Below are 56,067 nucleotides of genomic sequence, written 5' to 3' on the forward strand. Positions count from 1 at the left end.
AGAGAGAGAGAGAGAGAGAGAGAGAGAGAAGGAGAAAGAGTTTCCTGGGTCTTAATGAGCTCCCGAGGAAATCACTATGCATCATTGAATTAAGGTCTCCTGTAGCTCATTCTGTCTTCAAACTCTATGCACCTGAGAGTGCCCTTGAACTCTTTATCATCCTGGTTCTTCCCACGGTGTGCTGGATTGCAGGTACATACTATCTCCTCTGTCTCACACCCCTGTTCTTGGTTCTGAGTCTGAGCCTTTAAAGGCTGAGCCATCTCTCCAGTCCATACACCCTTATTTTTAATAGTAAAAGTTGGAAACAGCTTTTTTTTTTTTTTTTTTTTTTTTTTTTTTTGGTTTTTCGAGACAGGGTTTCTCTGTGTAGCTTTGCGCCTTTCCTGGAACTCACTTTGGAGACCAGCTGGCCTCGAACTCACAGAGATCCACCTGCCTCTGCCTCCCGAGTGCTGGGATTAAAGGCGTGCGCCACCACCGCCCGGCGGAAACAGCTTTTTTAAAACGTATTTTATTTTTATGTATACATCTCTCTGGGGGAAGAGTGTGTGTACATGAGTGAAGTCAGAGGTGTTGGGTCCCCTGGGGCTGGAGTCACAGGTAATTGGGATTCTGACGTGGGTGCTGGGAACCAAACTCTGGTCCTCTGTAAGAGTGGTGTGTACTCAACCATTGAGCAATCTCTCCAGCACTAGGAAACAGCTTTTAGAATATCTCCCCAAAGAGAATCAGTTAAATACATGTTATTTACTTTTTTGAACTTACATTTGTGTAAGTATGTGCCTGTATGTATGCCTGTGCATGGGAGTGGAGGTCACGGATAACTTGGGAGTAGGTTCTCTCCTTCCTCCATGTAATCTCAGGGATCCAACTCAGGTCAGCAGGCTTGGGGGCAAGCACCATACCCGCTGAGCTGTCGACAGCTCCCACATCGCTTTGCATGTACAAGAACGTTATCATTGAGAAAAAATAAAAATCTGACCTGGAGGCATTCTTGTGCCTCTTTCATCCCATTTCACAAAGACCTGGGCCTACAGAATGTCCCCCCTCATTCAGAACCTCTAACATATAGAGTCTGGGTGACTGGCTACAATTTTCTTTTCGGGGTCCACGAGGAGAGGTGATCAACTTTGCCATTTGCTGTGTCCTTGTCCAAAAAAAAAAAAATCCTTTTCATATTTTCTTCTTCTCCACGACATGTTTCCTAAGGCTAACATGCTGGTGGCTGCAAAAAGAGCATTCGAGTCATGCCCAGCTGGGGTCTTGGTTGGGATGGCCCGTCTCGAGGCTCCCTGTGCAAGCTCTGGGACCCTCTTTTTCCGGCTGGTGGCCAGGATGGGGTATTAATACCGCCCCCAAATGAAGAGATGTGTGACCTTGGAAAAGTCCCTTCCCCTTTCAGCAAAGTAGCAGTGGGATCAGGTACTTCCTTCTGACGCCGACGGCGACTAAACAATGTGGCAAACACGTGGCTTTAAGCATTTACCGATCTTCGAAGCCCCACGCGCCCATAGGGTACCAGGGGCCGACTTGGGGGGCCTTTGGCGGAGGAGCATCTAGAACCCGCGCCCAAACTCTCGCGAGATCTCCGCTCGGTGCCTCGCGACGTCATCCCCTCCGCGGCCGCGGCTGCGCCGGCGCCGGCACGTAAGGTACTCGCAGGGGCGGCCCGTATCCCTCCGCCGCCGGCCCGGCCCGGCCCGGCCCTCCCTCCCTCCCTCCCAGGCCCGCCAATCCCGGAGCCTCCCGACCTGCCCCTCGGCCTGGGCCCACCCCGCGCTCTGGCGGCCCCACCCCGGCGGCGCCGCCCGCCCGCCCGCCTGCCCGCCCGCCCGCGCGTCCCTTAGTCCACCTGCACCAGGCAGGGAAGCAGGCTTCCCCGGCTCCGCGACCGTGAGGCGCTCGGCGAGCCCGGAGCTTGGGGGGCTCTTCCTCCCCGGCGGAGGGATCCACGGCGGCCGAGGAGGCGGCGCTGAGCCTACGGGGAAGAGGCAGCTACGGCGGCGGTGGCTGTGGCAGCAGCGCATAAAGGGGGCCGCCGTCGGGTGATGCGGTGACCGCTGCGGCAGGCCCAGAAGCTGAGCGGGCCTCGGCCCTCAGCTCGTCGGATCCGCGCCTCGGAGCTCCCGGTCTTCTCGGGCCGACTCGCGGCCGCTCGGGCGGTCTCAGGCCCCCCCCTCGCCCCTTTCCCCGTCCCTCCCCCGTCCCCGTCCCCGCCCCGGGGGCCCGTCGCCACCGTTTCCCACCATGGCTCTGAAGAGAATCCACAAGGTAAGCGGCCGCGGCGTTGCTGTGGGAATGGGCCGCGGGGCGAGCCCGCTGAGTGGGCTGCGGCCTGCACTGCCCGCGGTCGCCTCCCCTGGGCTCGCGGCGGCGTCTGGTTCCCGCTGCCGGCGCCGGGCCCCACGGGGCGGCCTTCACACCCCACTCCCAGAGATGGCGCCCGCGAAGGCCGGAGCGCGGGGGGGACCTTGCTTAGGCCGAAGTTGCTCTGGTCCTCGCGGTCTCCCTCCCCGACGCCTTTCCAGGCCGCCTTCCAGCCCGGGACTCGCTGCTCTCTAGGGCTATTGTCCGGCCGCGAAGGGGACTTGGGACGGCGCGGGGAGGGGCGGTGGGGGGGGGGAGCGGCCGGGGCGTTGGGCGGCCCCTGTGATCTGAGGTCGCTAGGGCTGCTTGTCCCATCTCTGTCCCCCTACTCTGGCGCCCGTCACTGAGCTGCCTGAGCTCGAGGACCGAGACAGGCCGGCCAAGGGGGCCCGTTTGCCCGATCCACGACTGGTTTCTTGATTGAGCTCACTGAACTCGTGGGCACTTAAGGCCGCCTTACTGGTGTAGAAAGTGGAGTCGACAGTCAGAGGGAAGAAAATGCAACTCCGGGGGAAGGAGGGGATTCAGTGGAGAAGCGTTTTATTCCTGGGGGTTGCCGTATGTCGTCGGAAATTAACCCTCCCGTTTTGCAGGATTGGATCTAGTGGAACAAAACTGTGTTTACCTGGTAGGGTAGAAGCCAGTCAGTTCAGAAAACCGAACGTTGAAAACCGCCTTTCACAGACTTATCCCAAAATGATTTTAACGCTACAATTAGATGATATATTCGTCAAGACTCCTAATTTGGAAGGGATTTTACCCAATTTTTGGTGAGAAATAATTTCTTAGTTCTTTTAAGTGAAAGGTTATCCATTTAGTTATTGATAAGATTTGACACTATAAGAAGAGCATAGGCTTAGCTTAAACTTTAGGGTTGTTTTTTTTTTTTTCTCCCTAATATTAACCTCTTAGAGTCACTACTATTTTTTCCTTGGACGTAAGAAGTCATCCACTATGAGTTTTGTTTGGTGTTTTATTTGGCTCCTCAGATGGGCCATAGTAAGTCTTTACCTTCTTAGTAAGTGGTAGGACCTGGGATTACCTCTAAGGGCTGATGGAATGGAGCTACGAAGAAGAGTGGAGAACGAAGTCAAATGCAGATTGAAAGATGGAACACCACAGTTCAGCAGTTGGTCCTCATTTTATTCCTTAAGACTTGGAATGTGGAATTAATTCCATTCCCTACTGCGAATTAGCACCTTACTAACTTTTGTTTTCTTTGATTTTAAGAAATCAAAGGATAGGCTTTAGCAGTAAGTCTTGTACTAAAATGAAGCAGGGTCTTTGTTAAAAGAAGTATGAACTTTAGGTAAAGATCTCTTGAAAAACCATGTAAGGGATAAACATCCAGGTAATGTGTATGTATTTCTTTTTTGTTGTTGTTGGTCGTGTCTCTTTCCCCCCCCCACCCCCCCAGGGTTTCTCTGTGTAATAGCCCAGGTTGTCCTGGAACTCTTCTTTGTAGACCAAGCTGGCCTCGAAATCACAGAGGTCCACCTGCCTCCTGAGTGCTGGGATTAAAGGTAAGCGCCACCGCTGCCCAGCTTGTTTCTAATTGTAAGACTTTAGCAGTCTTCCAAAGTCTAATGGGAAGCTATCAATTTGAAATGCTGTTTGAGTTATACCTATATAAGATTGTCCCCTAAAGCTGGGAGAGAAAGTGAGTTTGATGTGTGATAATTTACAGAGATACTTAAATATTTATTTATTTATTTTTCCTCAAGACAGGGTTTCTCTGTGTAGTTTTGGTGCCTGTCCTGGATCTCACTCTGTAGACCAGGCTGGCCTCGAACTCACAGAGATCCGCCTGGCTCTGCCTCCCGAGTGCTGGGATTAAAGGCGTGCGCCACCACCGTCTGGCTTATTTTAATTTTTTTTTAAGGTAGGGTCTTCTAGCTCTGTTGCTTGCAACTTACTATGGTGTAGACCAGGCTGACCTCAAACTCCAAGATCCATCTGCCTCTGCCTTCAGTGTGCTGATATTAAACCAGCGAGTTAATAGCTTTTAGTGTTTGTATTAATATCTGTGCCATAGAGACTTATTCAGAGAGGGAGATAACACTGACTCAAAACATTCATTTAAATCTTAGAATAATGTTTGCCCCCAGCAATATCGTTTCTGTTGCTGTTTTTTGAGATAGGCTGTCACTGTGTAGTTCAGGCTGGGATTGATCCCAAGTACTGGGATTCAGGCATATACCACCACACCTGCCTTCACTAAGTCTTTTTATACAGTACTAGGGATTGAATCCAGGATCTTAAGTATGCTAAGGCAAACACTCTACCATTGAAGTATATTGCCAGTTCTTATAATCTTATAAATCTTTAAAAAGGTTTAGAAATGTTCATTTGACACGCGTGTGTGTGTGTGTGTGTGTGTGTGTGTGTGTGTGTGTGTGTGTGTGTATGTACACCACAGCCCTCACTCAAATTAGAGGATAACTTTGTGGAGTCTGTCCTTTCACCTTTCCATGGGTCCTAAGAATCTGACCTTTTGTTCTTTGAGACAGGGTTTCTCTGCCTCTACCTCCTAAGTGCTGGGCTTAAAGGCGTGCGCCACCAACCCCCAGCTGTTTGTTTTTTTAATACTTTTTAAAAGATGTATTTTACTTTATGAATGTTTTGTTTTCATGTATGTATGTGCTCACTGTATATGCCTGTTGGATCACCTGGAACTGGTGTTACAGGTGTTTGTGAGCCACCATTCAGGAGCTGGGAATCCAGCCTAGGTCCTCAGCAAGAGCAAAAATGCTCTTAATAGCTCAGCTGTCTCTAGCCCCCAGCTGTTTTCCTGATACAGGGTTGGTTGTATGCCAAACTGGCCTGAAACTATGTATGGGGGGCATGACCTTGAATTTGTGTTCCTTAGCCCCCTACCTCCTAAATACTAGAATTGTAAGCAAGTGCCACCCTGTCAAGTTTTAAGTGGCCCTGAACTCAAACCCAGAGTTTCTTACATATTAGGCAAGAAACACTCTGCCACCTTAGCTGCATTCTTAGTTCAGTAGCTTGAACTTTTTTATATATGTATCCCTCCATCCCCATTTTATAACTTTAATTGAGGTCAAGTATGGCTTCACTTCTCTTAGACTGCCAAAGACTAGAAAAACTCTCTTATTTTCATCAAAATTATTGTGAAAACAAAAGCAGAAGTAGGTTTTCAAACTGTGTGTGTGTGTGTGTGTGTGTGTGTGTGTGTGATATAGTTTACTTTAAATGATAGGCTTAATGGATACAGATAAAACCATTCCTGTCTTACCCTCAATCCAACGCATCTGAACTGGAATCCCTAGAAGTCTTGCCTGGTCTGTATAATCAGTCTTGGTGTTGAGCCATTCCTGTTGTCCATCTCTGAAAAGAGCTCTTACTTAAGTACCCCTTCAGCTTCAGATGTCATGAAGTGTTTTATCTGGTTCTAATAGAATTCTTAAAATTTTACCACATTTGACAAGAGTCATCTTTAAAAATTCAGTATCTTCTTTGATAAGTAGATTTTTGTCTGAATTTGGCACTTTTAGAAAATACATATTTTTTATTCTTTGAATTTCATACATGCATAGTCTGTTTCGGTCAGATTTACAGCACTTTTTATTTTCACTGAGCTATAAACCCCAAGCCCTGGAAAAAGCTTTTGATGGGTATTATTTTGATGTATATCTTAGAGATTCCTGAGCCACTTTTTAGGCAAAATTGCCACAGAAACACATTATGAACAGTATGGTTCTGGCAGGGATTTGAATCGTGTGTGTGTGTGTGTGTGTGTGTGTGTGTGTGTGTGTGTGTGTGTGTGTCTGTGTCTGTCTGTATGCACCAAATGGCCTTCTGTGTTTTAGGTTTCTGCTGATTTTATAGGTCTTTAGCTTGGGTTTTGATGCTTTGAGTGCCTGTCTGCCTCATCTAGCACCACCCCCAGCCCTTTTCCAGTTGGCTGCATCTCATCTGTTGTGGGCTAAGAAACCAGATCACGGAGCTTATTAAAATTGTGTCTAAAATAAGAACCAGTAGGCTCTGAGTGAAGAGGGCTTCATGTGTTCTGTGAACTGTATGGTCTCTTTGGCTGATCAAAGACCTTTTTGACTTCCTGTTTTTCCTTTTACCTTCATTTGTAAAGATGCAGGTGCCCTTGTTGACGTACAGGCTTAATTTTTCTGTTTTTGAGAAGGGTAACAGGCTAAATATCTTGGTTTCTCTGGGAGTTGAAGACTGACAAAAGAAAAGATGCTAGACCTGGGGGTGAAGCTCAATAGGTAGAGTGCTTGACTAGTTTGCAAACCCTGTTTGGATCCCTAGCACCTTGTGGGGTACTTCTGTAATCCCAGAACTGAAGGTGGTGACAGGAGGATCAGGAGTTCAAGGTCGTCCTCAGCTACATGTTAAATTTGAGGCCAGTCTGGGATATAGAAGATTCTTTCTTAATAAATGAGCAAGCTAGGATACTTTTAAACCCAATAATGCCTTGCATATTTTAATAGTGTCTTGATAGTTACAGTTTTGAAACAAAGTAATGCCATCATTGATCTGTATTTAAGGCAAGCTCTAAGACCTCAAAGAGACAAAACAAAGTTCTCAAAAAGGTTTTGAACTCAAGGTCAGACAACTAAAGTGATCAAGGAGAATGAGGGATCTAGAAAATAGGGCAGCTGCTACCTATCTCCCTTTAAATGTTGCTATTACCAAGGTCTGTGGGTAGTATTGGCAGATAGATAACCCTCCGTGTGTGTGTGTGTGTGTGTGTGTGTGTGTGTGTGTGTGTGTCTGTGTGTGTGTCTGTGTGTGTGTGTCTGTGTGTGTCTGTGTGTCTGTGTGTGTGTGTCTGTGTGTGTCTGTGTGTCTGTCTGTGTATAGAGGTTACTATACAGCTTTGACTGGTCCGGAACTTGCTATGTAGACCAGACTGGCCTGGAATTTAACAGAAATCTGCCTGCCTCTGCTGGGTGGGTAGTACTATTGCGAGTTCTAATATTACTAAATTTAAAAATATTACTTAAAAAATAGTATTGACCATACAGGAATAATTCAGGATAAAATGTTTGCTACTCTGCTTACTCTTCAGTATTTCAGAAAATAAAAATGATACTGTGCTAGAAATATATGCTATGTGTTACATTAATATTATTAGAGGTAAGGGTTGAGTAATTTTGTGCAGAATGATGAACAAATGAGCAAATATGCCTGTGGAATACTGAGTACTAGCATATGTGGTTGGATTACTGCCTTGGAAAGCAGGCATAGCTTATTCCAAAAGATAAACTTTATGATAAAGTTTTTTGGAAAGTCTCCTCCCCTCATTAGACAAAGATTCTTAGATGGGCATAGTCCCAGCTAAGTTGAGAGACTGAGGCAGGAGAAATGCTTGAGTCCAGGAGTCCAGGATCAATGTGGGAAACATTAAGAACCCATTTTTAAAAAAATAAAACAACTGTTGGCATAGCCAAATCCTGGAACACATTCTTAGTGCATGCTTGGTTCATGCCTATCCACAACAGTAAAGTCTCTTCAGTGTGTATTTTGTTTTGTTTTTTTGAGATAGAGTTTCTCTGTCCTGGAACTCACAGAGATCCACCTGCCTTTGCCTCCCAAGTGCTGAGATTAAAGGCCTGAATCACCACCTTCCAAGCCTTGTTTTGTTTTTTTGAGACAGGGTCTCTTATGAAGTCCTGGCTGAGGTCGAACTCACTGTGAACTTACAGAGAACCTCCTGTCTCTGCTCCCCTCCCCAAGGGCTGGGATTAAAGATGTAGGTCACACATAACTTTTACTGAGGAATAAGAAGTATTGGGAGAAAGGTCATTTTAAGTGTGAATCTGAGTGATAAGGGGTAATTTTGATCTTACAATTCTGAATATTGTAATCAGAGAGATGGCTGCTGAAATATCCTAGGTAGTTCCAGGACAGGAATTCCTGAATGATGCCTGCTGCTGACAGAACTATTATAGCCCTCATTTTGGAAATGCAGGTGTACACTTGTTTTTTCTGTACAAATAAAGTTTTAATGGTTTATAACGTAAGGAAATAAACTCCCATTTGTTCTGTCTAGAGCGTCAAGTGAGATACCATGTAATAGATTTGTAATACTAGCACTGCAACATACTCTAGGGTTGCTATCTGATAAGACAGTGTGACTTGATTAGTAAGACTAGAGCTGAAGGGCTGGAGGAATGACTCAGAGTTAAAAGCACTGGCTACACTTCCAGAACACCAGGGTTCGATTCCCAGTACCCACATGGCAGCTTATATTGTCTGTAACTCCAGTCTCAGGCACACACAGTGCAGACATACATACAGACAAAACACATAATTTTTTTTTCTTTTTTGAGATAGTTTTATATTATGGGTGTTTCGCCTGCGTTTACATCTGTGTACAAAACCACATGCATGCAGTGCTTGTGGAGGCCAGAAGATAGTGTCTGATCCCCTGGAGTTATAGTTACATAGTCAGTGCTAGGAATCTAACCCTAGAAGAACAGCCAGTATGAATGCTCTTGGCTGCTGAGCCACTTCTCCAGCCTCCTGAAGCTACTTTAAAATTTTCCTTTGGGCCAGGCATCGGTGGTCCATGCCTTTAATTTCAGCACTCAGGAGGCAGAGCTAGGCAGAGCTTAGGCAGAGCTAAGTTCAAGGCTACCCTGGTCTACACAGAGATCCAGGACAGGCACCAAAACTACACAGAGAAACCAAAAAAAAAAAAAAATAAAAAAAAAAATTTCCCCTTTGAAGCCAGGTGGCACACACCTTTAATCCCACACTTGGGAGATAGAGGCAGGCGAATCTCTTGTTCAAGACCGGCCTGGTCTACAGAGTAAGTTCCAGGACAGTCAGGGCTAAAAAGAAACCCTGTCTCGAAAAAGCAACAAAATAATAATAGTAATAATAAAATAAAAATTTCCTTTTATTTGAATTAAATCTTTTATTTTCCTTTTGGAGAGCGATCAGTATCAGGGATTGAACCTAGGGCATCAAGCATTTTGAGGTATTCCCTTTGCCAGTGAACTACAGCCCTAACCCTGTATTGAATTGTGTATTGCTTGTTTATTTTTAGACAGTATGTCACTCAGTAGCTCAGTCTGGCCTTTAACTCTCGAGCTCCCTAAGTGCTAGGATACAAGCATGATCCATTATGCCCAGCTTACTTGAAAAAAAAAATTTTTTTTTTAAGATTTATTTTTTTGGGCCAGCGGTGTTGGTACACACCTTTAGTCCCAGCACTTGGGAGGCAGAGACAGATGGGTCCCCAAGTTCCAGGATAGCCAGGGCTACACAGAGAAACCCTGTCTCAAAAAACCAAAAGAAAAAAAAAGATTTATTGGGGGGCGGGGGCTGAGTGTGGTGGCGTATTCCTTTAATCCTAGCATTCTGGAGGGAGGCAGAGACAGGTGGATCTCTTGAGCCTGAGGTCAGCTTGGTCTACATAGCAAGTTCCAGGACAGCTGGGACTAATAGAGAGATCCTGTCTCCAAAAAAGAAAGAAAGAAAGGAAAAAGAAAAAAATCCCTTACTTATTTTGTTTCTTCTAAACAGGATTTTCCCTGGTCTTGAACTCACAGAGATCCACCTTCTTCTGCCTCTGAATGCTGGAATATACCACCATGCTAGCCTGCTTCGTTGTGTTTGTACATAGGGTTTCGTGTAGCCCATGTTGACCTCATACTCAACTCCGTAACCCAGACTGACTGAATTCCTTTTTCTGCTTCCACCTGTGCTGGACTTAATGGATGTACCACCACACCTGACAGCTTTACTAGTTTTCTTGAATCTTGGCTTTTTTATCTTCATGGGGATATAAATGCCACATATCCTGCAGTCTAGCGATTTAAAAAAAAAAAGTGAAAAGTGGTTGGCCATTTAAGAATACATAAAAGTCATGTTTTGTTTTGTTTTTGAGGCAGGGTCTCAGTATGTTGCCCTGGCTGGCCTGGGACTCACTATGTAGACCAAGCTGGCCTCTTAACTCACATCCATCTGCCCACCTCTCTTTGCCTTCTGAGTGCTGGAGCTAAAGGTGTGTATCAGTATGCCCACCTCATTTCTGACTTTCCCCTTAATAATTTTTTTTTGTGGGGGGGTGTTTCGAGACAGGGTTTCTCTGTGTAGTTTTGGTGCGTAGTTTTGGTGCCTGTCCTGATCTCACTCTGTAGACCAGGCTGTCCTCGAACTCATGGAGATCTGCCAAGCTCTGGAGTGCTGGGATTAAAGGCGAGTGCCACTAGTGCTGGGCTCCCCCCTTCTAATAATTTATATGCACCATGTGCATGTCTGGTGCCCCCAGAGACCAGAAGAGGACATCAGATCCCCTAAAACTATTTACATTTGTGAGCCTCCATGTAGGTTCTGGAAACCAAACCTAGGTCCTCTGGAAGAGCAGCTAGTGTTCTTAACTCCTGAGCCATCTCTTCAGCCCCTAATTTTGTTATTATGTTTTGTTTTTTAGATAAGAGTCTCACCATGTGGCCTTGGCTGGTGTGGAACTCACAGTAGATCCTGTCTCTGCCTCCTGAGTGCTGGGATTAAAGGTGTGTGCCACCATGCTGGGCTTTATTTTTGTTTGTTTTTTTTGAGACAGGGTTTCTCTGTGTAGCCCTCGCTGTCCTGGAACTCACAGAGATCCACCTGCCACTACCTCCCAAGTGCTGGGACTAAAGGCGCGCTCTGGCTATTATGACGTGTTTGTGTCTGTCTTTCTGCTTGTGGGTTTATGCATGTGAGTGTAGGTGCCTAAGGAGGCCAGAGATGTTGGAATCACTGGAGCTGGAGTTATAGGCAGTTTTCTGCCACCTGATGTGGGTGCTGGGAACTAGATCAGATCCAGTCTCTCCAGGCCCACAACAGTACACCATTTAATATCCACAGTTTAATAAAGTAACTGCTTTATCAGCCTTTGGGCTTTTTCATTTTTTTTAATTTTTATGAAAATCTAAAACTCAGGCCTATAGAAAAATTCCTAATCTAGTAAAAATCTAGTGTTATTTTTCTTCAGCTGTTTCTAAGGAATCTGCTGGTGTGATGTCATGGCAATTCCTAGTTTTATTTTTCTGAAATAGGGTCTTGTTACCTGAAATAGGGTTTTGTTACCTGGGCTGGACTCAGGCTTGGCTCTGTAGCAGAGGATGACCTCAAATTCATGTCTGTACCTCCTAAGTGCTGGAATTAGAGGAGTATGGGCCGTGCCTCCTTTAGTTGAGTTAGTTTAGGCTTTTTTCATATTTCCATATATTAGGTTTAATTTGTTTGTCTAAGACAGGAATGTCTTTCAAGCTCAGTGTTGTGTATCTCTGCACCTTAGGTGGTGGATGATTTGTTTAGTTGGCTGCTTTTCATCACATCCTGTCTGTTGGGATGTTGTCATTTTGAACCATTGCTGAGAGCTGCTTCAGTCATTTAAGTTGTCTCCCATTTTATCTCCCATCTTAGGAATACTTACTGTCCTATATGTATTAGCTATCTATTGCCACACAAGAAGGTGACTGCTTAAAACATACCACACTTCCTCATACAGGGATCTGAGAATATAGCTAGGTGCCTCCTGAGTGCAGGGATTAAAGATATGCCCTACCTTGCCCAGTCCTAAAATTTTAATTGCATGAGCACGGGGTGTTAAAGAGTTGAGAACTGAACTCAGGTCTTCCTCAAAAGCAATATATTCTCTTATCTGCTGAGCCATCTCTCCAACCTTCCAACTTTAAGAGTGCTTTCTCTTAAATGTAGGAGGTCCTGGGTTCAGTCTCCAGCTTCAGAGAACCACAGTTATGCTAAAGCATTGATTTTTTTTTTTTTTTTGGTATGGAGGTATGGATATACTGTCTTGTATACATACAAAGTATTGGAATCCAGACTGTGTTCCAAATTGGGCAATTCTTCAATCTTAAGAAGAGCATTTACGTTTAGCCAGCAAAAATGGCCTTGACCCACAACCTTCTAGACATACTTGCATTCCCAGCAGGCCTCTGCAGGTGCCAAGATTGTGGAAATTGAATTTTTTTTTAATGTGTATAAGTTTTACCTGTGTGTATGTATATGTACCTTGGTCTGTTGCCCAAGGAGATGAGACAAGAGCATTGAATTCTCTAGGACTGGGGTTACAGAGATTTGAGAGCTGCCACATGGATGCTGGTAATTGAACCTAGGTTCTCTGCAAGAGCAGCCCAGTGCTCTTAACCTGCTGAGCCAACTCTCCAGCTGTGTGTGTGTGTGTGTGTGTGTGTGTGTGTGTGTGTGTAGAGATAGACTTACTCTTTAAGGCTGACTGTGAACTTGTAGCAGTACTCTTGCCTCAGCTGGAGTTAGCAGAAGTAGTGATGAGAAAGAAAGGTTAGGTTGTGTTTTTTTTTTTGAGGTAGGGTCTTACATAGCCCAGGAAAGCATTGAACTTGTTATGCATTTTCTGGTCCTCCTGTTTCTGGGGTCACAGTCTTTTGCCATCACACACGTGTTGGGGATCCAACCCACTGCTTTTTGTATACTAGGCAATACTAAGTGATATCTCCAACCCTTTTCATGTAGTTTAGGCCGTCCTTGAACTCCTAATCCTCTTCTTTTTTAAAGATTTTTATTTATGTGTGAGTGCTCTATCTGCATGTATACCTGCATGACAGAAGAGGGAGGGCATCAGATCCCACTGTAAATGGCTGTGAGCCACCATGTGGTTAGTGGGAATTGAACTCAAGACCTCTGGAAGAGCAGCTCTGAGCCATCTTTCCAGCCCCTGATCCTCTTTCTTATAATGTGAGCCACCAGATCAGCTTTGTCTTTCTAAATTTTTAAAAATATTTTATTTTTTCATTTGTTTTTTTTAAATTTATTTATTATGTTTATAGTATTCTGCCTGCATATATGACTGCAGGCCAGAAGAGGGCACCAGATCTCATTACAGATGGTTGTGAGCCACCATGTGGTTGCTGGGTATTGAACTCAGGACCTTTGGAAGAGCAGCCAGTACTCTTAACCGCTGAGCCATCTCTCCAGCCCTTGTTTTGTTTTTTTGAGACAGGGTTTCTCTTTGTAACAATCCTGGCTGTCCTGGAACTAGATCTGTAGGCTGGTGTAGCTAAAGTTTTCCTGTGTCCTGCTGGTCCCCAGCCGCTCAGACCCAAGTAAACGCACAGAGGCTTATATTAATTTACTGTTCGGCCATTAGCTCAGGCCTACCACTGACTAGCTCTTACACTTAAATTCAGCCCATTTTTGTTAATCTATATGTTGCCACGTGTTCCGTGCGTTTACCTGTGTGCCATGCTGCTCCCTGGACTGCGGGCTGGCGTCTCCTGACTCAGCCTTCCTCTTCCCAGAATTTTCCTTGTCTGTTTATCCCACCTATACTTGCTGCCTGGCTACTGGCCAATCGGCATTTTATTTATCAACCAATCAGAACAACATATATTCACAGCATACAAAACATCCCACAGCACTTCCCCTTTTCTGTCTAATCAAAAAGGAAGGTTTTAACTTTAACATAGTAAAATTACATATAATAGAACAGTTATCAAGCAAGAATTACAGTTACAATATCTAGTCTATTTGTATTTGGCAAAATCAAAGAAAACATTCTTTTCTATATTTGTGAGTCTAAAGTTTCATATCTAATTTATCTTTTGTCATAACCAAGGAAAATTATAACTATCTAGTCTTCAACTACATTAAAGACCTCAGAAGGATATAATATTACCTAACAGGAATAGCATTCCAAAAATCTAGAATGACAGAGACAGCTGACTGCCTGAACAGTCACCCAAAGTTTTTCTGCAGTCTCGAGGCATCCATCTTCAGCCTACAGGCCTAGAGTCTAGTTGCTTTCTCTGTGTCCTGTAGAATGTCTGGCAGTTTCCTCTGCAAAGCAGGAACCTGAAGGACCATTTTGCCTTGCAAAAAGTTTAGTGGTCACCTTCCTATGGGTCCTGCATGTATCATCAGTCAATGCAAGGGCACTTTTTATCCAGTGGCTAACTTTTGCCACAAAGAAAGCAAACTCCATAATGAGTTTCTTCACTGCCTATTATCTTCTCTGAAGTAGATTGGTGCTACCAGGAGCAGACATGTCTCAGTGTCCACAAAGTCAAAGTTCTTAAAACATTTTAAATGCCATATTCTGTAGGTCTTTGAAGTGTTTGAAGATTACCTACCTAATTGAATTATATCTATGTATACCTAGAAAACTTAACATGACTATAAGTTTGGCTACCATAGAAGACTAATTATTAATCTGTATTTCTTAATTATCTATTACAATTTCAAACGAGCTGTACAAACATAATACCTTAAACAAGAGTAAAAATATATGTACAGTGTAACAAAATTAACTTTAAATTTGTATCAATAAACAAAAATCTATACCAATGTAAAACATTTTAAACAAGTTGCTCTTTAAAAGTTGGTTCAACAGTCCACTCTTTTATCCTATCATATCTATATTCTGTATTTGTATATCAGACCAGGCTGGTCTCAAACTCTCAAGAGACCCAACTGCCTCTGCTCCTTGGTGGTGGGATTAAAGGCGTGTGCTATCATGACCGACTTTGTTTTTAATATGTGTGTGTTGCTGTGTGGGTGTGGTACGCATGGGAATACAATTCCCACAAAGGCCAGAAGAGTGGGGTCTCCTGGGGGTGGGTTTTTCAGGCAGCTATAAAGCTGTCAAATATGGGTGCTTGTAACTCTTGTTCTTAACCACTGAGCCATTTCCCCAACCCCTTCTCTCTTCTCTCCCCTCTCTCTTCTCCACCCCCCCCATGAATTCAAGGACAGCCAGGGCTACACACAGAGAAACCCTGTCTTGAAAAGCCCCCCCCCCCCAAAAAAAGGAAAAGAAAGAAACACATCAAAATACTAGCATTCAGTAACACTACCCTTCACCCCTTTTTAAGCTTGGGGTTTGGTGGTTAGTATTGTGGAAGGTGGCAGTAATCCCTTACTAATAAGTATTTTAGGTTTCTAGTTTTCTATGTAGTTGCTTTTAAAAGTAAGATTGAACTATTGGAAGGGACCATAGTAACTTAATGGCAGGACAGAAACTCTTTCCTAGTGTTCAGCGTTTTCTTTGGAGCTTGGATAGTAATGATATGTTTGGCGTTGATATCTATTAACATGGACTCTTCTCATCTACTTGGCTATGTGACACACTCATTTTGGAGAGCAGAGATAACCAATAACTGACAATAGAGGGGATTTTGGATCCTAACAGATCCTATGTCATAGGAGTCAGACTTGCCTTGGTACAGCCACCACTGTTTGTGAACTTGAGGAATTGGCAGAAACTAGCAGTTCTTGGCAGCTTCTGTTCTTGGAAAATGTTTGCATTCCTTTATTTCAAAGGTAGTCTTTCTGAAATACTTTGATTTTCTTACCTAGCTTTGCCATTTACTTAGTGGTTTTCTACTTTGACTATAATTGTTAAAATTCTAATTTGTACTTTATTAGGTATGTGATCTTGTGTCTGCAGTATCAGAGAATGAGATAGTTGCTTTTCCATGTATCTATCTTTGTTATATCTAAAATGCAATCAAGAAAGAAAACATTGAGGGTTGGGGATTTAGCTCAGTTGTAGAGTACTTGCCTAGCAAGCGCAAGACCCTGGGTTCGGTCCTCAGCTCTGGAAAAAAAAAAAAAAAGAAAACATTGGCTGGGCATTAGCAGAGGCAGTTGGGTATCTGTAAGTTCAAGGTCACCAGCCACAAACTGTCTCAAAAGAAGAAAGAAGGGAAAAACTATTGCCAGTTGAGTGTTATGTTGAAAAATATCATTTTAGCTGTGCTAAAAATGTGTGTACTACCTGACAGGCATGGTGGTACACACCTGCAATCCTTGTACTTGGAAGGTGGAGGATAGGAGAATCTAGAGTCTAAAGGCAGCCTGGGTTACAAGAGGCCATGTGGGGAAGAGGGATATCATTCATTAGTCAGTAAAAAACAGTATTACCTTCCTCTGGGTACTTACTATGTATTTCAAGTATATGGTTTATTTATTTAACTTTTATGCACATAAAAAGTTAAGTGTGTAAGTATTTTGTCTACATCTATGTACCGTGTGAGTACCTGGTATCCACAGAGGCCAGAAGATGGCATTGGGGTCCCTTGGAACTGGAGTTAGAGATAGTTTGAGCTGCCATGTGGGTGCTGGGAATTAAACCAGGGTCCCCCACGAGAGCAACAAGTACTCTTTTAACTGCTGAGTCATCTCTCTATATGTTGAACTGATATTTACTGGGCAGTTCCCAGGGACTTCAGTGTGCAAAAAGCTAGAGATCAGATTCCTTCCTATTTGTTATGGATTAAGAGACACTATATAACCACAGAAAAATGTTAACTATACTTAGTTATAAAAGCAACTTGAGGTTTTCTATAGTACTTAACAATAAATAAATGGTGAGAGAGTGAGGGGTTAGCAAGGCAGCAGTTAAGTGAAACCTAAAGGTACGTGGAGGAAGTAGAAAAGGAGAGTGGGAATAAATAGAAAGACTGTTCTAGACAGTATTCCCAGAGATGGAGATTGGTTGAAATTTAAAAGCAAGTGAATTTAAAAGTTCTGGAGCTGTTCATGATGCCACATACTTCAACACATCTCAACACTTTGGAAGCTGAGGCAGGAGGATCACAAGTTTGAAGTCACCTTGGCTACATAGTAAAAACCTTATTTAAAAAAACAAAACAAAACAAAAAACTGGGGAATGGTGGGCTGGAGAGATGGCCCAGCAGTTAAGAGCACTGGCTGTTCTTCCAGAGGACCCAGGTTCAATTCCCAGCACCCACATGACAGTTCACAACTGTCTGTAACTACAGTTCCAGGGGATCTGACACCTTCACACCAATGCACATAAAGTTTAAAAAAAAAAAAAAAATTGGCCTGGTAGTGGTGGTGCACGCCTTTAATCCCAGCACTTGGGAGGTAGAGCCAGGTGGATCTCGGTGAGTTCAAGGCCAGCCTGATCTACAGAGCGAGATCCAGGACAGGCTCCAAAACTACACTGAGAAATCCTGTCTCAAAAAAAAAAAAAAAAAAAGAGAGAGAGAAAGGGAAAAGGTGTACCTTAGACTACTGTTCAGGATTAAAAAGAAAATCCTATTATTTATAATAATACATATGAATCTGGAAGACTTACTGTTAAGTTAAATATTCTAGGTGCAGACAGACCATGATACCAACTCACTTGTATATGGAATCTAAAATTCAGACTCAACTCTTTTAAGTAGAGTAGAATGGGTCTCCAGGGCCTGAGGGTGGAAAGAAGTTGATCAAAGTTTGTTTTTTTTTTTTTTTTGGTTTTTCAAGACAGGGTTTCTCTGTGTAGCTTTGCGCCTTTCCTGGAACTCACTTTGTAGACCAGGCCGGCCTCGAACTCACAGAGATCCGCCTGGCTCTGCCTCCCGAGTGCTGGGATTAAAGGCGTGCGCCACCACCGCCCGGCTGATCAAAGTTTTTTGTTTTGTTTAAGATCTTATAAAATTTATTTTTAGTTTATGTGTAGTGTATGTGCATCATGTATATGGAGGTGTCCATGGAGACCAGAAGAGAGTGTTGGATCTGGAGTTAAAGATGTTTGTAAGCTGCTCTGTGGGTGCTGGGAATTGGACCTGGGTGCTGGAAGAGCAGCTAGTGTGACTCCTCACCACTGGGCCATCTCTCTAGCTCCTGGCCAAAATTTTGTTAGATTGGAAGAATAAATATAAATCTGTTGAGACTGGAGAGATGGTTCAGTGGGTAAAGGTGCTTGCCGTTCAGATCTGGTGAGATGCAAGTTTGGTCTCTGGAACCCATGTGACAGTGGAAGGAGAACTCAGACTTGAGTTCTTAGACTTCTACCTGTATGCTATTGCAGGTGTACCCACACAAACACATCATACCCCTTCACGTACACAATAATAATATAGTTGTTTGGTTTTTTTAAGACAGGGTTTCTCTGTGTAGCTTTGGAGCCTGTCCTGGAACTCTCTGTAGACAAGGCTGGCCTCAAACTCAGAGGTCCACCTGCCTCTGCCTCCTGAAAGATGGGATTAATGATGTTCACCACCTCGACCAGCTAATTTTTGGTTTTTTGAGACAGAGTTTCTTCTCTCTGTAGCTTTGACTTTCCTGTGCAGACTAAAATTTCTTGGCCCCACCTGGTCCTGCCTGGGCAGCAGCCATTTTTATAAATAATCACTCAGAGACTCAATATTAATTACAAGCTGTTTGATCTATGGCTCAGGCTTATTGCTAGCTAGCTATTACATCTTAAGTTAACCCATTTCTATTAACCTATGTATCGCCACATGTCTCGTAGCTTTACCTCTGTTCTATTACATTTTGCTCCCCTGGCAGCTCAAAGCGTCTCCTCTACTCAGCCTTTTTTCTCCCTATATCTCTCTTGGATTTCCTACCTGTCCATATCCTGCCTTACCATAGGCCCAAACAGCTTCATTATTAATCAATAGTAGCAACATATATTCAGAGCATACAGGAAGACCATCCCACAGCAGTCCTGGAACTTGCTTTTGTAGATGAGGCCAGCATGGAACTCACAAGAGATCCTCCTGCCCCCTACCTCTTGAGTGCTAGGATTAAAGATATGTTTGGGCCACTGTATCTGGCACATGACCCAAGTTTGATCCTTGAAGCAACTCCTGTAAGTTGTCTTTTGACTCCGTGTACACTGGTGCAGGTGTTGTACAACACCAGCACACAGACACACAGAGGATACAGTATTTTCTATTATTTGATTCTTAAACCAATGGCCATATCATACTTTGTAAATTTCTACTTCGGTCTAACTCCCTTGATGTAGGTATGAAAACTGATCTCAAGAGGCCAAGTAAATCAATGTTTAAAGTTTCTTAAGAGCATAATGTTGAGAACATCAATGAGTATGAAGATTTAGAAAACCTTAATTTTGCCTGTTGCCTTTAAAGATGTAGAGAATATCTTTTTATAAACTTAGAAAATGGTGACTATTTACAAGTAAATTCTTCTATAATAATTGAAATATCTGTTTAATTAATGGCAAACAGTTTATTGTGTGAAACATTTAAATTGGTAAGAAAATTACACTTTGAAAGGCAAAGTACTTCTAATTAATTTTAAGGGTTACTTTGGGGATGTTGGAAAATGCTTTATTATAACCTTGGGACCTCAGTGGCAGAAGATCAGAGCACTTTGAGGAAGGACTTATGTAGGGCATCTAAGCCTGTGGCCTTCTGGAGGCTTTGGCCCAAATTTAAGTATTTATTTAGAGAAACACACACACACCAAAAACAAGGTTATTTACCAAAGCATCACAAGTAGCCAGAGTAAAATAATTTTAGTTCATCAGCTAAAGAAATAATAGTTAAGATACAGAGTAGCAAAATAGGCAGTGATAGGGAAAATAATACATAGAAAAATACTATAGTATTTTGAGGAGACAGAGCAGACTATAAGGTGGCATATGCCTGTAGTACTTGGAAAGCTGTGGCAGAAGGATCAGGAGTTCAGTGCCAGTCTTGGTTACATAAGTTTGAGGCTGGCCTAAGTTACATGTAACACTCACCCTGCTCCAGTCTAAATGTGTTTTATTGTACTTTAAAGATTTAAGCCAGGTGGTGGTGATGAGTTCCTTTAATCTCTGAGTTCAAGGACAGCCAGGGCTACAAAGAGAAACCCTGTCTTGAGAAGCACCCCACACACAGACAAAAAAAAGTTAGATTTGGGGATGGAGAGGTAGCTCAGTGGATAAGAACACTGGCTGCTCTTCCAGAGCAAGCTTCAATTCACAGCACCCACATGGTGGCTCATAACTGTCTATAACTCCAGTTCCAGGTGCTCCAACACCGTCTTCTGGTTTCTGCAGGCACTAAATGCACACATGGTGCATATATCTATATCTATATCTATATCTATCTATCTATCTATCTATCTATCTATCTATCTATCTATCTACATACAGACAGACAAAACAACACACACATAAAAAAACAAATACAACTTTTTTTTTTTTTTTTTTTGGTTTTTCGAGACAGGGTTTCTCTGTGTAGCTTTGTGCCTTTCCTGGAACTCACTTGGTAGCCCAGGCTGGCCTCGAACTCACAGAGATCCGCCTGCCTCTGCCTCCTGAGTGCTGGGATTAAAGGCGTGCGCCACCACCGCCCGGCCAAATACAACTTTTTAATGTTGGATTTGTACTCTTTTCTCCTGTTGTACTTTTAAAATATGTCCTAAAATTAGTCCTTCCTAACTGCTTGTTGAGCTCTGAAACCAAGCTGAAGGCTGTAGTTACAGTTGTAGTACAGTTGCCCAGTATGTGCCAGGCTGTAAGCGAGAGCTGCATCACTGCCAAAGAAACCATGAAAAACAAGCTGAGGAGAAAGAATAGACTATTTTCCTTCTTACGGGTTTTCAAATATTACTATCCATTACCAGGCTCCAAGTTTGTGTTAAAATAGCTAAAGAGCTGACATGTGATTGTGGAGCAGTACTATAGGTAAATCAGTCTTTGAGTGCTCTAGTCAGTCTTTATCATATATTCTCTTTGGAAGTTGGAGACTGACACTAGGACTGACATGATATACAGTTACTCTACCACTGAGCTGAATCCCCAGCTCTTACTTGTTTTTGTTTTTTACTTTCTCTGAATTACCCAGACCATCCTTGAATTTCCTTATTATTCAGGCAGCCTTGATATTGCCCTTACTTCCAGTAGCTGAAATTATATACCTGCCCCCATCTGACTAGAGTGTACCACTTTCTTTTAAAGATTTTTCTGGTTGGCACACTGGTGGAAAGACATCAGCTGAAAACATGTCCGTATTTTGTCAGGTGGTCTAGTGTAGTTTCACATACACACACACACACACACACACCCACCCCTTTAAATGATTTTTAAGAGCTTGCTCTAACAGTTTTATGATACAAAAATTGGCATTGAGCTGGGCATGGTGGCACAAAGCTTTAATCCTAGCAGGAGAGGAGGCAGAGGTAGGTGGCTCTCTGTGAGTTCAAGGCTAGCCTAGTCTACAGGGGAAGTTCCAGGCCAGCTAAGGCTACATAGTGAGAGCCTGTCTCCCCCCCCAAAAAAAAAAAAAAAAAAAAAATTCTTCATTGAGCCCTCCCCCATCTCCTCAAATAATTAAGAGCCAGGTAAGGTGGTATAGACCAAGCTCGGCTATTTGAAAGGGAAGGGGCAGCTGGCCATAGTGGTGTGCACATATTCCAGAACTCTATTCTCGGGCAGATAGATCACAAATTTCAAGGCAGGCCTGGACAACAGAATGAGACTTCATTTCAAAAAGCTAAAAGGAAGGGTGGAAGAAAAGATAAAAGAAAAATAATGACTTTTTTTTTTTCTTTAAAATAGGTTAGGGTGGTAGCATTCAGAGGCTGAAGCAGGAGGATTGCCATAAATTCAAGGTTAGCCTGGACTAATTAAACAAAACAGTTTTGGAGAGCTAGTCCAACATGGAAAACACTTGGCATGAGAGGACCATTGGAGCCCAGGAGAGCAATACCATCTGAGCAACATAGACTCCATTTCAAAAAAACAAAATAGGGTCTACAACATGGCTCAGCTTGCCTTATAAGCCTGATGGCCTTAGTTCGGTCCCTAGAACCCATGTAAAATGCCACTTGTGGTAGCATGCATCTGTAATCCTGGCATCCTTTCTATGAGGTGGGAGCTAGAGACAGAATTAGCTGAAAGTTTATTATGGTCCACAGAGCTAGAAGTACAGTGTGGCACAAACAACAAAAGTGGTTGATGAGAACTTATTCTTCAAAGTTGTCCTCTGTTTCACACACACACTAAATAAAACAACAAAAACACTGTTTCAGCTTTAACTTGTTTTTTTTTTAAAGGAGAGAAAAAAACAGTGAAATTAGAAAAAAAGTGTTTACAACTATTTGTATAAGAAAAGTATATAAGACTCAAGACCAGAAATCAGACTGAACCAAGAGCCTTAGCCATGAGTACTTAAGGAGGATGAAGCAGGAGTAGGTGGTCAGCACAGTTAGCTTGCATTTAAAATTAGTTCTGGGGGCTGGAGAGATGGCTCAGCCATTAAGAGCACTTGTTGCTCTTCCAGAGGACCAGAATTCCTCATGGTAGCTCACAGCCATCCAAGCCATCCATTCTAGGGGATCTAACATCTGACATCTGATGTACATATATACATGCAGGCAAAACACTTGTAAGATATAATAAATACCTTTTTAAAAAGGAAGAAAGAAAATATAAAACTAGCTTTGCAGGATATAGTAGTACATACTTATAATTCCAGTACTGGGGAGGCAGAGCAAGGTGTATCTATCTCTCAAGGCCAGCAGGGCTACATAGTGAGACCCTGTCATCCCTACTCTCAAAAAAAAAAAAAAAAAAAAAAAACTCAATACTTCCAAGAATCACTACTTGCTCCTCTGACTGAAGAATAATCATAAAGGCTTCTCTAGTAAGGCAGAGAACATTGTTAACCAGGTAAGTTTAGGAACCATGTAAAGTTATATTTCTTCTCTTTGTTTTTTCTTAAGGAATTGAATGACCTGGCCCGAGATCCTCCAGCACAGTGTTCAGCAGGTCCTGTTGGAGATGATAGTAAGTATCTGAGTGGAGTTAAAGATCTCTGGAGATCTTGTATTTCTTAAGGTCATTTGTTTATTTTTGTTATGTTTTTATTTATTTATTTGTTTGTTTGTTTTTTTGTTTTTTTTTTGTTGTTGTTTTTTTGAGACAGGGTTTCTCTATGTAGCTTTGGTGCCTGTCCTGGATCTCACTCTGTAGACCATGTTGGCCTCGAACTCACAGAGATCCGCCTGGCTCTGCCTCCCGAGTGCTGGGATTAAAGGCGTGCGCCACCACCGCCCGGCATATGTTTTTATTTTTAAGGATACGTGTGTTTCAGTTTAAGCATCCCAGTTTTCATATAGTGGTCAGAGGACAACTTGCAGTCTGTTCTTTTCTTCCACTATGTGAGTCTCAATATTGAGTTCTGGTGTCAAGTTTGGCTGCAGGTACTTCAGCTGCTGAGCCAGCCTTACTGTTATTATAATGTGTTAAGAAGTCATTTGCTATAGGGAAAGGGGAGTCTTAAACTCTTAGTTTCCCATGACAGAATCTGTTTTGTTTTGCCTTTTAAAAGATTTATTTATTTATCATGTATACACTGTTCTGCCTGCATGCCAGAAGAGGACACCAGATCTTATTACAGGTGGTTGTGAACCACCATGTGTTTGCTGAAAATTGAACTCAGGACCCCTGGAAGAGCAGCCAGTGCTCTTAATTGCTGAGCCATCTCTTCAGCCTCTTTTTTTGGGGGGAGGGGGGGAATAGGGTTTCTCTCTGTAGCCCTGGCACTTGCTTTGTAGACCAGACTGGCCTTGAACTCACAGAGATCTGCTTGCCTCTGCCTCCCGAGTGCTGAGACTTAAAGGCATGTGCCACCATGCCCTGGTAGAATCTATTTTAAGTGTATTCAATCATCTTATTATAGTTTGAGCTTCTTCTGCTAGCATTATCTTTGTGGTTGCTCTGGTCTCTTTCTATGTATCCTTTCTTTTGGATATTTTCTTGGAGTAAAAGAACTGTTACCTACACCTGGCTATTTGGCTCTTTAAGGATGGCATGGTATATGCTGTTTGTATTTGACTATATTCTAGTGGCTCATATCTCTGAAAGCAGGTATAATTATTAAATTGTTTACAGTACTGGGGCTGTGGTAGTCACGCCTTTAGCCCAGTACTTGAGAGGTAGAGGTGGAGGGATCTCTGAGTTCGAGGCCAGCCTGGTCTACAGAGTGAGTTTCAGGATAGCCAGGGCTACACAGAGAAACCCTGTCTTGAAAAATCAAAATTGGGGGGCCGCAGAATATCACACTATAGCCTCTGCCTCTCAATTATTGGGGTTATAGTATACCACCACAGCTGGCTAATTTTTTTTTAAGAAACTTTTTAAAAAGTTTTAGTTTATGTGCATGTGTGTGTACTATGCAGATGCCTGGGGAGGCCAGAGAGGAGGGTGTTGGAACTGGAGTTACAGGTTGATTTGAGCTATTCCTGGGTGTTTGGATCTGAACTCAGGTCTTCTAGGAAAGCAGCAAACACCCTTAACTGCTGAGCCATCATCTTGACCTTTTTTTTTGGAGACAGTTTCTCTGTGTAGCTTTGGAGCCTTTCTTAGAAAGGCTTTCCTTTCCAGGCTGGCCTCGAACTCATAGAGAGCGGCGACCTGCCTCTACCTCTTAAGTGCTGGGATTAAAGGTGTGACTACCACAGCCCAGCTAGTGAGACCCTGTTTAAGAGAGGAAAATGGTAGAAGCTGGTGTGGTGGCATGGGTTTATACTCCTAGCACTTGAGAAGTTAAGAGAATCTCAAACGATCTCTGTGTTTGAGGCCAGCCTGGTCTGGTCTACAAAGTGAGTTGCAGCACAGCCAGAAAGAAGTAATACACAGAAATCCTGTCTTAAAAAACAAACAAAAGGCTCTCAAGCAACTTGGGCAAAGTAGTAAACACAACAAGATGAATAAGGTGGGAGCTGAGAGGTGGTTCAGTAGGAGCATTTACTATGCAGACCCGATGATCTGAGATCAAGTGCCAGCACCCATGTAACAAGTCAGATGTCTCACCTGGCTGGGCCTACAGCTATAAGCTCCATCATTGTGGGATGCTGAGACAAGATAGCTGGGGCTTACTGGCTTGCCATTCTGACTGGAAAACATAAGCCACAGGTTTAGGAAGAGAGACTGCTTCAAAACAAGGCAGAGAATGATACAAAGCACACACCTGATACAACTATCTGACCTGTACACTTCCCCTCTGCGTGCGCGCGCGCACACACACACACACACACACAGAGGGAGGGCGGGGAGCAGCAGGGAGAGAGAGACTTGTAAGTTGTTGTTTGTGTTTTGGTTTTGGTAGGGTTGTTTCGTTTGTTTATTTGTTTTGTTTTAAAGACTGTCTCAGTATGTAGCCCTGGCTGGTCAGGAACTCACTGTATAGACCAGGCAGTCTTTGAACTCACAGAGATCCACCTGTCTCTGCCTCCTCAGCGTTAGGATCAAAGATGTGTGTTACTGCGTCCAGTGCTTTTACTTTATTCAAATTTTAATGTTCTATTTTTTTCCCCTTGAAGTAAGCTGAAGATATTTAATCTATTTTGTTTTGAACTTGGTGAAATGGCTCTCTTGGGATCTGTGTGTTCAGACATAGGTCTCTGAAGATTTAATTTCAAACTAACAAATATTCTTACTGTCTGTTTTAACTGCAAGGCTTCATCTGTAGTGCTAAAAAGTAATTATTGAGCTGTAAAAATCACCTTTAAATTCTTATACAACATTGTAGCTTTTAGTTTCTGTAATTTGATTTGACAGCATCAAACCAAAGTCATAATAAGTAGTCATATTTTTTGTTTGTTATTGTCCAGGTTGTTTTTAGGGCTGGGTATATAGCTCAGTCATAGAGTACTTGTCTAGTATGATTGAGGCCATGGTTCAATGTCCAGCCAGCACCATACACCAGGGGGAAACCAACCCATCTTTTATTTTAATATCATAAACTCCATTTCAAACTCGTCAGAGATCCTTAACTAACATGTTTTTGTAAAATACAGTGATATTTTATGTTTATGGGATGGGTCCATATTTGACCAATAACTATTTCTGGAGTTCTTTCTACTTGGAACATCTAAGAATTTCTCAAACTATTTACAAAGCCCTTGTCATCTGAATGAGGGTTAAATACTGTATCACTGTTGTTTCTCCTCATTCATATTTCTACCTAAAGAGAGCTAGGAGTATAAGGCTCCAGAGGGAAACCTGATAGTGATTCCAATAGGTCTTCTTACTGCTGTTGCAGGGAACGGTTCTTGGGAGCAGGACCAGTACGATGCTCAGTGGGTAAAAGAAAGTACTTACTGAGTTTGACCTTCCAGCCCATGGTGGAAGGAGTGAACTGACTGGGAAAGTTGTCCTCTGACCTCCACTCCTGCATACACGGTGGCACATGCACACTGTACCCATACCTCATACGTATTCAACTTCAACAATAATATGAAAATTGTTCAAGTTCTCAAAAGTATAATCCATCTCAGATACACCACAGTGTCTTCACTGGAATATGGATGTGAAAGACATCGCAGTTGTGGTGATTTGAACAAAAATGGCTTCCATAGACTAGTAGTAGTAGTATTGGAGGTGTGGCCTTGATGGAAAAAGTGTGTCATGGGGGTGGGCTTTGAGGTATTGACTCAAGCCAGGTCGAGTCCAGTGTCACTTTCTTCCTGCTGCCTGAGGATCTGGATATAGAACTCTTCAGCTACTTCTCTAGCACCATGTCTGCCTGCGTGCCACCATGCTTCCCTCCATGACAGTAATATATTAAACCTCTGAACCTGTAAACCAGCCCCATTTAAATGTCTTTCTTTATAAGAGCTGCTGTGGTCTTGGTATCTCTTCACAGCAGTAGAATACTAAGACACTAGTACTAGAAAATGTTGATATTTTCCTATTTTCTATTAGAAAGGATATTCTTTTCATAATTACAGCCTGTTGCCAACCTGTTGCCATTTCTGTTCTGTGTTATCTATTTGTTCATAGACTTTGATCCTAGAGCATAAAATAACAAGAACCACAAAAAGAATTATTTTAACTTTTTAGCCAGAAACTTGTCCTGATTTATGTTTTCTCAAGTCTTACATTTTGTTGATTTATTGTGTAGGTAGTGGTCATGGGTGTTTGAACATATTTGAAGGTTAAAAGGAATTGGTTCTTTTCTCCTTCCACTTTGTGTGTCTCAGGGATCATACTTAGAGCATCAGGCCTGGTGATAGGTGTTTTCACCTACTGAACCATCTTCCTCGCCCTGTTTTTGTCTTTTGAGACTATTTTCCCTTTGGTAGCTCAGGTTGGGCCTGAACTCTTGAGGAATCTTTCTGCCTTAGCCTCTCCCGCCTGCTGAGTTTACAGGTATGTGATTTTGGCATTAGTTGTTTAGATCAGGTTGGCCTCCACCTCACAGATTGCTGCCTGTCTCACGCTGAGTCAAAGGCATATACTACAATGCCCAGCTGACTCTTACTTCTTTAACCAGGACTTTAAGGGTCTTTTATGGGACTTGGTTGAAGATAGTAGGACCAGGATAGATATAGTAGCTCAAAATGATTTTTTCAACTGCTTTTACTTATTAATCTATTGGTGATTGATTGGTTGTTCAAAGTATGAAGAATTTAATTACTAGGGAGATACATTCAAAGGATAAAAACTTCAGCAATAACCTGTCCTTAATATTTAATTTGTGTACTAATTTTTTCATCCCTGAATCTCAGTAAATCACATGACAGGAATTTGAAAACATTGAGAGACTTGGTGAGTTTTGTCTTTTGAAACAAAATTAAGAACAGTTTAATTCCTGGGCCAGTAAAATGACTCTACAGGTGAGTTGCTATCAATCGTAACTACCTCAGTTCAGTCTCTGGGACCTAACAAATGTAGGTTTCCTCTGACCTTGGTTTTTCGAGACAGGGTTTCTCTGCTTAGCCCTGGCTGCAGGCCGGTGGTCCTGGATCTCAGGCTGGCACTCAAGTCAGAGATCTGCCTGCCTCTCTGCGTCCTGAGTACTGGGATTTAAAGGTGTGGGCCACCATGTCCAGCTATAACCATTAATTTTTGTTTGACGCTTTTTTTTTTTTTTTTGGTTTTTCGAGACAGGGTTTCTCTGTGCAGCTTTGCGCCTTTCCTGGGACTCACTTGGTAGCCCAGGCTGGCCTCGAACTCACAGAGATCCGCCTGGCTCTGCCTCCCGAGTGCTGGGATTAAAGGCGTGCGCCACCACCGCCCGGCTTGTTTGACGCTTTTTAAAAATGAATTTTGTGAATCTAAAAATGTTTTTCTGGTAAATGAGCTGTTCTTGGTGAGTTTGGTGCCTAATAAGGGAAACAAACCATGGAGACAATTACATATTTAGGAAATCTGAAGGCCCTTTAGGACTTAGATATCCCAGTGAGTGTTGATGTAACTGCTTAGTCTTTACATTTCTATCTTGTGACAAGAGTTAGCTAGGTTGGGTGGTCTAGATAAAGTCACATTGGCAGTGTTGCTCTCAGATTCTAGTATGAATATTAAGGGCTAAATTTTGCTTATAAACGTTTTTGTTCTTTTTTTTTTTTTTTTTTTTTTTAAAGATTTATTTATTTATTTTGTATACAGCATGTATGACCAGAAGAGGGCACCAGATCTCATTACAGATGGTTGTGAGCCACCATGTGGTTGCTGGGAGTTGAACTCAGGACCTCTGGAAGAGCAGTCAGTGCTCTTAACCTCTAAGCCATTTCTCCAGCCCACGTTTTTGTTCTTTGTATTGAGTAATAAGCCTGCTTTAGAAATGGAATGAGTATTATTTTCTGCTTTTATATGGGAGGTTTCCTTATTGACTAATTTGAAATTATTTCTACAATTTATAATCAAATTTGTGTTTGTTTGTTTGCTTTTAAAAGTAGTGTTGAGGATCCAGCCCAAAGTATTGTGTGCTGGTAAATGCTTCATACCCCCCAGCATTGTATTGAAGGCTGTACTGGAAACTCTAAAGACCTACACATGATATCATTTCCTTCCTTCCTTCCTTCCTTCCTTCCTTCCTTCCTTCATTTAGAGGCAGGGTCTTCACTTGGCAGCCTGGGCTGGTCTGGAATTCACTGTGTAGACCAGACTGGCCTTGAAGTCAAAGAGATCCTCCTGCCTCTTCCTCCTATGTACTACGATTAAAGGTAAGTGACACCATGCACGGCCTATGTTTTTTTTCTTTATTGTTAAAAGAAATCTTTGGGGCTGAGAATGTAGCTCAGTTGGTAAAGTACTTGTGTAACATGCATAGGACCCTAGGTTTGAACCTCAGGACTACATGAATTGGTTGTGGTGTCACATGCCATCACAGAGGTGGAATGATCATCCTCTGCTGCATATATAATTTCAAGCCAGCTTGGCATGCATGAGACCCTGTCTGAAAATTTAAAAAATCTTGGGCCTGGAGAGATGGTTTATCAGTCAAGATAATGTACTGGCTGTTCTTCATCAAGTTCAGTTCCTGCCACCCTCTTGAGGTTCACAGCTGTCTGGAACTTCAGTGCTCTCCTGGCCTCCTGGGCACTGCACACATGTGGTGCACACACATGCATTCAGACAAAACACCCATTGCCATGTATTTGTAGGGCTTTGGGAATTGGACCTGGCTGGGGTGGGGTGTTGAATGAAGAAAATACAAACATATGGACACAAAAGCTGAGATTGGGTGGACTGGGATTTCTGATGCAGAAACCATAGCACCCTAGAAACTCAGTGTATTCATTGTATAGTTAAAAAGGAAAATGAGGCAGGATTTGTGCTATACTGCCAAACACGAAAGCAAGTTTAGCTAATCTCTGTAGGAGCAATTGCTGTAGGGGAGTAGTCTTCAGGCTGTAGTCATCCAGGGGAGAAAGTTACAGTGGACATTTTCTGTACACACTATAATCTGCACACTGACCAGAAAAGGCTTTGCGATTCCTCTGAACCTCACCCAGAGAGGAAAGCTTTGCCATTTTCCCATGGGTCTGAGGCTTTGGACTTCTTGGCATGGTTGTACCAGACAATGGTTTACAAGACACATTCACCCAGAAGTTCACTCATTCAGGGTTTCCTCTACTCCCCACTACAAACAAGGAAAAACAAAAAAGACATCAACTTTTCTGAGCTGAGAAGATGGGCCAGTGGGTAAAGCGTTTGCTATACAGAATGTAAACAAACATGGCTTAATATGTCCAACACGATAGAAAAAGTTGGGTGTGTGACAGTGTACCTGTAAATAGTGCTTGTTACAAGTTGAAATGTGGAAACAAATGGATTGGGACTCAGTGGCCAGCCATTGTAGCTAAAAAGGCCAGCTTCAAGTTCAGTAAGGAAACCCTGTCTGGAATAAAAATAAAGAATAATAGGGGAATATACCCAGAGTCAATTTCTGATCTCCGCACACACGGACACACTCCCACAAACACATGCATGTGGACACATTCAGCACATGCACACTCAAAAATAGTTTTTCCTAATTTGAGTGTATGGACCCTTTCTGCCATATGCCAGCATTATTTTTTTAAGTATATTTTATGTAATTGAGGAATGATTAAGTCTTGGAGGCAACCAAGTGGTGGTGGCTATGCACGCCTTTAATCTCAGTTTTCAGGAAGCAAGGGGCATACAGATCTCTTGAGTTCAAGGCCAGCCTGATCTACACAGTGAGTTCCAGGACAGCCAGGACAGAGAGAAGCCCTGTTTCAGAGTGGGTGGAATAAAAAGACAAAAAGTCTTAGAGGCAAAGAAATAATTTTTTAAAATAGCACTTAGAACCTTTCTTTGGACTTTATCAACAAATTTATCTTCTAGGCATGACTTTGAAACAGGTTTTGTTTGTTGGTAAGTTGGTTGGTTTTTGTGATAGAATCACCATGTAACCATGGCTCACCTGGAATTTACCCTGTAGATAAGTAGACCAGGGTTCCCCGAAAACCTTTCCTTAGCCAAAGATAAACTTAGATTTAGCATCATGCCTCAGCTTTGCCAGTATGGTTATATACTATACCACCATGCTTAGTTCCAGTGTGTGTGCACATGCTATAAAATGTGTATAGGCCAGAGAACAACTTGGGAGTTGGTTTTCTCCTTGTGTGTGAGCCCTGGGAATCAAACTCATGTCAGGCTTGATAGCAAAACTTTTCCTGTTGAACCATCTTGCTGGCCTCAAGAAAAATGTGTGGGTTCTTTTGTTTTGTTGGTGGTTTTATTGTGTTTTTGATGGTGGTGGTGTGTGTGAGGTAGGTGGGTATGTGCATGAGTGTAAATGGTCAGAGACCAGAAGAGGGCATCAGATCCTCTGGAGCTGTAGTTACAGGTTGTTATGAACCACCTGATTCAAGTGCTGGGAGCTGAACTCCAGTTTGCAAGAGTAGTGTGCACCCCTAACCACTGAGTCATCTCTCTAGCCTCTCCACCTATTTTTAAATTGACTGTTGATTTTTGTTGTGTTTGTTTGGTTCGTTTGGTTTTTGGAGACCGACTTTCTCTATAACAGCCTTGGCTGTCCTGGATCCCAGGCTGGCATCCAAGTCAGAGATCTACTTGCTCCTCTGCTTCCCATGTGCTGGGATTAAAGGTGCCCAACTCATTTGCCTGCCTTTATTCATTCATTCTTTCATTCATTGGTCCATTCATTTTTCAGTGGTTTGGAATCACAATTGGTTTAGCCTTCATCCTGTCCATAGAAAATAGTCATTATTGCCAGGCAATGGTGGCACATGCCTTTATTTAATCCCAGCACTCGGGAGGCAGACGCAGGCATATCTCTGTGAGTTTGAAGCCAGCCTAGTCTATAAAGTGAGTTCCAGGACAGCTAAAGCTTTTACACAGAGAAACCCTGTCTCAGAAAAAGTCGTTATCATACTGTTTAAAATGAACTTTGATGTTTCTCTTTTTTTTTTTTTTTTTTTTTTTTTTTTTTTGAGATAAGGTTTCCCTGAAATTTGCTCTGTAGACCAGGCTGGCCTTGAACTCAGAGATCCACCTGCCTCAGCCTCCATGTGCTGGGATTAAAGACATGCACCACCACCACCTGGCATAAAAGAACTTTGATTAGGCAGGGAATGATAGGTTTCTACAGTATAGGTGTGATGTGAATATCATTAACATGATGATTTTCTTTTTCTTGTTTTTTTTCAGTGTTTCATTGGCAGGCTACAATAATGGGGCCAGTAAGTATTCACTTTAATTTCTTAATAACTACTTCGTGTAATTTATTCATTTTAAATCTCACTTTCTTTTCATCAACAGAATGACAGCCCCTATCAGGGTGGAGTGTTTTTCTTGACAATTCATTTCCCAACAGATTACCCCTTCAAACCACCTAAGGTAATTGGAATATGATCATTGCTGTTAATATGCTCTGTATGATACTAGTAAATCAGTCACAAAGATTTCTTTTTTTCTTCAGGTTGCATTTACAACAAGAATTTATCATCCAAATATTAACAGTAATGGCAGCATTTGTCTTGATATTCTACGGTCACAGTGGTCTCCAGCACTAACTATTTCAAAAGGTAATAGAATAGTTGTTTGATAACAAGGTGAAATAACTGATTTTATTGTTTGTTGGTTTATCTGTTTTTCAAATTATTTATTTTATGCGTGTTTTGCCTTAATGTATGTATTAAGGAGGCAGAGTCAGATGGATCTCTGTGAGTTCAAGGCCAGCGTGGTCTACAAAGCGAGGTCCAGGACAGGCACCAAAGCACCACAGAGAAACCCTGTCTCAAAAACAAAAAAAAAAAAATAGATAATCCTTGGTATGATGCCAGGTTTGTTGATTGTGGTACTCAAGAACAGGTAGAAGCCTGTTATAGTGGTGTATACACTGTGATCTTAATACTTGGAAAGTGGAAGCAGAATGATCAGTAGTAATTCAAGAGTATTCTTGATTGCATAGCAAATTTGAGACTAACTTGATACAGAGTGAAGTCCTGCCTTAAAAGTATAAATAAACAAGCTACCACTGAGATGAATGATGTGACTGTTTGACTTTATTTATTGACTTGTTATTGTTGTGTACACGGGGGCAGTGCGGCAGCGCTGCAGGGAGATGAGAGGACAGCTCATGGAGTTGGTTGTCTCCTTCCACTTTTGGGTTCCAGGAATCAGACTTGGATTGGCAGGCTGTTCAGCAAGTAGTTTACCCGCTGAGCCGTTTCACTGGTGCCCTGTTTGATTATTTTTGTAGGGGGTTGGGGGTTTTTGTTATTGTTTTAAGACAGGATCTTACTCTGTAGTCTAGGCTGGTCACCACTTGTGGCAATGTGCCTGCCTTAGTTTCTATAGTGCTGGGATTACAAGGATGAGCTACTGGTACCTGGCTAAAATTTATTTTGTTTTTGAGACAATTTCCTATATCCTGAACTGCCCTTGCAGTTCCCTTGTAACGGAGAGTGATGTCAGACAACTCATTTTGTCTGTTGTTGGAAATTTGACAACTGGTCTTCTGTGAACTTGAGCTTCTAAAGTTGAAGTTCACTGGCACTGACAAGTGTTCTCTGAATCTAGGGTTTAGAAGAACTGGTTGTGTTCTGCTAATAACTGGACTCAGAATAGAATCTCATGCACATTATTCAAGCTCTCTAGCGTTAAGCTACCTGCATTCCCAATTCTAGTCTTAACATTGGTTAACATCTCGTGTTGGGTTTTTGTGAGGGGGTTTGTTTGTTTTTCCTTGGAAACAGGGTCTCACTATACAGCCTTGGCCAGCCTTGAACTCACAGAGATCCATCTCTTTACCAGCCCCTACCCCTGCCTCCTGAGTGCTGCCTAGCCTCTGATGTTTAAGCCCTTCGCTTTGGTCTTCTACTAATATATACTTTTTTTTTTTTTTTAAATATCCTAGTACTTTTGTCCATCTGTTCTCTGTTGTGTGATCCCAATCCAGATGATCCTTTAGTGCCTGAGATTGCTCGGATCTACAAAACAGATAGAGAAAAGTAAGTATCACCTTCAGATGGAAAGCTGTCAAGTGTGGGATGGAGCTGTCTCAAAACTTCCTTATAGAGTTAGCGTATGGACCAGATGTTTACGATAAACTCTCCAAGGAGTACACGAAAGGACTTTTTGTATTTGTTTGTTTTTGTTTCTTTTGTGGAGGGGGTTGGATTTTTGAGTAGGGTTTCTCTGTGTAACAGTCCTGGCTGTTGTGAACTTGCCCTGTAGACCAAGCTACCTGCCTCTGCCTCTTGAGTGCTGGGATTAAAGGCATGCACCACTACCACCAGGCTATGAAAGGGTTCTTATTACCAATTATTATAAATAGATTATACTAATCTTATGTCTAATTGTTTAATGTACTGTCTACTAAAAATCTTTCCTACAGTACAGAGGATTTTTTAAAATCCTTTTTTTTGTGCTCTTCTTTTTTTTTTTTTTTTGGTTTTTCGAGACAGGGTTTCTCTGTGTAGCTTTGCGCCTTTCCTGGAACTCACTTGGTAGCCCAGGCTGGCCTCGAACTCACAGAGATCCGCCTGCCTCTGCCTCCCGAGTGCTGGGATTAAAGGCGTGCGCCACCACTGCCCGGCTTGTGCTCTTCTTTTAACCCTTAAAAATACTTTTATGTCTTGTTTGTCTTTAGACTCATGAATCATTATGCATCAAGTTCCCATTTGTCTTATATGTAGTTGGGTAAATTTGATGGTAAAGATAATTGAATTTTCTACCATTTGACATAAAAGTGCCAAATTCCTTTTTAAAACAAATTTTGATTCAGAATTAGGTATTTTAGAATTGTATACTATGAATTATTGAAGAATGGTCAGGACATCAAAAGTGACAGTAACTTAGAGAGTTCTAATCATTTTTGCTTTTATGTATTATTCAGTGAGATTATAAAGGAACTATATAGGAGAAGTTAAATGGGTTTTTGCTGTTGGAGACAGTGTTTCTCTGTGTAGCCCTGACCATACTAGAATTCTATAGACTAGGTTGGCCTTGAACTCAGAGATCTGTCTGCCACTAGGTGGTGGTGGCATACACCCTTGATGCCAGCACCCAGGTGGCAGGTGTATCTCCTTGAGTTTGAAGCCAGCCAGGGCTACACAGAGAGATCCTGTCTTGGGGGTTGGGGGGTGACGGAGGACAACCCATAAATGACTAGCTGGGTGTGGTGGCTCACCCCTTTGATCCCAGTTCTTTGAAGCAGAGATAGGTGGATTTCTGAATTCCAGACATAGTAAGACCCTGTCTGTAATTAATTAATTAATTAGAAACAAAATATTAAATGATTACTTAAAATCTGTTGTATTAGAAAAGTCATAGGTCTATAGATAGGCAAACTATTGAGGCAGGAGGATTGTGAATTTGAGGCCAGCCTGACTACAAAGTGATACCTGTCTCAAAAAGCCCCAAATCAAAAACAATAGAAAAATCATAGATTTTTTTTTTTTTTAATTTATGATGTTAGTGTTTAATGGAGCTACAACAGGAATGGGGGGTTCTGGCACTAATTTTTAGGTTTTTTTTGTTGTATGTCTGAGTACCATATATAATCATGTGTTTCTGGCTGAATTTTAAATTGTGTGTGTGCTTGTTGCCTGCATGTTTGTGCAGAGGCCAGAAGAGTGTAGCTGGAGAGTTTTCTCTCCGGGTCCCGCCAAGCCCCGGCAGTCCGACAGCCCACTTATAAAATAAACACACAGACGCTTATATTATTTAAACTGTTTGGCCTAATGGCTCAGACTTCTAGCTATCTAGTTCTTACATCTTAAATTAATCCATTTCTATAAATCTATACCTTGCCACGTAGCTCGTGACTTACCGGCATCTTCACATGCTGCTTGTCATGGCAGCGGCTGGCAGTGTTTCCCTCCTCCTTCCTGTTCTCTCAATTCTCCTCTCTGTTAGTCCTGCCTGGCTACTGGCCAGTCAGTGTTTAATTTATTGACCAATCAGAACAACACATTTGACATACAGACCATCCCACAGCAGAAGAGGGCATCAGATTTCCTAGAACTGGCATTAGATGGGCATGAAGTACCGTGTCAGTGCTGGAATTTGAACCAGGGTCCTCTAGAAAAGCAGCTAGTGCTCTTAACTGCCGAGTTATCTGCCTGAAATCTTTCTAGACCCTGCAGCTTAATTTTATTTTTTGGGGGGCAGAGTTTCACTAAAAAGCCTTGGCTGCCTGGAACTCACATAAATCTACCTGCCCCTGCCTCCTCAGTATTGTGATTAAAGGTGTGTGTTCCCAAACCTTAGCTTCATTATTTATTTATTTTATATATTATACACAACTGAATTGTTTTCATTAGAGAACCATTTTATATAAATTGTGGATTTGAATGCTTATCAGAAAGATATCTATTTTTTTTTTTTTTTTTTGGTTTTTCGAGACAGGGTTTCTCTGTGTAGCTTTGCGCCTTTCCTGGAACTCGCTTTGGAGACCAGGCTGGCCTCGAACTCACAGAGATCCGCCTGGCTCTGCCTCCCGAGTGCTGGGATTAAAGGCGTGCGCCACCACCGCCCGGCTAGAAAGATATCTTAAGTCAGCATGGAACTAATGTTCAGCAGAACTATTCATTTTTTTTAAATATTTATTTTATATATGTGAGTGACCTGTCTTATCTTTAAGCACACCAGAAGAAGGCATCAGATCTCATTACAGATGGTTGTATGCCACCATGTGGTTGCTGGGAATTGAACTTGGGACCTCTGGAAGAGCAGTCAGCACTCTTAACCACTGAGCCATCTCTCCAGCCCCTCATCTTTTTTAAAATAAAATTAATTTTGGTTGTTTTTGAGACAATCTCACTGTGCTGTCCAAGCTGGTCTTAAACCCGTGTACTAAAATGATCTTTCTGCCTTAGTCTCTTTGGTAGCTGGGGCTATAGCTGTGTGCACATACGTGTACACATTTTGAAAGAGTCTTGCTATGTAGCCTTTGCTGCCTTTAAATTCACGGTCTTCTTGCCTCAGCCTCCCAAGTGCAGATTTTCAGGCATGAGCCACCATGCCTAATAATACATTCCTGATTCTTTGTTTGTCCTCTCTTTCTTTTTTGGTTTGTTTTTGTTTTGAAGTGGTCTCATGATTCACTATATAACTATGGGTAACCTTGAACTTGCTATCCTTCTAGACTTATACAGCCTTCTGTGTTTATTTTGTTAACTGGAATATTTTTATGGAGCATTTATTTTTATTGAAGTAAACCCTGCCAAATAATTCTTTTATTAATATAAAGGAAGGTGTCATGTCATTTTATTTCTTTGTAGGGTTTCATTTGTTTTTATTTGGAGACAGGGTCTCACCATGTACCCTTGGCTGGCCTGCAGCTTGGTATGTGTAGACCAGGCTATCCTTTAATTCACAGATATCCACTTACCTCTGCCTTCCAAGAGCTGGAACTAAAGAAGTGCACCACCATACCAACCTCATTGTAATTTTTATATTTACTTTATGTGTTTGACCCACAGAGGTTTCCTAGTAAGACCCTACTCGGGGTCAGAGAATCTGAGCTTGATTTACCCAGAAGGGCTACTAAGGGGATGATTTGACCATGAGTGTGGTTACCAGGTGTTTGGAAGGGTCTCCACTTGGCTGTGCTTTGTGCTAGCAAGGGGGAGGTCTTTTGCCCCGCCCCTTGGCATTGTTACAAAAAGTCCTTTTGAAGAGGCAGAAGGGACCGTTGGGTTTTGATCCAGGTCCTCCCAAAGCTATCCTGTGTTTCTGTCTTTCTTCTCTTCACTATCTTTCTGTCTAAAAGGGTTTGTTTTTTTGGTTTTTGTTTGTTTGTTTTTTGTTTGTTTGGGGTTTTTTTGGTTTTTCGAGACAGGGTTTCTCTGTGTAGCTTTGCGCCTTTCCTGGAACTCACTTGGTAGCCCATGCTGGCCTCGAACTCAAAGAGATCCGCCTGCCTCTGCCTCCCGAGTGCTGGGATTAAAGGCGTGTGCCACCACTGCCCAACAAGTTTTTTTTGTTTTTTTTAATATCTCTGTCCTCCTGATAGGAACCTTTTAAAAGGTGGGAGCTGGCCTCCCACAGATAGGGGAACCCTGCGTATATGTGTATATACCACATGCATATATGTGTATGTATCACATGGATGCCTGGTACTCACACAGTCCAGAAGAAGGAGTTGGATCTCCAGAACTGGAGTTACAGATGGTTGTGACTTGCCATGCAGGTGCTAGGAACTGAATGAGGTCCTCCTTAAGAGCAGCAAGTCTCTTAACTGCTGAGCTGTCTCTAGCTCCTTTACTGTATTTTGTATTTTTGTGAGACAAAAGTCTCTATGTATTTTGAGACAATTTTTGGAACCTACTGTCTCAGTCTCCCCTCCTAGCTCATTATTGCCATTTAAATCACTGTTAAATGATTTTAAGAACCATATAATATAGAATTACGTAGCCACAAAAAATCTTAAAGTGTTGGCACATACCTATATCCCTCCAAAGCCAGGAAGACTGCAAGTTTAAGGTTACCTTTGGTTGCATTGAATTGATGATCAGTCAGAAACATAGGATGGTGGCACAGGACTTTAATCTTAGCACTCAGGAGCAGAGGTACCCAGATCTCTGAATTCTCCAGCCTGGTCTACAAATTGAGTTCTAGGACAGCCAGGGCTGTTACACAGAGAAACCCTGTTTCAGGAAGAAAAAAAAATAGGATGAGGTACAGATCAGCAAATGCTAAACTTGAATCTGAGTCCTGGATATTGCATTTCTAGGAGATGGTTTTGGCTTTTACCGCAGTGTCTCACTGTATTATGAGTGTGGACCTATTTGTAATTAGAGGTAAAGCTAGGTCATGGTACATCCCCTGCAATAGCAACACCCAGGAGGATTGCCTCAAGTTTGAGGCCATCCACCTTAGTTTTAGATAGTTGAAGGCCAGCCATGGCTCTGAAGTGAAACCCTAGCTCAAAAAAGGGGAAGGGTGAGAGAGAAAGGGGGATATGTGTGAAAGAAACTGGAGGGAGAAAGGTGGTCTTGCTTGAGTGTTTTCAGTTACTACCTAAAATTACTAGTTGGGATAATGAATGAAATATGTTGCTTAATGACTCCTTACCTATCTTAAGCCAAGTTCTCTTTGTGTGTGTACAGGTACAACAGAATAGCTCGGGAATGGACTCAGAAGTATGCGATGTAATTAAAGAAATTATTGGATAACCTCTGCAAATAAAGCTAGGGGAACTCTGAAAGAGAAAGTCCTTTTGATTTCCATTTGACTGCTTTCTATGAGCCCACGCCTCATCTTCCCCGTGCACATGTTTACCTGACACAGCAGTGCTGCGTGTTGTACATACTTGGAACAACAAACTAGAAATACTGTACTTCTGTACCAACATTGCCTCCTAGCAGAGAAGTGTGTGTGTGAGAAGCCAGTTCTCCGGGCGTAACCTAGGTGTGAGACTAAAAGCTTTCCTTATTGACCTAAATTTGGATAATGGCAAGATGTGAGGGGTAGTGGGTACACAGTGTGTGCTTGGATGAGAGGAAAAAAGCTCCAGTGACCCGTAGGAGATTGTTCTTAAGTGGAATCCATCGAATCTCAAACAGTCATACAAAGTAGGGTGAAGAAGAACAGGAAGCTGTTTCTGTGTTCATTTCACCCTGAAGGACCTGCAGCTTAGGTGAGGGCTATGACCAAACAGAGTAAACTCTGCCTGCGTGCTGTATTTGAAGGTCTAAGTTTAACTGAAGAACATTTCAATGGACTGGAGCTGTTAGTACATAAAGTGTGATGGGCCTTGTTCCCAACACTTTCATTCACATCGCCCTGCCCTTTCAGCCTTCTTCATTTTAGCCCCTTTCCATAACCTTTGGTTTGTATGTGGTTTCTCAGTTAATACATAGCTAATAGCTCTTATTTTTCTTATGTTTTTAACTGCTTTAGGCCTATTTCGATGTAAGGGTGAAAATTCATTTGATGGAAATACTTGTGTATATTTAAAGACCCAGTTGCTCCTCTGGAGCTTGTACGTTCAAGAATGATTAATCTGTGTAATAAACTGATTACTACAGTCATTACATATAATTTTGTGTGAATAGGCTTTTTTGATTTAAAAACTTTGTCTAGCTAAGATTAGTGGTGGATTTTTCCTCACCCCTGAAATGTTTTCATTTATATTTGTTGCATTTCAAAATCATGAAACAATTCCAGTTTACATAGTAAAAAAGATATGAGAGTAATTTTACTAAACAAGATAGAGGCATAAGCTTAAAGGCATTTTCATGAAACTTATATGTGCACCATTCCAGGAACATGACTGTTAAACTAAATAAATTTGCTTTGTTAATGAAACTGAGCAGCATTTCACCAAAACCTTGTGATACTCTCTTGGTACATAGGACACAGAACACAAAGGTGTTGCTGTTTGAAAAGTTAAGCCTCTGTGATTGTAATTATAAAAGAAAACCGACCAAACCTGGGAAACATGAGCACAATCTTGTATTGGAGAGTAACTACTTTGCACTAACATTTGCAGGATGTTCATTGGTTTGAAATTGTACTGTATGTGGCATTTTGAAGTCTTCCCTTGACTCTAGTAAAATGTAGTTTGAAATTTGTAAACAACTGTTACCCAGAAACATTCATGTGAACTAGGCAGGTTACCTCCCCTCACCCCTTTTCCTAACCTACTGTAAGCCAGGCCAGCCTGAAGGCCATGGCTGATGCTCTCTAGTCATTGGGTTCTTTGAAATGCATCTTTACACTCTTGCACAAAAAAATGAGGAATAAATGTCCACTGCTTTTGGTTTTAAATTTGTTCCCCTGTCTCATCTCTCAGTGTTACTGTTCATCCATCACAACCTGTCAGCTAAAAACCTCTTAGCAGCTGGTGGCTTACAAGTGTTTCAGGAGTACTGGATTAGCATCCCCTTGCCTTTGCAGGTAATGGTTGTAACTGGTTGTGAGAGGAACACTCAGGATTGAACTCTAACCAGAAATCACCATGTATCATTACTATTATAGGCAGATGGAAATTCAGTTTTGGGTGCTGTGTGTATGTCTGTCTGTCTGTTTCAGTGGGCCCCGGGCCTTGCACATACTAACTAGTCAGCTATTCTGCCATTGACTAGATCCCTGCTGAACTTTCCTGTTTTTTACTATCAATGCTGCTGCTTACTTTGGGTTCAGTTACACAGCTCTAGAAAGCCCATTATGGGGCTGGAGAGATGGCTCGGAGGTTAAGAGCACTGGCTGTTCTTCCAGAAGTCCTGAGTTCAATTTCCAGCAACCACATGGTGGCTCACAACCATCTGTAATGAGATCTGGTGCCTTCTTCTGGCATGCAGGCATACATGCAAGCAGAATACTGTATATATAATAAATAAACAAATCTTTAAAATAAATAAGTGAAACCTACACTAAGTAAAAAAAAAAAAAAGAAAAGAAAGCCCATTATTCTTACTTGCCTCTCATCTCTGAGAGCTGCTAGCTTATTGCCATTTATTAGGTCATAGTGTGGGTATTCTTTTTAAGAGTACTCTAATTATTTTTGTGCTAAATAAAAGCCGTCATTTGTTGTTTATGTGCCAAATGAGAGGTTTGGATGGTCACAGACAATATTAGGCCGGTGAATGTGGTGAGTCCACTAGTTTTATGAGTCTGTAAGTAAACAGATGTCACTTGGGATTCTCACACAGGAAACTTCCCTGGTGTCTAAAGGCTAATTTGCAGCAACCTTGTTTTATTCTAGTAAGGTAGTGGTTACAAAGGAATGTCAAAGTTATACATTTCTATTTGGGTCTTATTAATAATAGTTTAGACAGTTTTGTCCAGTTATATTCAGAGCAATCTCTTGGTAAAACCAAACCATTTCAGGTATTTGCATGCTCTATTACTGGCCAGTAGTCAAAGGGGTTATTGTCCTGCTAACTTCTTTTTTGTTGTTTTGTTTTTTCGAGACAGGGTTTCTCTGTGTAGTCTTGGTGCCTGTCCTGGATCTCACTCTCTAGCCCAGGCTGGCCTTGAAACTCACAGAGATCCGCCTGCCTCTGCCTCCTGAGTGCTGGGATTAAAGGTGTGCGCCACCACCGCCTGGCTTGTCCTGCTAACTTCTACTTTGTCTGGAACAAAGATTTAGCAGGGCTGTAATGGTGGTTGGTGAAGGGTTAGGGAGTTTGTGGGGAAAAGGAAAGTGTGACCAAGGACTGAGGCTTTTTATGCACTGCCCTAGTGGTAGAAGCATTTCTTTTCTTCTGCCAATCCCATTTGCCTCAACCAATTATTTTGAGCTTTAGATTGTCAGGTGAAGTGAGTTATTTCTAAATTATAGTCAAAATGCCTGTATATTTCCCTTGTCTGCAGTTAAGGAGAAACTCTGGTTTGTATCAGTATAGGACTCCTTAACACTTACTGGAGTAAGTCAGTCTCAATAGAATTTTCTTGTGTTCCTGGCTCTTCTGAATTATGGATGGATGAACTTCCTCTTCCTTTTCACCCACACCTCTTTCACCTTTAGAGCTGTGGAATATACTCCTGGTGCAGGTTCCTGTTCCCCTGTGTTGTGCATGTTCTTCATCACGTTCTCTTTACTTTCCAGAAAAGTCTGCCTGGACTGAGCATAGTGGTTCACAGGTTATCCCAGCCGTTTGGAAGTATGGACTTGGGGATCCAAAATCTGGAATACAAGATCCTGTCTAATTTAAAAAAAAATTTAAAAACTCTCTTTCTCTTGGTACTGTAACCTTACTTAAAGGAAACTGTTGTGTTCTTGATAGTTTCTAAACCGATTCATTGTTGCTGTATTTTTACCTTAGTGTAAATGGAAAAGCTCAGAGTTTGAAGGTCTTTAGTTAATTGAGGCAAGTTAGACATTTTGACTAGTGGCTAGGGATCACGTTTTTTTTTTTTTTTTTTTTTGCTTATTCATGAAGTTTTATCTTTGATCAGGTGCAAATCTATACTAATATTTGGGGTGAGGGTGCCGGGGAGGTAGCTCAGAGCTTGGTGCTTGTGTAGGATGCACAAGGCCCTGGATTGGATCCCCATTGCCTCACCTAAATGAGTACCTGGGTACCAACACAGCAGCTCAAACAGTCTTTGATTCGTTTTTCGTTGTTTGATTTTAACCTGTGTAAGTTGTTATTTGTACAATTTCCTACATTGTACTCTGAAAGTAAATGGTTGATCACTTGTAGGAAAGAAAGCAAGAAGCCACTAAATACCCAAGCTAGGTCTCTTAAGATGATGTACAGAGATAAACAGCAGGAGCCTTGATAAATGCATTGAGTTCCCTTTCAACCCTGTGAGAGTATGAAGGATGCCTGCCACAGCTTCTGAAGGTACATAACCGTTTTTCTCCATGTCTATTTATTCTTGAAATCTGATTTGAGCTTCTTGTTGAAGTACTTCGAAACCTTGAATTTCTTGTTTTTTATGTGTAGTCTCAACTTTGTTACTTATGTAGGTCTTGAACTTCTGAGCTGAATTCTTCCTGATGGCTGGGACTACAAGCATAGGCTGCACCCAGTTCAATTTTGAAAACATGTATTTTTGAAACAAGGTCTCGGGAGCCCAGAATGGCTCTAAACTTGTGTAGCTGCAGATGACCTTGAGATTCTGACCCTTCTACTGGAATTGCAGGCATCATGCACCTCACACCCAGTTATGCAGTGCTGGGAATTGAGCCAAGGGCTTCATGCATACTAGGCAAGCAAGCACTCCATTAACTATATCATTAGCCCCCATTTCATTTTTTTGTTTGTTTTTATCAGGATAGGGTTTCTCTGTGTAGACCAGGCTGGCCTCGAACTCAGAGATCCATCTCCCTCTGCTTCCCAACTGCTAAGATTAAAGGTATGAACAACCGGGCCTGGAGAAATGGCTCAGAGGTTAAGAGCACTGACTGCTCTTCCAGAGGTCCTGAATTCCATTCCCAGCAACCACATGGTGGCTCTCAACCATCTGTAATGAGATCTGGTGCCCTCTTCTGGCCTGCAGACATACATGCTGTATACATAAGAAATAAATCTTTTTTTTTTAAAAAAAGGTATGAACAACCATTCTTGGCTTTAAGATTTTTTTTCTATTTTTTGAGACAGTTTCACTGTGTAACAGCTCTGACTGTCCTAGAACAATAAATCAAGACTGGCCTTGAACTCAGAGATCCACCTGCTTCTGCCTCCTGCCTCCCGGGTGCTGGTATTAAGAGCATGTGCCTCGCACCCTGCAAGATTTTTTTCATATTAATATGTATGTGTTGTACACCTGCATGAATATATGTATACCACATGCACCTCTCTAGGGCACCAGATACTCTAGAATTCATCAGAATTCCCAGAACTGGAGTTACTGGTGTTGATGGGGTACTGTATAGGTGCTGGGAACTGAGCTCCAATTCTTGGTGATAGCATTAAGTACTTATAATCAGAGTCATCTCTCCAACTCCTCATTTTGCTTTTTGCCACAGGGTCTCAAGTTACCTGAATTGGTCTTGAATTTGGGGTACTCTTGCCTTTTCCAGAAAAGCTGGGTCTGTCCCACCAGATCCTACTCGAGTCTTGAAATGTTTAAACATTTATTTAGTGGGAATATGTGTGTGGTTTTGAGCATGCCTCAGCAGCACATGTGTGGTTAGAGGACAAGTTTCTGAAGATTTTTTTTCTTCTACCATGTCAGTTCCAAAGGTTGAATTTAGGTTGTGAGGCTTGACAGCAAATAGTGCCTTTCCTTGGGGAGCCATCTTGTTGGTCCTCCAATCTTGAATTTTAAATTTTTACAGTAGGTAAGGAGGGGGTTTTGTTAAAGGAGACCATCTTCTCCGCAAATCTCTGGTTTTCTCTGGCTTGGTCTCCCTAGAAATTGAGGTCATTCTTGAGGATTCTTGAAGCATCCCAAAGGATAACCCAGCATTTTGTGCTTTAAAGCCAGCATTATCTCAGAAGTAAGAGAGAGATGCCATGCTTGAAGGAATTGGTAAAAGCTGGGTTACTCACCTTGGGGTTCTGGTGTCTAGAGCTTTTCCCCACTAATAAAGTATATTGTTCATTGGTTTCACTTATCTCAACACCCCAGTCCCCAAGCTAGCATAACAGCCATCTTTGAAGATGTAGCTCGCTAATCTGCAGAATATTGTGCCAATTGTCTTGCTTCCGAGGACATTGTCAGCTTCCATGTATTTGCTGCGGAGTGGCAAAGGGGACCATGAAAACAGAACTGTCCCAGACCTTCCTTTAGAGTTTAACTCCTTTCTGGGGGCTAGAGAGATGGCTCAGGGGTTGGGAGTGCTGGCTGCTCTTTCACAGGACCTGGGTTCAAGTCCCAGCACCCACATGGCAGCTCACAACTATCTACTCCTGTTCCAGGGAATCTGACACCCTCACACATGCAGGCAGAACACCAGTGTACATAAAATACAAATAAATTATTTTAAAAGTTTAACTTTCTGAAAGTGTGGCTCTAGGTCTTATCACTCAGCCTTCCTTTGGAGCAGATAGGGCAAGGACATGAGAAAAGATGGAAGGGTCTGGTGGGTTTTTAGGGTTCTCCAGATGTTTATTCTGTGAGTGGATATAGCTTCTGAGCTGCATCGATGTTTGTTTGGAGTGGGACAATTGCACGCACATGCACACATCGTTTTCCTACCTTAGTTTCTAACCATTCTGGCACCCCGTTAACTCAAGGTTCAACGGAACAGCAACCTAGTGTTATATTTTCAGGGTCTACAGGTAAGAGGTTCTGTGTGGGTGCTAGTTCCTTTGTAGCCAGCAGAGGGCAGTGATGACCCATAGCTTTGAAAACTGCAAGGTGTGTGAGGTCAGTGAATGTCCATGGACAGAACTAAGAGGGGCTTTTGTTTGGGGCGTGGAGTGTTTGGGGTTTGGCTTTTTGTTTGATGTATTTAGAAGTAGATGGCCATGATGTGGTTCTTTAGATCCAAAGATTGAGGTTCAGGAAAAAGAGCAGAGCATGATGGTAAGGCCTGGGAAATGTTCTTGTCTTTTTCAATCTTATCTTGTGATTGGGGGCCCCAGGCTTCCTAGTGTTCCAGTGCAACAGCTGTGGGCCTCCAGGGCCACCATCCGGAAGCCAGCTGCCTCTTCATTGGGAATTCTTTGAAATTCTAGGCTTGGCCATCTGGGTATGCAAATAACTGTAGATTTGCTGAAGTCACCAAGTAGCTGCAACCCAGACAGAGCCATGAGAGCCGCTACCACCCCCAAGATTGGGAGAGCTTCTAGGGGTTGTTTTTGCCTGGAAGTCAGGCTTTTGGCTGTACACTTCAAGAGAGGGAAGTCTAGGGGACTCCCTGAGTCTGCTTTAGCTCCTAACCATGTAAAGGATTGCATCTGAAGAAAACTTTGGACCTAGGAAAGTCCCCATAATAAAAAGGGAGGCCTTCATTCTAGCTGGACTAGAAAGGTGGAGACTTACCTGAAGGAAAGGCTGACTTGCTACCAAACACAGGCAGTAGAACTGGGTCTTAGGCTTCCCTGAGTAGGACTAGCAGACTGGCCCCCAGAATTCCTTGCTCTCCTCCAGGTCTTCCCCCACTGGGGCTGGTTATCTGGTTGCAGCAGGAAGAATTTGTGCGCTGGTGGGGAAGGGGTGGGTGGGTCAGGGTCAGGGTGGAAACCTGGGACTGTAGACTCCCTGCCTGCTCTGTCCCTGAAGGACAGAGCCATGGAGAATGTGGCTAGCTGGCTCCAGACACTCGAGAGGCAGAGCCAGACGGATCTCTGAATTCGAGGCCAACTTGGTCTACAGAGAGAGTTACAGGACAGCCAGGGATACTCAGAGAAATCACGTCTGGAAAAAAGAAAAAGAAAATAGGCACTTGGTCTCTAACTTAGTCTGTAGGTAAACTTGGTGGAAAATGTTACCAATTAGAGAATTGTGGACTAGGTTCAAGGAAGTAGCTATGGACAATTTACATATGCCCTGTTTTCTCATGGCAAACCTTTGAGCAAGACCAGCTTTTGGGATACCAGGTACCTTGTGTAGACTGTCTGGGCCCCTTAGGGGAGCATGCATACCTCCTCAGCAAGGCCTAATGAGTGTGTCCACAAATGGGTGGGTAAGCACATGGACACACGTTTTGTCAACCATCTGTGACTGGATATAAAGCCTGGGGGGGGAGAGGAGTAATGTAAGAATTGGCCTTCAGCTGTGGGTGAAGAGTGTTAGTGGCAGATTTGATCTCTTCTCCCATGTGTGTCCCAGTTCTACTTGAAGGGGAAGGAAGAGGAATTGGTTGTATCACCCTCGATGGCCAGATCCTTGCTGTTTCCATCCTAGGTCACAAAAACAGTCTTCATTCCCTAGTCAAGGAAGGCCTGTGTTAGGTCAATGTGTGAGACTTGAGAGCTAGTCACAGAAAGTGACTGGCAGTGTTGGGAGTCACTCTAGGCATGACCTTTAGGGGGAGCTCCTTTGCTAGCAGAGATTCCTGGAAGTCCCTGGGTGGGCCCAGGCCTGAACATGAAGTTAGGGCTCCAGCCCAGCTGACCTGCATGACCTGCATTAGCTCACAGTGGAGGTCTTCAAAGGGTGTGTGTAGGACTAAAGGTCTTGATTCTGCTTCCACAAATGTAGCTCCTTGGAATGGGAGTGGGGACATTGCTGAGGTCTAGGGCCAGCCTTGTTTTGCTGCTTTACACCTTTCTAGGACTTTGTTGTTCCAGACAGGGTTTCTCTGTAGTTCTAACTGTCCTGGAACTCAACTCGGACCAGGCTGGCCTTAAGAGGTCCCCCTGCCTCTGCCTCCAGAGTGCTGGGGTCAAAGGTGTGCCCAGCCATACCCAGCCTTCTGGGACTATAGCCAACACTTCTATTCCTGTCAGAAATAAAGGGATAGAAAGTGCCTTTAAGTAGAGATAGTCCTTGAATTTGGGAGACTTTGGGTGGGTGACTTTGGAGAAATGTGTTTTGTTGTCTGAGGCTTGTGGAAGTAATAGGAAGTGAGTAAATCACTGTTAAGCCTGAGTGCTGTTTGGGCTCACCCTGCTAGATCTAGCGGGTGGGGGTGGAAACAGCCTTAGGAACTGGGTTTGTGATGTTTGAGTTGGGTTTTTCAGATGTAATGACAAGTAGTGTTGCTGCTGCTGGGGTGAGTCAGGTTCCCAGAGAGGAACTCAAGCTTAAAAAGTTTAGAGTGATGCTAGGGAATCAGTCATTGTATAGGTATACGTTGTATAGATATGATAGCACAGTGGTTCTCACCCTTCCTTATGCTGTGACCCATTACAGTTCCTCATGGGGACCTCCAACCCTAAAATTATTTTTGTGGCGACTTCCTCCTAATTTTGCTGCTGTTAATGAATCATAATGTAAATATCTATTTTCCATTGGTCTTAGGTGACCCCTGAAAAGGGGTCATTCAACCCCCAACAGGGTCTCGACCCACGGGTTGAGAACAGCAATCTAGTACATAGCCATTAATAGTGACCCAAGATTCCTGTGTAAGGTTCTTTTCCTGTGGTCCTGGGCCATGCAGCTTCACTTGGTAGTACTGTCAGAACTGTGAGTTAGTGCTAGTTTAGTTTACCTGTGCTCTGGTGTTTATTGAGGATGGGGGCGTTCCATTTGATGAAGTTGTGTTCATGGTGGGTGTTGTCAAGCAACTTGACTTCTAGTTATTGAGGTGCACCTTATGACACAATGGGTGGCCCAGCTGTGTTCCACTTGGGCTGTTGGTCTCATTGTGGAAGTGTCTAGTGAGACCCAGTTTAACAATATTCTTTGAGGCTGTATGATACACAGTATAGCCATCTGACTTTTCCCCCCAGTTTTGTCTAGTTGAGACCAGTCCGTGTAAGTTTATATGCTGGCAAATGGTGGGTGAGTAGTTTAGGGCATCCGTTGTGGTTCTGTGGTCCCTGTGTGTGGTGGAACTGGTCGTGTGGTAGTGTGATAAGCTAGATCATTGTGCAGTTATGTGTGACTGATTCCATCGTGTGTCCATGAAAACCAAACATTTAACCCTGTTGTGTTGTGACAGACTAGTGTGATGAGTCTGCCTTCTTTCTAATGTGGTAGCCTATAGTGATACCTCCCTATACAGTTGTGGATCCATGCGACCCCACTATGCCCTTTTGCGGGTCTGTGTGTTTTTTGACCTCACTACGGGTGCCCCCATCCCTGCTGGCCGTGCTGCCCCTCCCCCCCGCCCCCGCGCTGGCCGCCTGCGCCGCGCAGCGATCGATCGCCATTGATTGTCCCTGACGAGCTGCTCCACTTTCCAGCCAATGTCAGGAGGGGGGGGATCTCCGCCGCCCTGGCGGTGTCATTTCCACACACTCCCTGGGCTGCCGCCAGCACGGGCATCTCCAAGAGCCGGCCTGGATTACCCAGAGTGCGGAGTGAACCACCTACTTCGCATAGGAAGCCCCCACTCCTAACGATACAAGCCCTTGTCCCCTGCTTGTCCGGGCCACCCTTCTCCTAGGGTGGGTGGGTGGTTAGATGTCATCCCCACCCGAGTTAAAGCCGGCTTGTACACTAAAGGGGCTGGGCCGCAGCCGCTGTTTCCAGTAGGCGGAGGCACCAGTGGGCCAACTTTGCTGGCCCAAACAGATGCTAATGATTTTCCGGAGGCGCTGGTTTATCTCTAGCCCCAGCCGGCCAGTTGCTGAGCTAGGCCATACACCTCCTTACGCCGCTTTCTCATCCCTGGGATCCCCATCAGATGACCACATGGCCCTATGTAGGCTGTGAGGGTCGCTGGCTGTACTGGTAACCCTGGAACTATGGCTGGGCTGCGTGGGAATATATGTTCTATCCACACTGGATGCTACTAGTACCCTTGCCAAAAGGCCCCCACTACATATCCACCCAAGCAGGGGAAACTGGATCTTGTAAAAAGTCCAAGGTTATGTACCCCTATTCTTGCTCAGCTGAGTGGGTCACCCCTCTGAAAAGCCACCTTTGGGGACCGCAACCCTCCCCCTCCTTCTCTCTCGGGGGCCAGAGCCAGTTTCCAGACTCCCTGGTGGAAGTGCTGACGTGGCTCTGGGCAGCTGTCTGGGGCCGGGAAGCGGGGCAGATGTCACGCAGCCCAGGGGAGGAGGCGGCTCCCCGGGAGGGCGGGCAAGGCTTCTGGCCAGGCAAGACTACCTCCTCCCCCTCGGACCTGGCTCTGTCTGTCTGGAGCTGGGGCGCAACCACTGGGCCCAGCTGATTTGCGTCAGAGACTCCCTCCAGTTCCTGTGTGTGGCCACTGACAGTGCGGCAGCCTCTCTGATTCCTCCTCCACTCCTGCTGAAGAATAACGGCACCTGCATTGCATGGGCAGTTCCTCAAGTGAAAGCAGGGTGTGTGAAGCCCCAGCCCAATGCCAGGCACGTTCTTGTTCCTGCTCAATGTCAGCTGTTGTCTTTGCAAGTGCGAACTTGGTGTGTCCAAAGGCAAAACTGAGTCCTAAGGGTGCCAGCTGGCTGCAGAGGTCATTGCAGCTAGCCTGCTGCCGCACAGCCCCTGGCCCTCGACATTTCTCATGCCTGCCTAGCTCTGTGCCTTCTCTGCAATGTCAGCCCCTCTTGGCTCTTCCTGCTGCCAAGCTGCCTCCCTCCCTGCCTTTTCGTGTGGTTCCCTGCTATCTGGCGGCCACATTGGGTCCCTCGAGCAACACAGCCCCTTGGGAACAGCAATCGATGGGGCGGAACAGCCTCCCTGACAGATGGACTCACGGAGGCTGGGCTGCTTCAGCACAGCTCCCTAGGAAACCGGAGACAGGAGCTAAACCACCATGGCTGCCTCCTAAATGGGGGGAAGGGGGGGGGCGCGGGGCAGGCAGAGCTTCCAGCCAGGCACAGACTGGGGTAACTCTTTAAAAGAGATGGGCTTGGAGGGGCAGGGCAGTTGTATGTCAGTCTCCTATCCTCACCCAGCCTTCTCCTTAGGACCAGAATCTTCTTTGGGTCAGGAAGACTAGGGTTAGCCTGGCATTGGGGTAGGTGACTCTTCCTCAACAGCTAAAGCTTTACCAGGCCCCCTCATCATGGGCACTGGAGGCTGGTGTGTGGGTAGGTAAGCAGGCAGCCAATTCACATTCCTAAGGCCACAAGGGGCCTTTGAAGCTGGAGTGGCAGCCCTCTTTGCCTGTGCTGGTGAAATGATGAGCCTTAGCCCCTATGCCTGTGGTGTGGGGCTGGAGAATACCCTTGGCTTCCTATCAGCCTTACCGCTTCAGCACTACTGACATTTGGGGACATAAATGCAAATTCTTTATCCGTATCAGTGATTTCTATTTGTTAGATGCCTGTAGCAACAGTGTGACTATCAAAGTGTCCTTAGGGGTTAGATATGGGATCAATCACCTATAATCCCAACACCTGAAAGGCAGAAGGATCACCATGAGTTTGAGAACCAGCCTTGTCTACATAGTGAGTTTTAGGTCAGCCAGGGCTAGAGTGTGAGATCCTACCTCAAAACAATAGTAACAACAAAAAGTGTTCAGGGGCAAGAGACATAGCTCAGTGGTAGAGCACTTGCCCAGTACTGGGGGGGAGGCTGGGTTGGGCTTTCAGAAATTGCCAAATAGCCATGGTCTAACCTCAGGACCAACACCTGGAGAGGACAAAATATCATGGGGATGCCAAAGATCTGTAATAGTGAAGGAGTGATCTCCCAAAACAGCCCTGTCCCCAGCTGCCTCAGATCTGGAGTTACTGGAAATGTCCTCTGTGCCCATGGCCCCCACTACTGCTTGGAGCAGACTGCTTGCTTGCAGGGGTTTTTGTCATCCTTGCTTATCCTCTTCAGGCTTGGTGCCAATACCTCACTGCTGAAGCTACCAGTTGTGGAAGCAGGGGAGTAGATGAGGTCACAGAGCCACTTGGGGTACCTCAGTGACCTGTCACTGAGGGTGATGGGTCTCAGGATAGGCTCACCAGCATCGGTGATCAGCCTCTTTCCCATGGTGTCCTGGCTGCCGCCCTCAAGGTCATTGTTGGCTAGGGGTAGTGCTGGCAGAGCTCAGCTATCTATTGCTGGGGGTATGAGAGAGATTGTGAACACGGGTCCAGTGGGCTCAGCCAGCTGATAGCTGGGCCACCTGAACACTGAGCTGCTCCAGAAGGCAGGAGGGGAAGACACTGTGGATTAACTAAACGGTACTGGCTAAACTGCCAATCCATGGCCCTTGAACCATAGAATTGTAATGTGGACGCCCCCTGGAGTCACCTCCTCCACAGGCAGGCAGGGGAGGGAAAGCTTGATACAGGCTTGCTTACTCTTGGGAAGTCCCTCCTTCTCCCTAACCCACTTCTTTCCTAAATCATCATTCCTATCCCGGCCTGCATTCTGGCCCCTCTTCATCTGAGGGGGAAATCTCAATATACAGGTCCACGGGTGCCTTTGTGGCTGGAGGGGTAAGATGCCTGAGTGGAGGCTGAGGAAATGGGAGATGGGCATTGACATGAGACAATTTGGGAAGGGTGGAGGGGTGGAGAGATGGTTCAGTGGTTAAGAACACTGGCTGCTCTTGCAGAGGACCAGGTTTGATTCCCAGCACTCACGTGGTGGCTCACAGCTGTCTGTAATTCCAGTTCAGGGGGATCTGGTGCCTCTTCTGACCTCGGTGGGCACTGCATGGAATAAGATGACTCAGCAGCTAATAGTGTTCTACTCTTGCAGTTACTTCCTAACATCCAGGACAGGTGCTTTAACCACCTTAACTCCCAACTAGGGGGACCTACACGATCTTCTGGCCTCCCCCAGGCACTGAACTCAAGTGTACATATGCACAAACACACATACACACGTAATTAAAAATAAGAATACCTCTGCCTTGAACTTACGGAAGAAGATGTGAGCTCTCAGCTACTGCTCCAGCACCATGCCTGCCTGCCTGCTGCTGTTCTCCCGGCCATGATGGTCATGGACTCTACCCTCTGGAATGATTCTTGGGGAAATTTTCCTGACTTTGTTTTGGCTGATGGAAGGGAAGGGAAATCATCCTACCCTTGGTCAGGAGCCTTGAAGAAGCAAGGTACCTAGAGGGGACAGGTGACAAGAAGAGCATCCCTTAAATGGCACCATTGCTAGAGAGGAGGCCATTGGGGCAGTCAAAGACAGTGATTCCTGCCCTGGATGTGCTGCTAACATGCAGGGACACAACAAAGACAGGGCAAGTCATATGGGAGTTCTCGGGAGAATTCATAAACAACAGTAAAACAACATTTAAGATAAAATAAAAATTACGTCTTTCTTAAATATAAGACATACAGCTCACAGCTACCTGTAACTTCAGCTCCAGAGGATCTGATGCCCTCTTCTGGCCGGACACCTGCATATACACGTGCACATAAATAAATCATAAATTTTTAATAAAAAGTCCAAGACCTGCTCTGTGGCTAGGAGCACTGCTGCTCTTCCAGAGAATTCTGGTTTGATTCCCAGCACCCACATGGCAATTTACAGTAGTCTGTAACTCAAGTCCTAAGAGATCTGATGCTTCTAGCCTCTTCAGGTACCAGGCATACAGACAAAAGACCCATACACCTAAAATAAGATTAATTTTTTTAAAAATCCAGGGGATCCCGTTATACAGGTCCCAGGGTAAAGAAGAGAGTGTGGCTGGAAGGTGAGCAATGGCTTGGTAATCAGAGATGGGCCTAGCAAGGAAGAGGCTAAGGCAGCCGCTTGGGGCTGAGGCTTAAAATAGAGCCTCTGCCTGGCCAGGATGGGGTCCAGGTCACCCACAAGGCAGCTTAGCCACCACCCTATAGCTGAGATGGAGGGTGGTGACCCTTGCCTTCCCTGACGGTTAGACAGTGAAGGAGGGGGGCTAAGGCAGATGTGCCTTAGGAAAGGGGGTCGGGAAGATCCACTGCAATCCCCTGAGCAGACACACAGGCCCACTGGCCTTTCTTCTCATCCCCTACTGGTACATGAGATAGTTGTATTCCAGCCATAACCAGGACCATTCCTCTAACAAACATTAGCATCACCTGGAGGCCAGACCCTCAGCAGAGATGGAGATGTGTAAGGCCTAATCTCAGTCCTGGGTCACAGGAATAAACAGAGGGAGAAGTTACTCAGTAGTGATCCTGTCCTAGCAGTCATATGTAAAGTCAGGACCAGAAACATGCTCACAGGCTGCAGTAGAGAGACCCCGGTAAGCCTAGCACTCGAAGGTGCCTGCAGTTCGAGGGGAGAGTTCTCAAAAGCTACTTGTTTTTGGAGTCCCCCAGAACATTCACACCGTTTATCCTGGAGGAGAACAAAGAGAATGGCCCCTCCCCAGTCTCACTGTCCAGGTCAGGGCCTCAGGTGCAGGTTCAAGACTGTATTTTGGAGCCAGGTGTGGTGGTGTGCCCCTTTAGTCCCAGCACTGGAGAGGCAGAGGCAGGCAGGCAGAACTTTGTGAATTAGACCAGCCTGGTCTATATAGAAAGTTCCAGGTCACCAGGGCTACATAGTGAGACTTTGCCTTTCAGAGAAAAGTGGAGTGGGAGCAATGGTAAAGAGCATTTTCTTCTTTGGCAGAGGACCCAGGTTTGACTGCTGGCAGCCACATGGCCAGTCAAAATTGCCTGTACCAGGAGATCTAATGCCCTCTTCTGGCCTCTGCAGGCATCTGTGTGCACATGAAACAGACATACACTGGTCACATATGTACACATAAGTAATTAAATCCTTTTATTTATTTATGATTATTTCATATGCGTTTGGTGTTTTTGCCTGCATGTGTATCTGTGTGAGGGTGTCAGATCCCCTGAAACTGGAGTTACAGACAGGTGTGAGCTGCCATGTGGGTGCTGGGAATTGAACCCCGGTCCTCTGGAAGAGCAACTCTTAACTGGTGAGCCATCTCTTCAGCTCCTAAATAAATCTTTACAAAAATAATTTTAGTAATTATTCCATGTCCAAAATAGGGTGCCCACTTCCTCAGGCTGACTCAAGAAATAGGGGGGGGGCCGGGCTGTGGTGGCACATGCCTGTAATCCCAGCACTCGGGAGGCAGAGGCAGGTGGATCTCTGTGAGTTCGAGGCCAGCTGGTCTACAAAGCGAGTTCCAGGAAAGGCGCAAAACTACACAGAGAAACCCTGTCTCGAAAAACAAAAAAAAAAGGCTTTATGTGTGTGCATTCGAGCATGCGTCGTACACTTGTGTGGGAGTGTTCCTGGATACCAGACGAGAATGTCAGATCCCCTGGAACTGGAGTTAGAGAAGGTTGTGAGCCACCCTGTGAGTGCATGAATGCCGGGAATCAAACTATGGTCTTCTGTTCTTCACTCCTGAGCGGGCTCCTCAGCCCTCTGCTTTGTTTTTTGAGACAGGGCCTCACGATATAACCTTGACTGGCCTGGAACTCACAGAAATCTGCCTGCCTCTGTCTCCAGAATGCTGAGAGTAAATGCCTGTGCCACCATGCCCATCCCTTCTTTAGATTTGACAAGATAAGCAGTCATGGCCCTGCAGCTCTCTTTTACACTATTGGAGAGAAGACTGCTTTCAACAACAGAATATCTAGCCGGGCGGTGGTGCACGCCTTTAATCCCAGCACTTGAGAGGCAAAGGCTGGCGGATCTCTGCCAGTTCAAGGCCAGCCTGGTCTACAGAGTAAATTTCAAGACAGCCAGAACTGCTCTACAGAGAAACCCTGTTTGAAAAACCAAACCAAAACAACAGATTGTCTATTTCCTGTTTCACTTTCCCTTGCTAGAATTTCTGGGTCCCTGGGCAGTGGCCTCTGGTGCCAAGAGGTAGGACTTCTTCCCTTTCTCCCTAGCTCTGGGTTGGAGCCAAGGCAGCCCAGAACCAGATGCCCTCTCTAGCTGGAGTAGTGGCCAGTGGCCAGTTCTCCTGACAGAGCTCATGTAAATCATTGTATGTATCTTAATGACTTCTCAACAGCCCCTGATTGAAGTCTGCCCAATTTAGCCATGCCGTAAGTAACTTTTTATATTTCCTTAGGGAATCATTTCAGTTATGAATCTTTTCTGAATCTGTAATCTCTATTAAAAGTTGATGTTGGGTTTTTTTTTCCCCTGTCTCCTTGGCTTATAAGATGATGCCTTATCAAAAAGGGGAACACGTCAACCTCCCTCATTGGCTTGTCTGGAACAGGTTTCTTGGGGATGGAGGTAGCACTTGAGGGTATGCTGGGGGCAGGACTCCCAGAGACATGGGTGATATTGATGGGTTTTGTTTGTTTGTTTCCCAAGACAGGGTTTCTCTCTGTATCCCTGGCTGTCCTGGAACTCACTCTGTAGACCAGGCTGGCCTTGAACTCACAGTTACACCTGCTTCTGCCTCCTGAGTGCTGGGATTA

General features: G+C 43.8%; 1 protein-coding gene across 2 annotated transcripts; it reads left to right on the forward strand.

The window, feature by feature from the left end:
- The first annotated feature begins 2,166 nt into the window (after positions 1–2,166).
- Ube2d2 (ubiquitin conjugating enzyme E2 D2) lies at positions 2,167–40,606 on the forward strand. 2 transcript variants are annotated; one of them, XM_052741893.1, is made up of 7 exons: positions 2,167–2,274; positions 22,828–22,891; positions 32,033–32,064; positions 32,144–32,221; positions 32,304–32,409; positions 33,744–33,837; positions 38,944–40,606. In XM_052741893.1, exons 1-7 carry the CDS (start codon positions 2,251–2,253, stop codon positions 38,987–38,989), a joined length of 444 nt encoding a protein of 147 aa, XP_052597853.1. In that variant the 5' UTR covers positions 2,167–2,250; the 3' UTR covers positions 38,990–40,606. The 2 variants fall into 2 exon arrangements, with proteins under 2 accessions (XP_052597853.1, XP_052597854.1); XM_052741894.1 differs by lacking the exon at positions 2,167–2,274 and adding an exon at positions 10,862–10,880.
- Positions 40,607–56,067: the final 15,461 nt, after the last annotated feature.

This window comes from Peromyscus californicus, unplaced genomic scaffold (assembly GCF_007827085.1).
Source record: "Peromyscus californicus insignis strain IS unplaced genomic scaffold, ASM782708v3 Scaffold_17__1_contigs__length_78620276, whole genome shotgun sequence".
In the NCBI taxonomy this organism is placed as follows: domain Eukaryota; kingdom Metazoa; phylum Chordata; class Mammalia; order Rodentia; family Cricetidae; genus Peromyscus; species Peromyscus californicus.

What these genes read in the sequence shown, in the direction of transcription:
- Ube2d2 (XM_052741893.1), top strand. Translation starts at nt 2,251, where the DNA reads ATGGCTCTGAAGAGAATCCACAAG. An exon ending in CTCTGAAGAGAATCCACAAG is followed by an intron (nt 2,275 to 22,827) that starts GTAAGCGGCCGC and finishes TTTTTTCTTAAG; the next exon opens with GAATTGAATGACCTGGCCCG. An exon ending in AGCACTAACTATTTCAAAAG is followed by an intron (nt 32,410 to 33,743) that starts GTAATAGAATAG and finishes TAAATATCCTAG; the next exon opens with TACTTTTGTCCATCTGTTCT.